This window comes from Amblyomma mixtum, chromosome 9, assembly GCF_055824585.1.
Source record: "Amblyomma mixtum isolate Tamu chromosome 9, ASM5582458v1, whole genome shotgun sequence".
NCBI lineage: Eukaryota > Metazoa > Arthropoda > Arachnida > Ixodida > Ixodidae > Amblyomma > Amblyomma mixtum.
The window spans coordinates 55,009,615-55,081,283 of NC_143020.1; the positions used below are offsets into that span (position 1 = coordinate 55,009,615).

Genomic DNA, 71,669 nt, shown 5'->3' on the forward strand with positions numbered 1-71,669 from the left:
TCAATCAGTTACAACCCAAGCATCAGAGGAAATCGGCCCAATTTTGCAAATGGATGGCTTCACACTGGTCCTTTGTAGGGCCGGCATTTGCCAATACGTTTAAAGTATTGGGCCAATTAAATGTGCGCACTGGGAGCGACCTATACTCAATATCCACTTGATTAAATGAAACGCACCATAAGAAGGAGACAAACTGCAAAAAAAGAGTGCAAATTCAAAAAGATCAGTAGCCATACTACAGGCAAGGCATGGCTCTAAAACAGCCAAGGTTGTTGCGGGTCAGTGAACAAAACTGTGCTTCGATATACTATCACATCATCAGGCTCACGAATGCTCGGCTCGAGCCTAAATAGCTAGCTTCGTGTGCATTATTTATTTTAGACGGGTGTCTTATTTTCCCTGAGCACTCGCTATTATTATAATATACATTTATTATATTTTACTTTATAACCTTATAATTTCATTTTTCATTCCTGTGTTACGTTTATACGGATTTTTCACATTTACTGCTCCCAGTGCCGCGATGATAAGAAATAATCCTGTAAACTTTGTTGACAAATGTGAAAATTAAAAGTTCATGACTGTCGCGTTTTGACCCACGGGGTCGCATTATTCTCACCAGTCACAATCTTTTCACTCTGACGCTAGTACGCATATAAAGACTCATCAACTCGAAAGACAAATACACAACTCTCTGGGTTCTTTTCATTCCTTACGTTCGAAACTATATATTCGTGGCCTCAAGGAGGGTAGCGCTAGTATTGTATGTATGTTTTCGCGCCATTGTTTTGCTCTAATCTTGCAGAACAAATTGTTTAGGCTCGCACTCGAAACTTGTAACCTCAACTTTCGTTACCTGGTCTCTTTCTCTCTCTCTATTCTCCGCCGGAGGTGAACAGTATTCAACCATAAACTCACAATCTCTCCTAAAATGCACGTGAACTCTGTATCTAACCAGGCTAACCACACACTCGGTTTCTTACGCCGTCATTTCACAGCTGCACACAGTTCTGTTAGGTTTCATTGGTACAGGACGTTAATAAGACCGAAACTACGAGGGTAATCCCAGAAGTAAGGCCTCCAAAGGGCTGCGGTCGCAGGGAAAGTATTTACGTGGCTGCTCGCCATACTGCTGTATTCATTGTTCCCCGTCTTCTAAACAAACCATGACTCAGCGTGAAAGCGTATGTAAATTTTGGCACGGCAGCCATTTGGAATGGAGCTCCTATTTTTCGCTAACGCCAGGTGCGAAGTTCACGCAGTTATTGGATTTTTGAACGTAATAGGCGTTCAACGAATAGAAATTTATCGCCATTTGACAGAAGTGTACTGAGAGTCGTGCATGTATGGTAAAAACGTCGGCAAGTGGTGTAGGAAGATCGCAGCTGGTCGCACTAAAACTAACGACGAAGGATGAAGCGGGAGACTTTCACTTTCTGATGAGACAATCGTGAACGTCGAAGAAGTGCTGCAGCAAGATCGCAGGATCACGTTTCTAGAGGCACTTCTAGATGCGTTTCTATGGCACTAGTCGTAGGATTGTGACAGCAAGGTTGAAATATCGGGAGGTATGTGCAAGATGGGTTCCGCGGATGCTCACAGATGACCATCAACAGCAACGCGTTGACTCCTCCCGCGAATTTCTTCGGCGTTATGAAGGTGGAAAGGAGACCTTTGTGCACTCCATTGTTACGGGTGACGAAATCTGGGCATTCGACTTCACACCTGAGAATAAACAAGAATCGCGTGAGTATCGGCACTCCTCTTCGCTCAAGCCGCGAAAATTGAAGCGAACAACGTCTGCCGGCAAAGTCATGGTAACTGTGTTTTGGGATCGAAAAGGGGTATTGTTGGCGGATTTCATGGCTCCTGGCACCACATTAAACGCGGACAGATATTGTGAGACCCTCAAGAAACTCAGACGAGCGATTCAAAATCGCAGAAAAGGAATGCTGAGCAAGGGCATGAGCCTTCTCCACGAGAACGATCGCCCCCACGTTGCCTGCCAAAACGTCGCTCTCCTGCAACAGTTTGGATGGGACGTCACCAGCCACCCACCATACAGTCCGGGCTTGGCACCAGGTGACTACCACTTGTTTCCAAAGCTAAAAGAGCATCTCGCTCGAAGGCGCTTCACCGTTGATGACGAAGTGAAAGATGAGGTCAAACGCTTCCTCAACGACATGGAGGCGAGCTGGTATGACATGGGCATACAAAAACTGCCCCAGCGTCTGCAAAAATGTATACAACGCAACGGCGATTATGTGGAAAAGTAGAAGAACGATCTGCCTTTTAAGTAATTTGTAAATGTCTTAAAATAAACATTTCTTGCGATTTATAAAAGAACTGGAAACTTTAATTTTGGGATTACCCTCGTAGAATACGCATGTTCTATTTGGGATCCGAATCAAATATCTCAAAATTAACACTTTAGAGTCTGTTCAGAACGGCGCCACCCTCTTTATTGTTTCACATTACTCACGAACAGCGAGCGTATCTGCTCTAAAGTCAACCCTTGGTCTTCCAGCTCTTTCTTTGCGCGGTAAATATTTTCGCTTATGTCTTTTCCAACGGATTTATTATACTAACCCTATTCTCAAAAATTAGTTACTGCTTCCTCCATCTTAAATATCCGCGCGCTGACATAGTTTTAAGGTAAGAATCCCGCCCTGCAGAACCATCATTCGCTTCAATTCATATATTCCTCGAACTGCAAATGACTGGAACCACCTCCCTGCCTTCATCGCTGCCATCACCGATGTGGAAAATTTCAAGAAAATTACTTCTGATTTTATATGCCCCTCCTCCCTGTAATGCCTCCGCGCTTTGAGAGTATTGAAAGTAAATAAAAAATAAATAAATGTCTTGCCTGCTCGGCTTACCTTTCTTACATCTGTTCCGCCTTTCACTCTTTTTAATGTTTGTTTCAAGAAAAGCAAACGAATAAAATATTCTCACTCCTTGAAACGGTGATGTTGAACACCGAAACCTGCAGGTGGTTTACCCGCCCCGTCATGTCGATATAGAGAGGCCGGATTCGCACACACTGTTATCGGCGAGGCAGCCCCGTGCTTTGCTTGATTTTTCAGAGCAGGTTCCGAGGACGCTAACACATGTGGGAGCTTTGTGATTTTGAGCGCGTATAGGATGTCCTCTACCTCGCCCTTCATGCGCCTTAAAAACTTTTCAGAAGCAGTAATTAGTGTCCTGCGATAAATACTAAAATTCTCTTATTTCCGGCGTAAACTAAGCGGCGCTGAAACAGTTCTCTGCCATGAAAATCACATGCCATTCATAAATCGTCCGTAATCTCTATTTTCACTGCGTTAGATGGCTTCATCATCAAACGCCTACTCCAAATATTGCCTCATTGCAGAGCGAAGAATATGTTTTCAGATTCTTGCGGATTTCATCGCAATCAACATGTGATCATGCTGACTGCCTGACATTCGGCTTTCCGCATGAAAAAGAAAGTCATAGACTCTTCAACATAACAGTACACGAATCCTATCGCATGACGTTGGAGTACATCACACACTTCCAGCAATTTTCCAGCCGTACAAATCTTCACGCACGCGCCCTAAAGCTTCTCCTGAGCGGACAACAGGACGTTCACGTGGAGTCGCCGACACCTGGTCGTTTTACTTTGCTTTTTGTATGAAATTATATGCATATGCGGGAGCACTGTTAACGAGATTATGCTCTTTACTCCCGAGGCCGTTCTTTGACGCTTGTCGGCACGCATAGCCTTCCAGCAGCTTTCAATGCTCAAACAAGAGAAATTTCTGCTCACCAACACCTTCACAGTCTGCGAAATTAGTTTCTTGGTTTAAGCTCTCGCTGGTAACGTTCTCCACAAATTTTAGAACCCTTGCTCCAATCGAGAGGTAACCAAAGTCGTTTTCACTAACTTCATGGGTCCAGAGTCAGGAAGGAAGTTTCCTTTATTGCACATGTATCGTAACTACAACGAGAAAGTGCGGAAAGATGAAACAAGAAGCAGAAACCGTCCCAAATAGAGTGATGACAAGAATCATGCTGTAATGAGAAGGATGAGTTTCGTTGAAAAGGGGAAATAGAACTACGTATAGGCATATAAATTCGCCGCACAGTACAGGACCTGTGTCGACGCATCTAGTCTATATTATTTGAAGAAATAACGACGCAATAGGTGTCGCTTGCATTCTGCTTCACATCGTTGCACAGGCTACAAAATTATACATGATAAGCGCCCGTTGTGTTGCGCGTTGAAAACAATGCCATAAACCTGCCACCTGCCCGTCGTGCAGCCGTGGCCGCAAAAACGCATATGGCTGGCAAGGTCAATCACTGTCGCTCCCATCTACTCACCCTTGAGTTAAAAATTAAACAGGTGCATACAGACGTATGTTTGTGTGGATCGTATGCACCCTGTATATTTTGAACTGAGCGTGGTGAATGCATGCCCATCTATTTCAGCCTATTTGACAAAAGTCTAGAAGTTGACGCGCTTTGGTGAGTGTTCTTTGGGACATCGTTATGTGGCTTTTTTCTGACTGGGCTTGTTTGGCGTTAAAAACGCACTCGTTTATTCGTACCACTATCTAGATCTCAGGAGTAGCTGCTGGCCAAAGTTGTTCTTAACAATGGAAACGTCAAAGACTTGAAACACTACATGCTGAACAACTTACCGTCCGTTGCCTATAAGGTATTTACTAAGGTAATCGAAAATAAAGTGAGGACAACCTTAGCGTTCAATCAACGAAATAATCAGTGAGGCTTTCGCAAAAGGTACTCGAAAAATAGACCATATTCACACTATCAATGAGGTAAAAGAAAAATGTGAAAATGAGAAGACCAAAAGCAACCAATATACAGGGCGTTTCACCTAAGATTGCACAATTTTTAAAGAGAGGCTTTTGGAGTTATTTAAGAATAGTCTTTTCGAGTTAAAAGAGCGATTTCTTTGGCATAGCGTTTCCTGTCGTAAAGTACATCAGAATACAGCTAAAGCGAGCTAACTAGAAGGTCGGTTAACTAATATATATTAATTAACTTTTAAGTTATTGTTTATTAAGAGGCGTGTAGCCCTTCTTAAGTCATGCTCATATAAGTTTTCAGAATTTCAAAAAGCGATTACTCTCGGAGCTCTGGCCCGGCAAATTTTTATTGAGAAACTACTTGCTTCTCAATAATTAAGTATCTAAACAAAAATAGTTATAAAGTTAACTATTCAGTATTAGATAGACACGCTGCTGGTTAGCATGTCTTAGCTGTATTCTGATGTATTTTACCGATGACAAAGCTATGCCGAAAAAATCGCTTTTCTAAATCAAGAAGCCTATTTTTAAAAATTGTGTAAAGACCTAGGTGAAACACCCTGTATATAGCCTTTATAGATTAGGAGAAAGCATTTGACTTAGGAATGAAAGCATTGCAGGATCCATAAAGTCCGCTTTAAAATTCTGGAAATACACTACAGCGGCAATGCCCGTTTACAAGAGGTATTCAGAGGTTTGGATTGTGAACAGTGAGGAATACGAGTCAATGTATAATTTCTTAGTAATCTGCGATTCGCTGATGACATTGCAAGATTATCCCACTTAGGCTATGGATTGAAAAGCCTGACTAATGGCTTGAAAGGGAGAGCAGAACGATGGGTAAAAAATTACTTTTCGGAAAACCAACGCAACGTTCAACAGTCTCGCTAGGGACCAGCAGTTTGCAATTGTAGCGAGAGGCTGCAAGTGGCAAGGGAATGCGTCTACTCAGGGTAGGCAGTGACCGCAGATACGGATCACGAGACGGGAATAACTAGAGCAATAAGAATGGGGTGGAGCGCATATGGCAGGTTCTCCCAGATCGCGAATGGCAGTTTACCAATATCCCTCAAGAGAAAAGTATACAACAGCTGTATCTTACCAGTACTCACCTATGGGGCAGAAGCGTGGAGGCTTACGAAGAGGGTTCAGCTTAAACAGAGGACAGAGTAGGTCAGAGAAAAAACGCGGATTAATGTCATCCTTGTCTAAATCAAGAATAAGAAATGTTCTCGGGCACGTCACGTGATGCGAAGGCAAGGTAACCGATGGTCCTTAAGCGTTTTAGATTGGATTTCAAGGGGAGTTGAACGTAGCTGGGGACGGAAAAAGGTGTGCGATGCATCAGATTAAGTAGTTTTCGGGAATAGTGTGGCCGCAGCTGGCACAGGTCCGGGTTAATCGGAGAGACATGGGAGAGGCTTTCCCCTGCAGGCGGCGTGGTCAGGTTGATGATGATGAAAAGGTCTTGTGCTTTAATATGCCTGCCGACCATTAACACTAGCATGCACTTATAAAAGTTTTTCTTTTGTTAATTTCATACCACCCCAAAGTAAAAAAAAAAAAAGCAGACACGTTATTTTCCTGAGATCAACGGAATGTTCCCGTAGCATTGAGCCACTGTCGTGTTTCGTTACCTCGTACACGAGTTGTCTTCGCATGACCACCTGCGAACAACCGACATTGCTCTGTACGTGATGCACAACAAACGGAAATGATTTCCTCTCTATGTAAACTAAAAATGACAGAGAATATTTACATAATTTCTGTTCAGAGCCAAAGCATGGGCTTTTTTTTTTGGTAAAGACCGTTTTTACTGATTGTACATGTATGAACGACTGAACTGAGACACATACCCGAGGGAAGCTTCAATTTTAAGGCGAAAGCCTTTAATGGCTCATGCTCGCGGTCCCGTCCGTCCGTGCGCTAGAATCGTGCCAATTGTGGCCTCTCCTCCGCGCAGCGGCGCAACCTCCTGACCTCCTTAGCAACCGGCGTGCCGGTGGAGGGCGCAGTTGTGCATAGCAACCGTGACGTCACTCAATTGCGGTAGAACGAGCACGCGCGCGTCGGCGGTGACAGCTGCACCGCCGCTCCTTTGCGAGACGTCTCGTTGCAGTCGAGTGAGTGAGACGCATGGTTACGAAGCGGCCCAGTGACTCCGCGCCAAGAGGTTCGGGCAAGCGGCAGCGGTCGCCGGATTCCCCCAGCACCAAACGCCAGAAGAACGAGGAGCGAATGCGCATGCGACGACTGAACATGTCACCAAATGCGAACCACAAGGCTTTCGCCAAGCCCACTTTATAATTTCAAAGCGTCTTTAGTAGTTTTTTTATGTCTTTAATTAGCGTCTTTATTTCTGACTTTAATTAAGAAGGTTCTCTTATTTAATTATGAATTTCATTCGCCCAAAAGGCAAATTTTTTTCGTCACAACCTACGGATCAGTGCCTCGTAAAAGACGACAATGTGCGGGCAGTGTCGCGGGATTGAGCGATCGCGCTGGCAAAACATGTGTACAACTATGACGATGAGAAGCGTTCGCACAAGGCACATACACGCAAGGAACACTTTTAAGGCGAAAGCCTTTAATGCCTCATGGTTGTCGACAGAAGGTTGCCAGCAGAGGTGTCACACGCTTTTCTAGTCAGACCAGAAAGAAAATCTTTGTGCAGGATGGGATTTGAACGACCATCCTTTCGTTCCGCAGCCGAGCTTGCTAATGGCTACACTACTTCCTGCCAACTCATATGTAGTTCTCCTAGTCTAGGACGCTGAAGAGTTGTTGCAGAAAGGCGTCGAACCAGAAGGATGCCTCCCAAACGCAAAGGCTTTCGCCTCACCGCACTTTAGGTCAACAAAGTGCGCCCCTGAATTTTTTGCTACGCTCTGAACGTCTGGATTACAGCTTTTGGCTCTAATAAATGAGAAAGTTTCAGAACAGTACGAACCACATATTAAAACTATCATTCTACAAATATTTCTCATTCGAGAACATGAAACTAGTAACGCCTGGGATAGCACACCGTACAAAGCTTCATGATTCTCCAGACAAGAAGGGGCAGCAATAAAATACTGTATTGTAATTACATCAATTTTTTATATTTTATCGAAATTTTAATGTAATGAGCCCCTTTTTAACTAGTAAGTTTGTAATTTTGAAGAGGCCCGTGTACTCTGCGATATCGGTGCACGTTAAAGACCCCCAGGCGGTCGAAATTTCCGGAGCCCCACACTACGGCGTCTCTCATAGCCTGAGTCGCTTTGGGACGTTAAACACCATAAACCTAAACCATAAACCCGAATTATTTTGTTCAGTACTTTGACATAACAAGTGATGTACATTCCAAACTATATTTTTAAATATGCAGAATTGTATTTTGTGTTGGTAAAGCTTTAGTCTGTCGTTTCTAGGGTAGGACGCCATGAAAACAGGAGAGATACAAGGAAAGTTAGGAAGAGAGGCAACCAAGGCTGTTTTAGCCGCGGCTTTCAAACTACTTACAGCGAAGTGAAAATAACGTAACTTCTGGCAGGCACCGTCACGCAATTTTTCAAATTTTGAGCAGCACTACAAGCCCAATAGCCCCGCCATAAAAAAAAACTAGCTCGCTTTGAAGTCGTGGAGAAGAGAGGATGTTCAGCTTGCTTAGGACGCGGTTTCTAGGAAGCAGGGAAAAATTTTTGATACCAAGTTTAAAGTTTTGGTGCTCCTTTGATGCAATATAGTAAGAATTGATAATGTCTTGTTGTAGCTGCCACCAGTGTACTTCTTTGTACAAGATAAAACTGGTAAGTAATTTCTACATAATACAACAATTACCACGGGGTTAACCCAAGCATCCGCAGGGACATCCCCGCAGGGGGATGACGGTGAACAATGCGTCACCACGGACCCGAGCATCCGCGCTTAGCCGTGCGTGGCATCGCCGTGTCCGGGGAAAAGGGGATCCTGGTGGTTGAGCCGATGCCGAGCGTTTGGACCTTTAAGGCCCCTCGGCGGAGGCAACACACCACTTTGGCCCCAGATTCCTGTAGACGGCACCCCCGGCCTGACCCGACCGGGGGAAATCGGCAGTCGCCTTTTCCTGTTCCTCTCTCCATCTTTCACTGTCCTATCTCCTTTCTTACAACTTTCCTGTATCCTCCTCCCTTCTTGGTTTTTTCCTCTTTTTCCTGGCGGCGAGGGTTAACCGTGTGTGACCAACTACCCTGAGTTGAGTCATATTAGGTTATAGTTAAGGTGTACAGCTGGCGTAGGCAGGACTTTCAAGTTCCTGTCGCGTCCCCTTGTTGGACTCCATGGTGGGTGGCTGGCACCATGACCGAAAAACATCAATTTTTATGGCTCCCCCCCCCCCTTTCCAAACTTGATCGCTCTCTCAAAAGAGTGCGGAACGAAGCAGCAGACTTTTTGTCGAAAAAGAAACCGACATTCACTAAGTTTCATGTGATACACAGCAACAGTGACGAAAAGCAAGCCCGAATAATATCCCCATTTCTTGTTACCAAATGCTTAACAGATACCTTAGGGCCTGGCTACAAGGTATCCAAAATGTCCAGCGGCGACCTACTCCTTGAACTACGCGAGAGCATCCAGTGCTCGAAACTTGCAAACATTGTTTTATAGGGGACATCTCTGTCTCAGTAACTCCCCACCGATCCCTCAACACAGTCAAAGGCGTGATCTCAGAGGCTGACTTTATCCACCTTACAGAAACCGAAATGCTTCAAGGACTCTCCGACCAAAATGTCATTGACGTCCATAGGATCAAAATCCGCAAGGATAACAAGGAAATAGACACTAAACACATGGTCCTTACATTTAACACCAGCAGCTTACCCGAAACAATCGAAGTAGGATACCTGACAGTCAACGTAAGACACTACATACCCAATCCCCGTCGCTGTTTCAATTGTCAGAAGTTTGGCCATGGCTCACAGAGCTGCAGCGGCCGCAAAACCTGCGCGAAATGCGCATCAAAGGACCACCAGTCTGAGGAATGCGACGCAGCACTACGCTGCGCAAACTGCGAAAGAGACCATGCTGCGTACTCCAGGGCGTGTCCGTCCTGGAAAAAAGAGAAAGAAATCATTACCATAAAGACAAAAGAAAACATTTCATTTAAAGAAGCCAGAAGGCGTTTTGCACTTACAAATACATTCTCCTTCTCAGCAAAACCAAACTTTGCTGATGTGGTGCGCAGGGGCGTAGCACCACACACCACTCCGGCACCTGCCGAGGCCAGTTCCACTGTGCCTGTAGCAGGGCCACCCACGCCCCAGGCAGAGACAGCGAAAGCGGCTCTGCCAACTCCAAACTAGGGAGTGCCGGCCCATGGGTCGACATCCCGCAGGACTTCCCCCCGTCGGGGGAGACCTGACACTCACACACGCGCGGCTTCCCCGCGGTCGTCCAGCACCTCTCGCGAGGTGATGGACGTATCCCACAGTCCGCCTGCTTTAGAGCAGCGGAACAGCTCTCTTGAGCGGAAAAAAGGCAGGGCCACCATAATGGCCCCAGAAAATAAGTAAACTCCCAATCGTTCCTATCCCAAACATAAATATGGCTTTTCTAGTTCAGTGGAACTGTAGAGGAATGTTGAGGAACTACAATGACATAAAAGATATCCTAGGGTCAATCTCGCCCGTAGTCTTATGTCTTCAAGAAACAAATCTAGGTCCACAACATACAAATATCCTGAAACATTATAAAACCTTTAGACGCGATCGTGAGCACGCAAATAGACTATCTGGAGGCGTTGCGATTGTCGTGCAAAGCGGCGTCCCTGCTCGAGAAATCACACTCAAAACAAAACTTGAAGCCGTTGCGGTCAGTGTTGTCAGCCATAAAACAATTTCTATCTGTTCTGTATATATTCCTCCACATTTTACATTAACAGTCCACAATTTACAAAAACTTATCAATGAACTTCCAGAACCGTATCTAGTAGTTGGGGACTTCAACGCTCACTCCCCTTTTTGGGGAAGCGAGCGCTGTGACTCTAGGGGTCAAATAATCGAAGATTTTAGCATCACAAACAATGTATGTCTTTTAAATACAGGAAAAGCCACCTACTGCTCCCCTACCTTGGAGAAAATGTCCTTTTTAGACTTGTCATTTAGCTCACCTTCTGTTTTTAATGATTTTAAATGGGATATCATTGACAACCCATATGGCAGTGACCACCTCCCTATACTAATCACTTTAACATCCCCACCGAAAATAATCCCCACAAGGCCACGGCGCTGGAAGCTTCAGCTCGCCGACTGGTCACTTTTTAGAGCAAAGACAAATTTAGAAAATATACTTTTAGATAATCTCTCCATCGACCAGATAAATGAAAAGTTCACTAATTGTATCAGAACTGCCGCACTCACAGCTATTCCACAGTCGTCAGGAGTGGTGCAACAAAATCATAAAATATGGTGGACAAAAGAGTGCAAGGAAGCAAAAAAATTACAAAACAGAGCTTGGGGTAAATTTCGCAGGTATCCGACACATGAGAATCTCAAATTTTAAAAAAGCAAGAGCTAAAGCTCGGTACGTCCGTCGTAGTGCCGAGAAAAAATCTTGGCAAATTTACGTCTCTTCTATAAACAGTCACATCACATCTAAAAAAATGTCGGAACATGTGCGAAAATTAAATGGCAACTTTTCACCATTCACAATTCCTTCATTGACAACACCTGGCACACAAACAAGCATAGGGGAACAGGCAGACATATTGGGGGAACATTTCGCAGCAGTTTCAAGTTCATCACACTATGCGCAGTCTTTTTTAAAATACAAAAACACAGCCGAAAAACAAAGACTTCCAACTAGTGGAGGAGCAAACCAAAAATATAACAGTGTGATTACCCTCCAAGAAATAAATACAGTACTCCGCTCCAGGACCCGACCAAATCCACTACGAAATGCTGGCCCATCTCTCTCAACCTGCCGTAGAAGCACTTTTAAGGTTCTTTAACACAGTTTGGATATGGGGAAAAATATCTGAGGCCTAGAAAAAAGCTATTAATGTGCCGCTTCTTAAACCTAGCAAACCCTCAACCTCTCCTAGCTGTTATAGACCCATAGCCCTGACCAGTTGCCTCGCCAAATCCTTCGAAAGTGTCCTAAATATAAGACTAACCTTTGTTCTTCAATCCTGTGAACTTCTTGATATCCACCAGTGTGGTTTTAAAAAGGGATGCTCAACTACAGATCACGTAGTCCGTCTCGAAAATACAGTCAGACAAGCTTTTATACACAAACAACACTGTCTTGCAGTCTTTTTTGATTTAGAAAAAGCATATGATACTACCTGGAGGTTCGGAATTCTTCAGGACTTAGCTGAACTTGGCATCCATGTCAGAATGCTGAACTCCATTAAATACTTTTTATCTAACCGCTCATTTAATGTCCGTCTAGGCTCAACCCTTTCGAGGGATTTTATTCAGGAAAATGAAGTGCCTCAAGGATGTATTTTAAGCACAACTCTTTTTATTGTAAAAATGAATTCTCTTAGCAAAATAATACCAAGGTCTGTTATGTATTCACTTTATGTAGACGACCTACAGATAGCTTACACATCCTCGAACATATCAACATGTGAAAGACAAATACAGCTAACAATAAATAAACTGACAACATGGGCAGACAGAAATGGTTTCCGATTTTCCCCACAGAAAACAGTGGCCATTCCGTTTTCACTCAAACGAGGCTTACAGGCAGACCCCACCCTACACCTTAACGAAATAGATTTACCTGTTGAAAATGAACATAAATTTCTAGGCATAACATTTGACAGAAAACTCACTTTCCTGCGTCATATTAACACGTTAAAAAAGAAAACTTCCCGATCACTGAACATACTCAAAGTCCTTTCACATAAGCACTGGGGTTCTGACAGGGCAGGTCTTCTAAAAATTTATCGCTCTGTGGTACGATCCTCATTAGACTATGGTAGTATAGTATATGGTTCAGCAAGGCCATCGTACCTGAAACGACTGGACCCAGTGCACAATTTAGGTTTACGTCTTTCAACTGGCGCTTGCAGGACGTCACCCATAAATAGTCTTTACATTGAAACAAATGAACCATCTCTTACAGATAGAAGAAGCATACTTACATGCTCATACGTTCTAAAAATCCGTTCCCTACCAAAACATATCTGTTACCCTATTGTTACAAATTGCCCATCGAGAACACTGTTTAATAGCAAACCACTAGCTATCAGACCACTCCTCCTGCGTTTTGAAGAGATGTGCCGAAACCTCGGCCTACAAGATGCATTACCCGACATTGCTCGAAGACAAGATCCACTGCCTCCATGGTACAATTTTCCTCAAATCTGTGATTTCACCCTTACTCAATTTCATAAAAAACAAACTCCACGAAAACATATACTACAAGAATTTCTTGCACTCGATCAAAAATACAGCAAGTTCACAGATTTTTATACAGATGGCTCAAAAACAGATGTTTACGTAGGAAGTGCAGTGGTGCGGGGTAATTCGGAGAAAACAGTAAGACTTCCAAATTGCGCATTCATCTTCACTGCAGAATGTTACGCAGTCTGGGTGGCCATAGACAAAATATTAAAGGAGCACCTCACAAACAGTATAGTCTGCACAGATTCCTTAAGTGTTCTTGCAGCTCTCCACGCTAGAAACGCTACCACTCCTATTCTTGGTGACATTATACACAGCATAGTAACAGCCGAAGCTAAAAGACAAAATATAAAACTCTGCTGGGTCCCGAGTCATATCGGAATAAAAGGGAACGAGAAAGCAGACTTGGACGCTGCTCAAGCTCGTAGGATGGAAACAAAAAAAGTAAACATACCTTTTAACGATTGCATAAAATTAGTACAACGGAAATTAAGGAAGAAATGGCAGTTGGCTTGGAACAGTGAAGTCAATAATAAACTACACTTAGTAAAGCCGGTTTTAGGGGAATGGAGGTCGTGTGACCACCAGGAACGCTTCAAGGAAGGGATTCTCTGCCGTCTCCGAATAGGCCACACTCACCTTACACATAACTTCCTGCTAACAAAACAAAACAAACCTGTTTGCGAAGAATGCGGAGATGAACTTACCGTTAACCACATTTTATTCTCTTGTGCGAAACTGTAAAAACTAAGAAAAAAATACTTCACTGAATTTTATAATGAATGCATTCCTTTTCACCCAGCACTGCTTTTAGATGATAATGCCATTGTTAACATACCTTCTCTTTTTAGCTTTTTAAAAGAAGCAGGCGTGCTTGAAACACTGTAAATTTCGATCCGCTAGTTCACTTTATTAAGAGATACACCTCAGCTACTTTCTCATTCATGAGAAGAAGGCTGAGGTTTTTATTTGTCTGGTTGGGAGCCTGGGATCCTTGCCCAGGCAAGGATAGGCGCTGAGACTACCTGACCTTCTTAAGGCTTTTAACATTAGCCATGTCTAAGTTTCGTTTCTTCCGTTATTACTAGGTAGTACAGTATTATTAGGCCATCTACACCAGCGATGTTTTTTAACATTTTTGAAATTTCTACAGAAAACTCATTCTATACCTTGTGCTTGGCGCATGATGGCCTTAGCTGCCTATGTGCCATAAAACCCAACACAACACAACACAACACAAATAATACAACAATTTTTTTAAATTAAGTTTAATGTAATGGTATTACTTCCTGCGAGCTTGATTGGTGACATAACTTAATTTTATTACCGCAAAGTTTACAGAAGTAATTAGTACTGTAATTTATTACTTTTGAAGAGTAATTTTGCCATGTATGCTCCAGAGCAAAGCCTGAAATATGTGCCTCAACTACTAGCATCTCGTAACCAACCCTGTCGAAGACATCATGACTGCTGCGATAAGAGGTAAAGCTTAGTGTTTTTTTTTCAAACTTTGCATTTTGTAACGGACACGGATAAAGCAAAGCGCGACAACAGTTTGCATCATCATTACTGACGCCGCTTGTAGGCATGCAGCTGCATTTCAGTGTTTTCTTACGAACTCCTCCGTTAATTTTCTTTGTCAGATGCCCTCACACAGCTGTTCCAGAGTTCTTGATTTTGCTTGAAAAGAGAAGCTGGCGTGCTAAAAAAGTACGGTTTGGTTTACGATGAGCTTCGTCCTTTATTTCTGAAAATTCAAGCACCCGCCGACGTGCCCCATCGGTTACGATACTCGGCTACAGACCCGAAAGTCGGAGCTTTGATCTCGGCCACAGAGGTCGCATTTCGATAAAGGCGAAGTGTTAAAGGCCTTTGTACTGCGCGATGTGAGTGCGAGTTAGACAACCACAGGGGTACGAAATTATCTGGTGCCTTCTACTACTGCATCCCACGTGGCCTGAGTCGTTTTGACACTTGAAACTGCGCAGAGGAAATCAAGCCACAACACCCAAAAGATGGCCTTAAAAAGTGCCATGCTTGCTTCTTTCCTCAGAGATTACCCTGCATAGCATTTGGCAACAATACAAAGCACTGCATAATTAAAAGCAACTGAAGTCGGTCCCATCCTGCAAGAAAAAATTTCAGCCCTCTTTACGCAGCGAAACCTTATTTTGTGTGAATATCCGGGATACTTTCGTCTCGAAAGGGACAGTTTCCAAGTGTCTGCGGAAGATTGTGCAATACCGCAGAAATCGCTAGCTTTACAACGAGAATTTCTGTCGATAAAATTTGAAGGCTCCAAATGGTAACACAGACGTCTCCAAAAATGAACAAAATTTTCTTTCATGTTGGGGATGCTCTCTTTTGGTCCAGTAATTAAATCATTCAATTCCCCGTGGCAAAATGGCCCAATCCGAGGTAAGATCTCCCGCATCCTGCGGCTCACTGTGAAGAATGTTGTTCAGGAGTAGCGCAGCTTGAAGCCACACAACGGCCTACCCTGTGGGTTTAAATAATCCAGCTAGGACTGAATTACGCTGTTCCTTACGGCAGACAGTCTCATAGGGCACAGTTGGATGCAGCGTAATCATTACTGCCGTCTGTGTACAATCTTTACTGATATTATTCAATATGAACAATTGCTTTCCTTTCGTGTCAGTCAGGTTGGCTAACGACTAAAGGTGTGCAGCCGCCATTTCTGAGCCATGTTATTTTATTTGCCATTGTTTGCGAAGGTCCCGACGCTCCTGCCTGCGGTCCATTCCCCATGTCAGCGCTGAATGAAAATACGCCAATAAAGGTTGGCAAAGAACGACAAACCACAGGCGGCACACTGAACAGGGAATTGGGATTATTCAGCGCCACTGCTGTTGTCATCGGAAGTGTCATAGGTAAGCATCTTACTTCTTGAAGTTGCTGAAGTTTAATTAAAGAAATCGTTTTGAATCAGAGCAACACTGCAACTATCGTGTCGGTCGAAACAATTCTTGTGATTTCTGTTGAGCAATGTAACGTTTACTAAAACTTCTTTGCTCCTTTTTTGTTCAAGTAGTGTTGTTTAAAAAGAATCGGTACAATTGCCTCAGTGGCTGTGAAGCGCTGATCTAGGTGTTTAAGAAAGCCTGAGTGCGTTCATGATTTTTAACACCATGCCTGTTCTGACATGAATAAAGCTGTTTCTTGGTAGACTAGCCACAGATCTCGTGAGGACGTCACTGGCTAGCTGCAGCGGCCTTGAGTATTGCTATTACACCAAGAGCGACAAACCGGCCTGTTTCAATGCGGAACTCTTTGTTCGCCGCACTTGTGAATTCGCACTGCGGCCACACCGCGAAGGTCAGCAAATGCAGGCCTCAGTAAGAAAAAGCTCTTGCTTTCTGTTGCCAATACTTCACAGGAGCTAAAAAACATAGCTCTTTTCGGCATAGAATTTCCTCTTCGGGATATTCTGTTCATTAAATTTAAGGTAACAGTGTAAGTAGCCTGACTACGAGAAAAGCTGGTGGCTTTTCTTAGTGTGTTAGTGGGTGTGTGTACTCGCAGATGCTACAGAAACTCCCAGCAATGGTACAGAAAATAAGGTGACGTCATTAACAGCCATAGAACGAGCACACCAAGCCGAGCACAGCTATTTCAGATAATCATACGCATGTCGTTTTGTCTTTATTTATGTCCCCATTGGTTGACCTCAATGGGGCTCCAGTTCTCCCGAATACATTCGTACCAAAATTATGAGCAACAGTTTGCCGTAGAGGCATCTGGGTGGTGTGAAAGGATTCCACGCTCTATATTGCCTACATGTGCTGGTCGAGTTGAAGGCTAGCTTGCAACAACGATTCCAACCGACGACATATCCGCCTTGAATTGTATGCCTTCTAAGGCTCTCTACCTCTTCCCTTAAGGAACAGTTGGGCTGCCCACTGAATCAAGAGAGTTACCGCGCCAATTTCCTTCCTAAAGAATCGTTTTTCGTATTAAAATTGCAACGCAACAGGACTAAAATTGCGATGGACTCTAGTTCATCAAACAAGCAATAGTTTTCACCCTAAATGATTTTCGAAGTTAACCATGCGTAGGCTAGTCATCGCATGAATTATACTGCATTTTTGTAAATCCCAATACTCACGAGCGGAGGTATTGCTGACATAAGTAAAGTGGAGAAATCACGCTTCCCTCTCATCAGCTCCACTACCTTATCAGCATTGCTATATATGTGTGGCAGAAATGCGCTGAGTGTAAAAACGAGACGAGATAAACCGACGCATAACTCAGCGCATTTCTGCCTCAGATATAAAGACGAAACACCAGCTAGCACCACTTGTCGCATTGTCAGCATTGCTAACCTTCTTGCATTCCAACTGGCGCCCTACAACATCTGTTTGTTTCTGCGTCGACGACCCTCGGAAGAAAACGCACAGAAAATTCTTCTCAAAACATGCACCTTTTTTCCTGAGCAAAACAGGGTCTTTCCTGGATTTTCTCTTCCGTGAACAGAAATTTGTAGAGCGGAAAAGCCATGACTTGTGCCTAGTTTTCAAGCTCTGCAAGACAGTATTAAGCCGCAGTATGCAGTGTGGCAGTTCGTATCAAAACACGTATGTTTCCAACTTTGGAGTCAGTCTTGGATAAATAATCCCGCTTTTTGTTTTCTAGGGTCAGGGATACTAGTGTCGCCGAGTTTGGTCTTTAAGCACACGGACTCAGTCGGCGTCAGTCTCCTCATGTGGGTTGGCGCCGGAGTCACTGCAATAATCCGTGAGTACATCACTCATGCTAAAAATGAAGGCGTGGATACACTCATTCCTCATAGATCAGTGGATAAGTCTGATGTCGTTGCACAAAAAAAAAACTTCAATCTAAGTCCTTTGTGACAGATATCTCGCTATCGTCAGCGGTACCCGGTGTAGTGCCCAGATGCATTGCACCGCATCAGTGCACGATTTTGCCTGTCCTCATGACCGGCTTCAATGTAGAGATTTCTTTTATTAAACGGTTTACTCGTAATTCATAGTGCCTTGAGGAGGCTTCTAGCGAATATATTTTCATGTTATTTTTTGTGCGAAAATACACGGAAACAAGCTCATGGTATTTATTTTAAGGCTGGCGTAGTGTGGTTATGGTGCTCAGCGAAAGAAGCGGGTTCGATCCCGGCTGCTGCGGTCGCATTTCGATGGCGGTGAAATGCCAGAGGCCCGTGCACTGTGCGATGTCAGGGCACGTAAAAGAGCCCCAAGCGATCGACAATATCTGGAGTCCTCCACTACGGCGTTCCTCTAAGCTTGCGCTTTGGAACGTTGAGCCACATATATCGAAAACCATTTATTTTAAGAATGGAATTGCAATGAAAAGAATTAAAAAGCGATGAACCTATGTTTCATCACCAATGCTAATTTTTGGCAAAAAATTCTCAATATCTGCCTGATAACGATCAAGCGAGTTGGCATACATGTTCTGTCTTTGTTCTTTGAGGTCCTCTGTAGGACTCTGAGGAAACCAGCAGACACAAACCTTTATGCACCATAACCCCAGGACAATTGTGTTGGCACTACCAACAAAGAAGTCACGTTGTGCAGCGAGTTTTTTTTTTATTGTGTTTCGACAATCACAGGGACAAAGACTCTCAGCCCCTGGAAAATTTCCAGGTGTCACATCTGTCTGCTCCCTTGCGGAACGCAGCAAATCGGACAGACTTCCTTGTAGGCTTTAATATCTGTGAAGGCCTCGTATTCCTCCACGGTGAATTCAGTCACAGCTCCCTGATTGCGACATGCTATTTACAGGCCCCATTTTGAAAGCTAGTTAAAGCGCTTGCATCCACTAACGTTCACGAAACTTCATCAGATGACGCGAGTAGGATTTCGGATGTTTCACAAAAACTTTCAAACAGTTTACAACTGAATTTTGGGGTGCATTAGTTATTGAATACCCATATACAAACGGCAGCACGCATAATGAATCGTATCGACCTTAGTCTCCCGCAAGCGCACGCAATATGTCTCAGTTTCAGCATGAGGCGCACTGAAAGCGGCTCCAGTTATTTAGCCTTCATTGTGAACAAGGCTGTAATGTGCGAGCGGAAGCGTCATCCCATTTGTTTTGAAGCGTTTTCGTTGCAACTGTTCTCGTGCGTTTTCGTGCAGACCATGCAGGAATTGTCTTTCCTGCGCGCTACATGTTGTGCTCAAATCCACTTCAATTTCACATTGGACGCCACTAATGTCTCGTTTCGGCCCCATCGGAACCGCTCTCCTCAAGTATCCTAATTTTAAGCGTTGCATTTTCATTGTCGTCTTTACTTGCATTCTGTACTGTACTCCCAAACAATAGGTATTCAGGCCTCTGGCTCGCTTGCAGGTTCTCTCAGCTCATGAATAGGAGTTTACCAATATCTCTCAAGACGAAAGTATACAACTGTATCTTGCAGGCAATCACCTATGGGGCAAAAACGTGGAGGCTAATGAAAGGGGTTCAACTTATATTATGGACAACGCAGCTACCTACGGAAAGAAATATGATATAGGTGTAATGTTAAGACATAGGAAGCGGGCAGAGTGGGTGAGGAAAGAAACGCGTGCTAGTGACATCCTAATGGAAATCAAGGGGAAGAAATGGGTTGGGCAGGGCATGTAATGCGAAGGCAAGATAGCCGCTGGTCCTTAAGTGTAACGAAGTGGATTCCGAGATAAGGCCAACGTAGCAGAGGGCGGCAGCAAGTTAGGTGAGCGGATGAGATAAGGAAGTTTGTGGGGATACGGTTGCCGCCGCTGTCAAAGGACAGGATTAAGTGGAGAGACATATGAGAGTTCTTTGCCCTGCAGTGGGCGTAGCTAGGCGCATCATGATGATTCGCTTGCAGATGCGCTCTGCATGGCGGAAATGGCAGCGCTGTTGCCGGCATCTGGCGGCGACTACACGTACCTCTGCGCGGCGGCTGAATCGCTGGGCCGACCGGGAGACTTCGTCGCCTTCATGTCTGTCTGGGGTCGCATCCTTTTGTCAGACCCGATGAACGCAGCCCTGCAGGCGCTGACCTTCACAAGCTACGCACTGCGACTAGTCTACCCTACGTGCGACCCGCCTTACGAAGTCACGGTGCTGGTAGCGGTCACTTTCACAAGTAAGTATGTGCTGTAGTAACATGCTAGCCATGGGCACCGTTGCCTGCGCACAGGATGCAATGGACGGGTGTTTACGAGGTAAAACAGCGTACTATCGAGGTTATACTTTTACAAAAAGACTTTTATAGGATAAAGGTTTACTGTAGCTTTTCCTCGTTGGCAACTCACGTGATATGAGTGTTACCAGCTGATAGAGCACGCGCTTCTCCTTAACACTGACTCATTATACTACTGCTGTTAACATGATGTTACTGCTGCGAAATAATTTTTTTCCCGCACGCTCCCCTTCCCGTAAACTTTTCATTCTGATAGCACCCTGGTAAAGCCAAAAAAGGTCACTTTTCTACCATGCATCCTGGGTTACATACCACTTAGGTGGCGTCCAAGGTGGGATGGATTCTTCATTCTTCATATATGGCAACATTCAGTAGGTAGCGTCGTGTCTACTTCGCCATGCTGTAAATATAGCTCTTTGGTGCAATTTCTATAAGAGTAACGAGGTCCTTGTTGCCGTCATCAAAATTGGATATCTGCTTGTTGCTGTTAATTGGTGCAACTAATTGGCATTTACTAGCTGAGTAGAACTACTATTTAATGTTAGTCAGTATGCTATAGCGTTCACTTTTAAAATGGTTTAAAATGCGGTGAATAGTTGTCAAGGCTCCAACATAATTTCCATGGAATTGGGTGGGTCCCGAAAGGTGACATAAAGCTTTTTCTTCCGCAACGATTTGGTGAAGCGCATTACACTCGTCCTCAGTAGCGCTCCAAACACGACGTTGATTGCGCCCGAAAGAATTGTGTTTACTTCTGTATTTCTAAGATGGAGAACAGTAAATTTCCCGAGCAGTTGCGGAAATAGTTTCAGGCAATCAGTGTAACGTACTAGTAGATACTTGCGAAGCGAATTGTATCCTTGAGGCAAAGAAAAAATTGCGCAATGTGGATGTGCAAAGTGCGCTGCAAGTTTTTTTTTTTAGAGCGCAGCTCTTTGGCGTCCGTTCCTGGGTTTTGCGTCGTCGTCGGCCTCGTAAACAGCTCCGCCCCCCTTTCATCCCCCCAGCGCTAGCAGCGACCGACTGATAACGACCGACTGATACCGCTGGATGCCGCTGACGCCGCTAGAGTCAAGATAACGTGACTGCATAGAACACCCGTCGCCGCCATGCAGAAAGAGGAGGAAAGGGTCCCCCCCCCCCCCCCCCCTGTTCTTGTGTGGCGGATAGGGTGCTCTTCAGTTGCCGACGCGCCGGATATTTCACGTAGGCCCCGGCACGTCGACGAATACGTGACCACCTTCCCACGGCTAGACCTGGTTCTTAGCGCTGCGGAAGCGAGGGTATCATATTGTTTGTGTCGGCATCGGCGGCGTTGTCCCTGAAACCAACTCCGCAGCTGGGGTTGACTCACTATCGAAAAGGTGAAACAGCTTATTTGCTGCGCTCAAATTTCGCATTAGGAAGTAACGTAATCGTCGGTAATTTTTTTTCTCTTTAACGTTACCACCTTGATGGCCCCAGCTGTGACGTCAAACATAAGCATACCCCTATGTTTAAAACGACTGCAGTGAACAAAGCGCTAACAAGCGACAGTTTGGTAACGGAGTAAATGTTTATCCGTTTTCTGGACATTTTCGCGCGAGATGTCAAACAGGCATGTTGCCTCTGATCCCTAAAATACGCTAAAGTTGCAGATAAAGCAGCAATTCTCGCAAATGTAGTGTTTACTCAGAATATTTCAATAACTTTGTTGTATATTGCAACTAACCTGTTTCAAAATGGGACATCTACCTTTTTCGTCAGTACCGAGTAAACAAATTTAGCCCAGTGTGGCTACTTATTCTTTTGCGAAGATTTGGTATCCTTATAATGTATTAGAATGCTCTAATAGATGCTCTAATAGATTTCAAGCTTTGGCTTTTAATTATTAAAAAATGATTAAAGAAATCTTGCCATTCAACGTAACCAAATAAAGTAAGGAGCTTTTCGATTTGTAAAGCAGCTCATTACTGTTCAAGATGCTTGTTATCAAAAGTTTTCAAAAGAAAAGTCTCTTGCGATCACTTCTATTCAATTCCCACTCAAATGGCGCAACATTGTTTGGAAGAGAGCAACGTTGAGACAAACTAAAACTTCACTTTCTTGAACTGATCCTATTTTCGGCGAAAGTTGTGAATCTTTAGGAGAAGCAGCGATGAAATCAAGAAAAGTTGCCAAATTTGCGCAATACAAATTGCGCTAACGACACTCGTTCTTTCCAGGAGACCTACACGCTTCTTTTGTTTGTTTTTCTAAACCACACATTGCAGTAACCATACATAGAACATATGCGAAGTCAATGTTTTCTTTTTCATTAATTAAATAAACCTTCATCAAGTTGCGGAGTGTTAAGTATTCGCCTATTGTATTATTTTTTACTGTAACACCTGAGAGAATTTAAGCACATTGGCACAATGTTTGGTGAATTTTCACCAAGAAAACTTCTTTCCTTTAGATGTTCCAGGTACTTTTTACACACATTAAGCGTTAGGTCCCCCTAACCTCTTTAGAGAAGCATTTAGGAAAAAAAAGGCGTCCTTTTAGGCGTGGAAATGCAGCTTAGTGTGTTTTGGCCTTCGCGTAAAAAAGTGCATATATACCTTGCTTCGTTCAAAAGTTTTTAGCTATTGCGAGAAGTGACTGTCACTGGTCATTCAGGCCGAAAAGTGTAGGTTTTTATAATTCTATAAATGCAGTACTATTTAAGTTCTCTTCGACTGTCCCATCAAGCTTGTTCGTAAGCCCTGGAAGTCACTCCGTTTTTGGTAAGTCGTACTGGTAAGGCGTTTCAACGAGGGACCAAGCAAATTTAGCACACTTGAAAGGAAAAGCGCTAGGTCGTCAGCAGCCTGCCTTTCTTTGTTTGTTCATGCTAGGCACACTAAGCTTTAGCTGTTAGCAACGAGCCAGTTACGGTAGATGGTTTTGGAAGCCAAGGATGCCAGGAAAATAGTGTCACTACTAATGCCGCACAAATCTTTTAGGCAGCTGCTGTAGTACGGCACCCAGTAGGCATGAGAAACTACTCATAGAATTTGCGTACGCACTATCTTGCGCGTTACCCAACATTTCCCTCTTGTAGTCCAGCTTCCGTCTTCCGATCCTTTTAGCGACACTTCAGACTTAAACAGGGCATGAGGCTTGATAATCTCAGTCCTGTTTTAATCTTCCGCGCCTCCTGCGTTTGATTAGAGAAATGGCAAAAACAGTAATATTTCTTGTGCCCACAGACAACACGTTAAGTCTGGCTACATTATTGGAAAGTCCGAAAAAAGGCCGTGACATCTCTTATATTTTTCGCAGAAAAGAAAAGCTATTTTTCTTTTTGCAAACGACCCCTTTTTCAGCAATTTTCTTTTCATTACAGCGCTCGCTACAGCTTTGAACTGTGTCTCCTTGGGAATTTCAGCAAAGTTACAAAATACTTTGGCGGTGGTCAAGGTAGTTATGCTTTTGTCAATTATCGGAACAGCAATCGTAGCAGCGTCTGCAGGTAAGAGATCATTTTGCTCCACTCTAGATGCGGAAATGCTTCATTGCAAATCATGTTACCGAGCCACCGTTTCAGTTATTTTCTTTCTTCACATTAAGGTATATCACACAGATTATACATTGCCGTTATAGTGTGGTAGGTACACTGTCGCTTCTAAACAGGCACTATGGTTCTGGAAAACAGTTGCTCGTCCCACATACGCGTATAAATACATATTAAACTGTTTGAAGAAAGCCGATATTATCTCAAACCGAGAAAAGCGCAGGAGAACATTTCTCAGTTTTAATTTCTCGTGTTTAGCAGTGGCAAATTAGTAATTCGGCGATTTTTACATAAAAGACGGTCGATTAGAAATTAGAAGCAAAAAAAGACATGTGGCATGTCGGATCCGAATCCATGATCACCGCATGTTGCGTGCGGTGCTCTACTAACTGATCTACGACGGTGCCAGTCCAGTTTTAAACATACCAGGGTATTCATTTTGCGTGTACCCTAACATTGAGTGCATTGACCAGCTCCGTCTTCGACCGCTGCTGCAGACGTAGGAACATTCTTTTATACCGCAAGTTCGCTGTTGAACCAGAACATGCCACTCATTGTTCATCGAAGAAGTCACGCGTGTACTTGCTCAGTGATAATCTTATATTTGTATAACTTTCAGCTTATCTGTTAGTCATTCTGTTTTTCATTTCTGTGTGCCCCACCCCTTATGTAATACCCTCTAACGAGGGTCTTTAAGGTATTAAAGTGAAGTGAAGTGAAGATCCGACGCAGAAGGGGGCAGCGCTGCGAGAACCTTTTATGCTTCCTATGACATGAAAACTGCTAGAACCGATTTTTTATCTGAAAGGTAATCTAATTAGACAGTAAAAGAAAGCAATGACATTGAGCCAGTTGGATCCGAACTCACGACTTCCATATTTTTTGTACGGTGCTCGACCAGCTCATTCAGGACGGCAGCTTCCCAGTCTTCTAGTGTTGATGCTATTTATGTGCACTGTAACGCAATCTTGAGAGTGTTCGCCAAGATCAACCTCGACTTAAAGGCGAACTTCGGCACGTCTTCTTATGATGCAAGGGCTACATTGAACGTGGCAAAATTCTTAGAAAGGAGCTTTGCAAGAGCTCCTGTATGCTTTCAATGACATCAAGCATGCCAGAGCTGGAACTCTCGTTAAGGTAATAACGCACAAAGATAGGTTTATGAGGATTTAACGTCCTAAAGCGACTCAGGCTATGGGTACGTCGTAGTGACGGGGTCCGGAAATTTTGACCAGCTGGGGTTCTTTAACGTGCGCCGACATCGCACAGTATACGGGCGTCTAGAATTTCGCCTAAATCAAAATTCGACCGCCGCGGCCGGGAATGAACCCGCGTCTTTCGGGTCAGCAGCTGAGCGCCGTAACCACTGGGCCGCCGTGGCAGCCCAATAGCACAGAAAGGCAAGTAATTGGTAGGCTCGTCACTACACACATGCCGCAAAGCAACAAACGCTGAAACTGAGAAAAGCACATGGAATGCTTCTTGTTTCTGATGTCATGTGTTCTGTAAGGCGAAATGAGTAGAGTAGCCATTTTTTTTACCCGGAAGATATTTGATCGTAAAGCAGAAGAAAAGAACGACATACTGCCGTGGGACATAAACCTTTAGTGCAGCATGGAGCGTGTGGCGCTCTACCAACTGAGCAACGACGGCGACTGTTCTCTGTTCTTGTTTTGAGGCTCATAACAGATGCCAAGAGCACCGAAACCAAGGAGCATAGGGAATTTCGTTTTTTTTTTATTTTAGTGGCTTGATCAATAGGAGAAAATTAGTGCTATCGATTAAGTATAATTGACTCAAAAGCAAGAGAAAAAACCACATTCAGCTGATGGGATCCGAACCGATGACATTCGAATTTTCCTTTTCTGCTCACTTGCTTCCTCTTAGTCTCGCGACTTATTCTCCTGTATACGCGGCAACAATATCCCAGTTGGGGGTTCCTCCAGTCTCGGCACACTATCCTCCTTTCACAGCCACCACTTTCCATGCGTTTCCCAAAGTGACAACCTTTCGGTTGCTCCTTCCTTTGCTCTAGTGACACCGACTCCTTCTGCGGTAGCTACACTCTTAGTGGTTTCTATGGTAACGCGCCTACCACACCGACCACACAAAACACGGACAAGACTACTACGACATACTACTACTATTAGTACTATTGCTATGACGCGAAACGCAGAAACTGGCTCTTAAACGCTGACACCCTAAAACCAGCACATGCTGCATGTAGGATCCAAACCTACGCGCTCCGCATTTTGCGTCTGGTACTTTCGCAGCTCCGCTACGGCAGCGGCTGTTCACTTTTCTACGTTTAAGGCAGTTCATTTCACATATAACCTCCCCATCAGGTTATATGAGGGACATAGCTTCGCGAGAACACTCATATACTTGCTATGGCATGTAGACATCCAAAACCGTGGCCCTCGGCAAGCTTTTATCAAAGATGAGAAATTCAGGGGCTCGTTACGAAACATAAGCGTTGAAAGCATTCATTGGAAATCAGAGAAACATACTGCACTCTTTCTATTTTGTAAATAAATCTGCAATCTGCAGTGTACAAATTTTCCACCTCCAGCTTCAAAAGGGTGCTGCGGCATAATTTTCAAATCATGCATCTAATTTCGCATTGTTCTTGCAAAGCGACATATGTATAAAGACGGAAGATTAAGCAATAGTATTAGTGAATATGTTTCGCAAAATAGTCCTAAAAAATGTCCTTGTGTTGATGTGTGGAAGGAAAATTTTTCATCTTTGAACAAGTTTTCGAAACCTGAACAGCTCCTTGTGGCACGAATATTGTAAAAAATTTGAGGTGACCGCTCCTTTTTGGTTTTTTAGGAACAAATTATATCAAGGGACCTTTCATCAGCTCTGATGTCACAGCTATTGGCTTAACTGAGGCTTATTTCGCCGCCTCGATGAGCATGGAAGGAGCGTAAGTGTGCTTGCTTTTCTAAGAGTATTGGAAGATGAAGACTAAAGCACTATCCTAACACAGTGAAAGTTTGAACAAGTTCTCTACATGTTGTTTTAATAGTTCACACTGCGTTAAATTCCGTTCACAAAGATTTTAAAAGTTCACCTTTGGTTTTATTCTGTTCACAACGAACCAATATCTCAAGTACGCTAATTCAGTTCTTGCTTATAAGTTATCATTAGTAGAAACTGGATGGGATTGCACCCCAAATTCAAAAGAAGAGAAGAACTTTAGGAGTCCTTTGAATACAAAAAAGAAGACTGGAATGGTGGTATTGATGACAACGGTACCTTTGGGAATCCTGTATAAAGTTGAGAAGGGAACAACGACGGATACACATATATATTCCCACTAATAGTCATCAAAGCGTGACAGGGTAGTGTCGGTGGGGATAGGGAAGTATTCGTACTGATGTCCGAGGGAGGTACAGGCAGCTAATTGCGTCTGCTTCAGTATAGGCAACGTGGCTGGGAGATGCAACGCTGACGCTGCAGAGAGGACGTATAGATCTGAATGAAGGACTCCATTCCTCCAACTGGCAGCACTCGCATAACTACCAACAATTGCCCAATGAATTTATAGACACCCAATACAGTGCAAAAGCGCATTATTCTGCTGCAAAAGATTGCATAACCCCTTCCGTCTGCATCAACCCCACAATCTCTGGATAGAGTAGAACAGGCTTCCTCTTCATGCGTTACCATACTCATGGCCTCATATACTCGTACTTACACACTTATTCTCATCAGAGGCAAGAAATGACTTTTAATTAAACGGTGTGGGCTTAGGATTCACAGGAAAAGACAAAAATTGCTGAGGCTCAGCTTGGCTAAGCCTGGGGAATGCGAAGCATATTAGTGGCTAGGCTTGGTAATACATGGCTTTCCTTGGTTGAATACTTGGCCATTTTAATACAACCACTAGAAGCCTTCGTCGTGGGGGAAGACAACGGCATGGCTACAGCGGAACGCCGACTAACCCCGAGACGCGCGTTGGGTGAGCGCCTGGATTGCCACGGAAGCCGCGTCTGCCTGCCCGGTGGAGCGAGCATTTCACCTACACCGAGTGTGAACGCGCGTTCGAAATGCGCGGGAATGCGCGGGTGTGACGGCTAGGGTCCCACGGCGACGGCGCGAGGTGGAGGCCGGCTCTCTCATCCGATGTCACGTGGTGTGACGTCACGGTGTCACGTGGCGTGACGGCTAGGGGTCCCACGGCGACGGCGCGAGGTGGAGGCCGGCTCTCTCATCCGATGTCACGTGGTGTGACGTCACGGTGTCACGTGGTGTGACGTCACGGTGTCACGTGGGGCTCCCACGGCGACGGCGTGAGTGGTAGCTCTAGCAATATGCTTCGCATAAAACGTTTTCGGTGGTAGTCACGAGTGAAATTAAGGGAATCCAAGTGCACTTAATTATAAACGAAAATAGAGCGAATAAGCCTACAAATATATTTGGAATGGGCGCTTTGTAGAGGTCCTCTAAACAACATCACAACTAAACAAGAACATTGATTTGCACTACGGAATTTGTTATTTAAAGTTAAACAGGTACTGAACAAAAATCAGGGTTGCAAGAGATTATCGTTCAGCTTATAAATTGACAAATATGTTGGGGCACGTTACAGACTACTTAAATCAGTGGCGCAGTTGTTTACCATGCCACAGCTTTCACTTGTACAGTTACGTTACATTTCCAATTGACGTCTATTTTCTCAAATCACAGCTTCTACGTTCCGGACTGCCACGTTCATTAGGAGGCGGAACAGTTCCATTTCAAAAGATACCTATATATTCACAAGCCAGTTTTGCTGTGGCATGGCCCAGGCATGCCCAGTGTCATCGAGAAAACACTTCCCTAATGTTAATAAGAAGCCGCTGAATTGTGCAGTCCTAAAGCCGCTAAATTGTGCAGTAGTAATTATTTGCTCGCTTGACCCCAGTATTATGCTCCCTTTCTCTCTTAGACCCAGTCTCTGCCTCATTGGAGAAGAGATCAAGAAGCCGTTCTACACTATTCCGCGGGCAATGATCCTAGGCGTCGTGATGGTCATGCTCCTTTACATCCTCACAAACCTGGCCTACTTCACTGTTCTCGAACCCGAAGCCATCGCTGCCTCCGAAGCCACAGCCCTCACATTTGCGGCGGGAAGCTGGGGCACAGTTGGCGTGATTATCATACCAATCGTAGCGTCTATTAGCACCTTCGGAACCTTGTCCGCAGGGTTTCTAAGCCATAGTCGTCTCGGCTTTGCAGCTGCTAGAAAGGGACACCTGCCTTCCGTTTTGTCATTGATATCACTTAAGTCATCAATTCCCGTTGTCTCCATACTATTTCGAGGGGTTTTTGCTGTTTTCTTCACAGCAATGGGCTCTGTTGAATCCGTGGTAAGCAGCATCATGTTGGTCGTAACCTTCTTTGGCATCTTCACGTCGCTGGCTCAGGTCAGGCTTCGATTTACGATGAAAGACGTTCCAAGGCCCTTTAAAGTACCGTATGCTATAATATTCCTAAATTTCGCCTTGAACGTCGCTATGATAGTCACCAAGATAATGGAAGCCACCGATTACGTCATTTTTATTGTCTTAAGTATTGTGATTCTGGCTGGGATTATAGTCTATGTTGTATTTCATGTCTGGATGTGCGTATTGCCAGGTACCTCACATGTGTCCACGTTTCTGCAAAAAATTCTCATGTGCCAGCCATGCGCGCACGCCTTAACCAAGGAAGACCCTTCCTATCCTGCTTCGCCAGAAAATCGGAAATCGCCGGCGGAAAACGACGAAAAAATGAAGTCAACCCCGCTTTCAAAATCAGGCTCACTACGGAGAAGAAGCTCTATTGTGAGCCGCTTCTAGACGAGACTTCGATTTAATGTCGAGCTCACTGGAATTCTTCCCGAAGGATAAAATTCTAGATGCTGGTTATGTCTAGAACCCCAAATGAAAATTATTGAAGGAGACTTGAGCTGTGCTCCTCAAATAGGTTGTCTTCTGCCACTTCTTACTTAACTGCCTTATTGCGTTCTCGGCGCTTTTATTTTTATTCCTTTTTGAGCAGCCCGCCCTACCATATGTACAACACACCTGTACGAGCTTAATGTGCTGCAAAATGCTAATAACTTTTTAACTTTCCGCTTTTATGACCTGCATTCCTTCTCTACAGATTTATTTCTGAGCCGGAGTGTAAAATCTGAAGAATATTTCTATCGATCTAAAAGCGTTCATTTTAAAAAATAGTTGAAAACACAGGCAACGGCTCTCCTTCACACATTGAAAGTAATAACTTTGACATCTGCTAGACGCAATACAGCCATTCTAGTGGCACTACATCACTCATTTTATGCTGATCATTCATGCCGTTTTTGTCCGCAAAAGAATAAGCTGAATCATATCTTGGCACATTCCTGCGCTCAACATGATCATTCCTATTTAAAAAATTACCTATTGTTTCTCTACAGAAGGGCATCGTTTCTTCCCTACCGCTGCCGTACATTTGTAAGCCAGAGAACTGCCAAATAAAATATCAACAACTTGAAAAAATATCCTTAGAAAATGTGCGCTTGTAATACCATCTGCATGAAGAGTGTCGTTAACCCGTCCAAAAACCCCTCATATCACTCCATCCCTGGGCCGCTATGATAATGGTTAAAAGCCATAGGCCATCGTTAAGACTGCTTTTAGAAAGCCCTTCCTGTTTTGTTGCCGCCAATCCGACAACTCTGGAAGCCAATGGTTCAATCGAGAAATTAATAAACTTGCCGAAAAAATAATTTCTTGCGTGCACATGCCTCAATCGCTGCATTCAGGATTCTCGGCCCTCCGGTTCTAAATATATCCTGTAAAAACCATTCGATTGTCAAGTCACTCTACAGGGCCACATTTGCCACGCCGCGGTGGCTCAGTTGTTACGGCACTCGGCTGCTGACCCGAAAGACGCGGGTTTGATCCCGGCCACGGCGGCTGAATTTCGATGATGGCGAAATTCTAAATGCCCGTGTACTGTGCGATGTCAGTGCACGTTAAAGAACCCCATGTGGCCGAAATTTCCAGAGCCCTTCACTACGGCGTCCCTCATAGCCTGAGTTGCTTCGGAACGTTAAACCTCAATAAACCAACCAACTACAGGGCCACATTCAGCCACGGTCAGTGTAAGGTAGCAGTGCTCAGAAGTGAGCTTCATTCCTCTTGCGTTGAGTAGCTTGGCGTTCCCCTTTTCAAGTTGAATTTGCAGTAATTTCAATTGAACCGCAAAGTTCGCAGTTTCTTAGCTACCCCAGTAACAAAGAAGGGCAAGAACGGCTGCCACTAAGGAAAGGCTCGCGGGAGGAGTCTGGCTTCCCAACGTGAACCGCGTTTTTTAAGCGCTATAGCTTTTAAGGAGTAGGTTCCCGTCCTTAGTGTCAAGCGCAAAGGGGGAAATCTTGCGCTTTGGCACAAGTACAGGAGCAACCACCATTTTCGAGTGTCAGTTCCATGGGGGAAGACTGTCATGCAGAAGCTTGTTTATATGACGCGGTGCGGAAAGTAGCGTCAGCGTTCGCAAGCGGACATACGCGCAAGCTAACGGACCGACGATGTCGTTCGGCGACCTCTTCGGCCCGCTCTGTGACTCGGAGTTGAACCTCCGGGTCAGAGCTGAGTAGCGCGGCCTATCACTGAGATTGGGTAGAGAGCTGCAGACTCTGAGATGGCTTGTCTTGATTACATGAGTATAGAATATGCGGTGTGTCTGCCTTTTGGTGCCCACAGAAAGAACAGACGGGGCTGAACTGCTCTGGGAACCATGTGGAGTGCATGTACGGATTAAAGAAAGTGTCTGTTTGGAGCTGCCGCCAACTGCCTTATTCTGTTTTACGTAGAGATATATTTATTTATTTTATTTATTTACAAAATACTGCAGCCAGAGGGCCAAGCAGAGTGAGCAATATAACAACAGCCAAAGATCACCACACCAAACTTAAAAAAAAAAGAGAGAACAGACAAACACTACAAAACACCTGTATGATGAACATACAGGCAGTCAGGGAAGATCTGTCTTTCTTTCTTGAAGTAGGTAGTAATTTCTTTGTAGGTTGTCACTCGCTCCTTCGCCGACCTGAGCTCGGGGTAGTGCAACTCCCGGTTAACCACGAATCCTCGGGGAAATTGTTGCTGAAACAGCTGATGAGCTGCTCCCAAATTTCGTGTTAGGAAGTAACGTAATCATGGGCAGTTTTTTTTTTTTTATTTTGCACACTTGCCACAAAGTGGTTTCGCTTTAGAATAAAGGAAATCATATAAGGTATTTTTATGTAGGAACCGGAGAAGGCTCCTGCTCTTATTGTTTTCAGTCAGCCACTTGGAGAAGTTCTCGTGTCTTGACACTGCAAGTCGCACTAGTAGCGAAATTTATGTCCTTGAAGACCTTGTTCCTGCACAAGTCCACAGCAGGTGGCGAACACAAACCTCTGCAGCCGATCTGGAACACATCGGGCAGGCGGCGGTTCCTGCGTTTTCTTCAGAATGAATGAATAAACTTACTGATCCGCCCAGAACGAGCCTCCAGCAGTGGCGTAGCCAGAAATTTTGTTTGGGGGAGGAGGGGGGGGGGGGGGCTTATGTTACAGCACGGTGTCAGAGAATTTGTGGAGGGATCAAACGCAAGAATAATAACTGCGTTGTTGTGTTAAGCTGGGTTTAAAGGCGCATAAGCGGCTAAGGCTATTATGCGCCAAGAATAACAACTGCGTTACCATTGACAATGCCACTGCGTATTAGATAACGCTATCCACTGTCTAGACATATGAGATATGTGTTATTTTTTTAAATAAAAGAATGCATTTGTAGGTCTTAAAAATCGTCGCAAACATGACTTATACCAATGCTTCCATGTTTTTGCGTATTTAATAAGCAAAGAAAATACCACACGAAGTCTAGAACTATATCAGTCCAAAAACCAGCAATGCAGTGCATGCCGCTAAGATGAAAAACGTAACGGCCGTGAAGCTAGCAAGTAGAGGACAAATATTTTAACGAATCTTTGTCGTTCATTTTTGTACATATGCAATGGCCAGGAAAAAATCTCTACGACGTTGGCCTCTGCTCAAGTGTACTGCGCATCAGCAGCTATCACCGGTCATCTATTGCGAGTAATTGCACCGAAATTTTAGTCGGAACAGCGGGCACATGTATAAACGAGGAGTTCTGCCAAATGCCATTAGAAGTGCGAAGATAAAACGGAGTATTAGAAACGCAAAGTTACAACTTGATAAAGGACAAAAAACTGTCACTGGAAGCAATGTCACTGTATGTATACAGAACCTCGCAACAAGATATCTAAATACACGTATGTCTCCATTGAATCTACGTATCTAAGCAAAAGTCACTCTATATAACGGGTCAAACAAGGCAAATAAACATCTTGCGCAATCACAGATAGTAAACTTTACACACGGAAAGAGAGACGATCCAGGCAAGGAGAAAACTATAATACAAGTCGCGATATATACTTGGGCCATGCTGCGGTCGGTGACAGTTCGAAAAATCGCCCCCCCATCCCCCCCCCCCCCCCCCACGTGGCTACGCCCCTCGCCCCCAGGTACCCTGTCCCGGCCAGTAGGCCTGGGACGCGCGTAGGGATGCCCTGCAGACTAAGGACGAGAGAAGTTACATTGTTGCTTCACGGCCTCAGCCGCCAGGCGGGTTACCTGCCTGCTGCTCGATGAAGGGTGCTCACTCCGCAGCAAAACTTTCCAGCGACCCATCGGCACGTGACCGAAGGGTTAGAGGCGCCTAGACCTGATACTTCTAAGGGATACCTCCTCCAATCTGGTAAGGTTCTGCGAGAGGGGGAAAGTGTACGGTGGAATAAGGGTACGTGCATTGTACCATTTCCTTTCCCAAAAACGAATATTCAATTTTTGCACTCTTCCTTAAAGAGGATGCTAAGATGGGGAGAGCAAAGCGGCCGCCAAAAGGAATCCAGTTGTGGCCGTTTCTATTTGTTTCGTGACTTTTACACACGGAAGGAAGATTAAGAAGACTCCATGAAAAAAAATGGATGTGGCTTAGCTAAGGTTAAGCCTGGATACCTCGAAGCGAAACGCTGCAGCAAGGCGGAGGAGGAGCTGGCCAGACACTACATTGGCCAAACTCCGTAAGGTGGGGGACCAGGAGGGCCGCATGGTCCGCCGGGTTTCCAAAAAACGGGGGGTTACGAAGTAAGGATGCCTTGCGGCTGGCAAACGCCTTCGTAACAAGTCGAATTCTCTATTGGACTTCTTATCTCCACCTACGTAAACGAAAGGAGGATGCGCTTGAGGTCATCCTTCGCAAAATTGTTAAACGTACCCTTGACCTCCCCATCACTACTTCAAACAGCCGGCTTATGGCTCTAGGGGTAGTGAATACTTTCCGGGAGCTCCGGGAGGCGCACCTTACAAACCAATACACGCGCTTGTCGCTAACGGAGTCGGGTCGCCGCCTTCTTGCTCGACTCCATATCCAACACACCCCTCCAATGGAAGACAGGTTTCGCATCCCAGAACTGTGGAGACGTGCCCTCCAAGTGCGGCCTCTTCCAGACAACATGTCACACGAAGACCATAATGGTCGGCGCCTGGCACGAGCGAAAGCGCTAGCCCGACATTATGGCAACAAAACAGGTGTATACTACGTGGACGCATCCGCGCTCACCACGGGGGATGGTACACGGCCGCGGTAGTTCACAACAACAACACAGTTAACGGCCTCACCTTCCGAGCCCGCAGTGCAACACAAGCAGAAGAGGTCGCGATTGCTCTCGCGGCCTCGCATTCCAATTCAAAATACATAATCACCGACTCGCGAGGGGCCTGTCGGAACGTCGAACAAGGCTGCACTCCCTTCCTAGCCTATCGAATATACCAAAATTGGATACGGGATACGGATCCCGCACACCGTTACCTTATATGGGCCCCCGCTCATCAGGGGTTGGCAGAAAACGAGGCAGCAGACGCAGCCGCCCGCGCGCTCTCTCACCGGGCTGTTTTCTCCTCCCCATCCGATCAGGAACCCGATTTTAATCCGGTCTATACATTCAAAGATATTACAACATATTATCAAAATCGTCATCGCCTTTACCCTCGCCCATGTAAAGGCCTCAAGAAGGCGGATGAGCGGCTCCTTCTCCGCCTCTTCACCAACACATTGCTGTGCCCGGCAGCGCTAAAACATTTTGACCCCTTCTTTAGAGGCAGCTGCCCACACTGTAGTGCAGTGTCTTCTGACACCTATCACATGGTGTGGGCCTGGCCCTCCAACCCCGCTATTCCCCCCATCCCCAACCCAACCCGGGAGGACTGGGAGGTGACCCTGCTCGGCTGCCACGACTTACAGGCCCAACAAGCCTTAGTCGGGCGCGCTCGGGCAGCGGCAACCGCCACTGGGGTCCCATACTAGGGACCTCCACCTAGTGTTTGTAAGGATCGGTCCCTTACGGGCTGATCCAAACATACCTCCTGTTCATTCATAATAAATGTTTTCACCACCACCCCGCGTGTAGTGAATACGGCGCTGTCTTAGAAGGTTGCTTTAGAGACGTACTGTGGCGTGCATTCTTGTCGGGTGTACACCAAGATATGAGAGACCGGCATTTGCTTTGCTTGAGGCCCTTACGGCGCGGTTCGGGTATGCACCGAGATATGAGAGCGACAGGCTTTGTTTGCATTCCTTCAAACCAATTTTCTTTTAATTTTCCTTCCCTTACGGCGCGATTCGGGTGTCCACCGAGATATGACAGTTTCCTGGCGCACTGTCTGTTGCGTCTTGCTCTCCTTCCATGGCGAGTGTGTGCGCCTGTTCTATGGGCAAGCGCGCCTTATATACCCCTCTTTTCAAATGCGCACTGCGCACGGCTGAGGCGAGAGATGAAACGGTGGCGAGGAGAAGAAGCGGCGGCGCACATGCGCAGTAGCCTGCGCCGTGCATGGCGTCAGTCCGGGGGATACGGCTCGGTGTTGAGGAGCCTAGTGAAGCTTTTCGCTTCAAACATTGGCTGTGATTTAGCTCTGGTGAAACCTGGAGTGACGCGATAGCTACAGCTGGCCGAATGGAACTCGCTGAGTCGAATTACAGAGTCTGTCTTTCGCCGTTGCGTTTAGCTGGGCGTTTCTTCCTCATCTTCGTCCCTGGACGTGGATTCACAGTAGCTGCGTAATTTCCTTTCCTAAAATACAATTTTCATTTTCTTCATTACGGCATCTCTATCTCTTTCTTCTTTCACTCCCACTTCACCCCTGCCTGTACGTTGCGATTCGGGTGTCCACCGAGGCGCGACCACGGCCGAACCACAGCGAAACCGCGACCAAGCTGAAGAGGCGAAGCTGCTCGCGCAGTGCCCGGACATGACGCTGAGCCGCTACATCCGCGGTGTTACCTGGAACAGAACACAGCATACGCTGGGCAGTGATCATTACACTATACAAATCACTGTCCCATAGAAACCACCCCGTCACGCAAATACAACACAAACTCATTAACTGGGATGCCTTTCGCGCTGTACGCACCACCCTTCCAAACACACCCATCACAGACATCGACCCATGGGTGCAATCACGCAAGCATGATGTTCAAAAGAACATGCGACAAATTGAAACTACAACCGAAACCCCTACCCTCGACGCACGCCTAGCCCACCTCTGGGAGACTGCCCTCCTCAACTGCTCCTCGCTTGAGTCCCAAAGGGCTCTGGTGAAACGGTCGAGAGACGGGGCCTCGTCATGCGGTGTCCCGGACTAGGGACGCAAACCCTGTAGCAGGGCCACTCTGTGGCTCCCAAACTCTTTTACCAAATAAAAGTTTTCATCACCACCGCCTCTGGGAGGCTTATCACAGCCTCCTGGAACGCTGGAAAGGCATAACAGGACACTTAAAAAAAATTGGCAGAGGCTTAGCTTGGTTAAGCCTGGTAGGTTGCGAAAGCAAACGAGGCCTTGGTCGAAACACCTTATATATACACATCCACACGTAATCTTCTCTCAGAGAGAGGAAGGGAAGGAGAGAGAGAGCCGCAGCGGCGTGGTTACCCTGGTACTGCGGCGACGAGCCGTGCTGGTCTCCACTGGGGACAGATATGTGACGTCACCACAGCGAGCGCCTCCTCGCGGCTGCAGCGCGCAGCACAGGTGGTGGTGGTGTAAAACATTTATTTCTACTATATACAGAGGTATTGCTTGGACCGTGCCTGAAGGGCCCGGCCCTCACAATCACTAGGAGGGATCCCTAGTTCGGGACCCCTATGGCCTCCGCGGCGGCCCGGGCTCTTGTCACCAGGGCTCGTTGGTCCTGGAGAGTTGAGCAGCCGAGCAGGGCAGCCTCCCAGTCCTCTCGGGTGGGGTGGGGGTGGGGTGGGAAAGCAGGATTCGCCGGGCATGCCCACACCATGTGATACGTGTCCGCAAACACTTCCCCACAGTGTGGACACTCGCCCGAAAAGGCCGAATTGAAATGTTTGAGCACTGCCGGGCACAGTACCGTGTTGGTGTAGAGGCGAAGTAGCCAACGCTCCTCTGACTTATTGAGGCCTTTACAGGGGGGTGGGTATCGGCCGTGAGCGTTTTGATACAGGAGAGAGATCTCCCGAAAAGCAATAGCCGGATTAAAATCAGTAGCCGGATCAGGCGGTGAGAGAGGCGATGCCCGGTGGTTAAGCGCGCGGGCGGTAGTGTGCGCTACTGCGCGGCGTGGCGTGGTTACCCTGGGACCGCGCCGACCAGCCGAGCTGCTCTCCGCTTGGTGTGATGTCATCACAGCGAGCGCCTCCTCGCGGCTGCGGCGCGCAGCAGGTGCGCGGCGCACCGTGGTTACCCTGCGACCGCGCCGACGAGCCGAGCTGGTCTCCAGTTTTTCCTCCGCTCGGTGTGACGTCACTACGGGGGTCATCTAAAGGTCAAACGTGGTTACCGCCGGGACCACGCTGACGGCTCAAATCCTAGCGTAGTATTGCTTCCGCAATAAAAGCGGCTGGCCGCGCTGCAGACACAAATCCAACAACACTCTGAGGAGATCTGCCGGTCCAACTGGGGACAGATATGTGACGGCATCACAGGAAACCTGTTCAGCAAACGCGCATGGCAACTCCTCCGATACTTCTTTGACCCCACACACACCAAATCAGCAACAAAACACCACGTGACACGCCTCACACACGAACACATTGACGATCCCGACACCCTCCTAGACACACTTCAAACCATGTACACCTCTCCAGGCGCCCCCACATCTCTATCCTACTACACACGACAAGCAAATACCACACTCGACACCGACATCACGGAAACGGAAGTCAGAGCGGCCCTCCTGATTCTCCGCGCTAACTGCACACCTGGTGCAGACTAAATCACCAACTCCATGCTCCGTAATCTGGACGACCAATCGATCACCCAGATTACGAAATACTTCAACCAGTGCTGCAGGGAGGGTAACCTCCCGCAGTCGTGGTGGTGGTGAAAACTTTTAATTACTGAAATAGAGTTTGGGAGCCAGAGTGTCCCCGCTACATGGTCGGCGTCCCTAGTCCGGGACACCGCATGACAATGCCCCGTCTCTCGCCCGTTTCACCAGAGCCCTTTGGGACTCAAGCGAGGAGCAGTTGAGGAGGGCAGTCTCCCATGCCTCTCTGGAAGGGGTAGGGGAAGGGGGGAGGTGGGGATTTTGAGTACATGCCCACACCATGTGGAAGATATCACAGGTCTCCCCACAGTGCGGGCATCGCCCATCCGTGTTAGGATCGTAATGCTTTAAGATTGCAGGGCAGAGTAGAGTACCTGTCTGCAGGCGCCTTAAAGTTCGCTCCTCCGTCTTACTCAGTCCCTTTGCAGGGTCCGGGAAAAGGCGGTGGATGTCGCTATAATGCGTTATAATTTCCCTGAATCGCAGCAGCGGCTGGTTAGTCTCCGAGCCAGAAGAGCTGGGATGAGGAGGCCGGTGAGTAAGCGCTCGGGCAGCCGCGTCAGCGGCCTCATTACCTCTTAAGCCCTGGTGGCCAGGAGCCCAAATGATTCTTTTGAGTGCTGGATCAGTGGCACTCCGTCTTAGACCCGCAGTCGTGGCGCCACTTGAAGGTAATATTCATACCAAAACCCAACAAACTACTTATAATCCAAAACCTTCGCCCGATTTCGCTAACCACATGCCTCGGGAAGCTCCTCGACCATGATGTGTTAGCGAGACTCACGAGTCACATTGCGGACAACAATCTTTACCCGCATAGCATGGTTGGATTTCGCCCCCATCTATCCGCACAGGACGCCATGCTGCAGCTCACAAACGACCGTTTCCACCCGCTTCTTCCAGGTCACACCAAGGCAGTCTTAGCTTTAGATCTTTCCAAAGCTTTTTATCGCATTGAACACCAAGCGATCATGACTGCGCTATCCCCATTGAATGTGGGTGTGCGCAGGTACGCCTACATTCAAGAATGATGTCTGACCGCACGGCTGATACACCTCGGCAATCTGTCTTCCCCCTCCTACACACTTCAGAGTATCGGCACCTCTCAAAGGGTCGTCCTTTCTCCCTTTCGGTTTAACATTACCCTCATCCCCCCCGCCCGAAAATTGGCAACTATTCCCCACCCGAAGCACACTCTTTATGCCCACGGTATCACCCTGTGGACCACCCTCGGCAGTGATGGCGGCATAGAGAACACCTTACAGGAAGTAGCCACACTCACCCAAAATTACGCACGGACCATCGGACTGTCTTGCTCTCCAGAGAAGTCCGAACTCTTCCTCATCCGGCCTAAGAACCACCGCTATCCCCGCTCCCCCTTTGCCATTCAAATGAATGGTGACCCGGTACCTGAGGTTGGCGCCCTTCGTGTAATGGACCTGCACATCCAGAACAATGGCAAAAACACCACCACCCTCAAAAAACTCAAGCACGATGTAGGTGTGATATCGCACCTCATCCAAAGGGTTTCGGGACATCACAGAGGCATGAAGGAGCGCGACCTATGTCGCCTCATTTACGCGTTTGTCCTCAGCCGTGTGATGTACACTGCCCCATATTTACAACTATCCAAACATGACATAAACGCTTTCGATGCTTTGATTCGCAAGGCATTCAAGGTAGCACTTCATCTTCCCCACAACACACCCACAGACAATTACTAGGCCTCGGCCTCCACAACACGATCGGGGAAGCGACAGCAGCTGTGATGGACTCCACTTTATCCACCCTCCTCACACTACCTCTTCCTCCAGACAGCTGCCTAGAGGCTGCAGAGGAAGCCGCCTTTGTACTTACTATTACCCGCACTGAAGCCCGGTACATTTTAAGTGACTCTAAAACTGCGATTCTAAATTTTGCTTGAGGCCGACTCCATGTCCCTGCTTTTGGCATACTGGACTCGCCCGATGCACCTCCACCCCGCCAAGTGGAGCTGATATGGGTGCCTGAGCACTCCGGGAATCCCGGAAATGAGGCCGCCAACCTTTTAGCCCGACCCGAGGTTCTTTAAACCGGGCACAGGTGGCCTCAAATCGGGGATTCACGAAGAAGCGCATGCACTCATTCAGCGAGCTGACGCAGGCATAGAGAGCCTCACGCCAGCTCTACCCTCCGCCCCACCCCTCCCTAGAACAAATGAAGCAACACTCTGGCGCAGACTACAGACACACTCTCTACCCTCACCCCTTACCCTAGTCCACTGTCATCCCTTCTTCCCCACTCCTGCTTGCGCCCTATGTCCAGAACCCTGCGCCTCTTCCCTCCAGATCCTTCCCCTCTGCCCGGCGGACCCTCCCCCGCGGTACGTAGGGAACCTCAAGACACAGCTGCGCTCGGAGGACCCGGCCGTTCATACCATCGCCACCGGCCGCCCTGCCAGTGTTATGAACCTGAGGAACATAAACACTTGAGTGCAGTGGGGTCGTGCGGGGACCCTGGGGCGTGCCGCGAATTCCTCATACAATAAAGTTTTTCTCTCTCTCTCTCGCGTAGTGCGGCTATCGCTACAAAAAATAGCTGTTTAGGATTAGGTTTATGGACTTTAACGTCTCGAAGTGGCTGAGTCTATGAGAAACGCCGTAGTGCAGGGCTCCGGAAATTTCGACCACCTGGGGTTCTTTAACGTGCACTGACATCGCACAGTACACGGGCCTCTAGAATTTCTCCTCCAAGGAACTTCAACCGCCGCGGCCGGGATAGAACCCGTGTCGGTTCAACTACTGCTCAACCTGGTTAGAGAGCGAAAGCTATGGCGGATCGGGCAACTCTAAGCTTGGCGTTTGTAACGTTGAGGGGTTCCAGACACTGGGTAGGAACCGCACCCACCCTGTCACCCTGGCAGGTGGCAGTTAATGGTTGATAGCGAGACTTTGCTCACCCAGTGAGCGCTGCAGCCTATTTCAGTAGTCTCGCGCGTCTGCTACAACGTTGTCATCGCTAATGCGTGCAGCCGACATCTCTTTTTCGCCAACCCACGTACCTCAAAACGTGGTTGAGGCGTCGACAGCAAGTTATACGCAGTTCCTTTCCTTATAATCATCAGAGTCTAAAAGGTCAATGCCAACGCCAATAACACAATCAACGCCGATGGCCTTTGCCTTCATGGCCACGTTTCTAGCACAACGTTGTCCATGCAAACGCATGCAGCACACATCTGTCGCTGCTTCCACGTAGCTTCAATAAACACCTAAGAGGCAACTGTTGCAAGAGGCCAGTTATGCGCATTTCCTTTGCTTTCCAAGTTCCCGGTGCATTAGTTTCGTAGCTTAAACTTCAACTAAGGTGTCCCCTGTCCCAGGGGGACAGTTATGCGCCTTCCGTTTGCTTTCGAAGCACATGGTCATTTGGTGAAAAAATGGTCGTACGGCGAAGACTGTTCTAGGTTGATCAGAATTTGCCACACAGCACGGCACCGCAGCCACTGACCGCGGCGCTTTGGCTCTCTCATAAACTAGAGACCCGCAGCGATCAGTGATCACATCGGCCCCTACGGCCGAAAGATTGCACACAAAGAGAAGTTTATTGTGTACCGTCAGAGCGACCCCCCCTCCCACTTGGAAGAAGTTGATACAAAAGCACTGATAAAAAATTACCGACGATTACGTTACTTCCTAATGCGAAATTTGAGCGCAGCAAATAAGCTGTTTCACCTTTTCGATAGATTGAGGCAAAGAAATCGAGCAACACATGTATGCGCTATCACAGAATTTTTTTTTTATTTTTCACACGTATTCCTTTAACAAAGACTGCACTAACAGTTCTTGACAGTCATGAAGGAAGCTTTGTGGTCGGAGAAATAGAGCGATATATGTTCGAATTGGTACACCAATGCTTGATTCTCAAAGACGAGATCTATACAAGTGCCTCGCGAGGTTGTCACAGCCGTGGGACGCGGAACGGGATGTTCTCCCGCATAAGTGTTAGGAAATTGCTGTTTGTCTTTATGTCAACATTAAAGTCCCCCACTACTAACATCGGTGTGGATCGATGGACGGTTAATGCGAGTTGCAGGAAGTGCACGACGTCTTTCGTGAGTGCGGTAGGGGCGAAGTAGGCAGCTACTACCAGCAAGCCGTTGGGCAACTTTGCGGCGCACAGTTCGTCAACTTCATGTGACGTGCCAAACATTTCGACTGGTATTGCAGAGAGACCTGTGGACCTGTGCGCAAGTAGATAGCGACTCCCGCCGCTCTGTTGTGGTCTCTGCGAGCACCACAGCAGTATAGGAAATCTATGATTTCGAGAGGCTCTTCGGGATCCGTCCAGGTTTCAGCAAAGCAAAGTAGAGAGGAATGGCGCAGAATGTGATCGTGGTGTACGTCCTTGGCATGTGCGGCAAGGGAGCGTACGTTAAGAATGTGGTTGTGAATGATGAATGAAGTGCTGCCAGCGAATGACGCGTCCATTGGCTGTCTGCGTGTGTTACTGATGAGTGGTTAACATGTTAAGCTTCGCCTGTAAGAGTGGAACGCGACAGCGTCTTGCAACGCTGCCAGGGAGTCCACAGAACGCCATCGCCAATTCGGCTGTACGCCTTGCTGGACGGTAAATTTATTTTTTGAGGAAAGGAAATGTATCTCTCTCGCATATCTGGGTGGACACCTGCACCTCGCCGTAAGGGAAAGGGGGAAGATGGGAGTGAACGAAGACGCCGTATTAGCTAGACGCGCCTTTGTTCATTCCAAACCATTCAGCTGGCATTACGAAGTGGCTAGCGTGCTCGTATCGCACTCCGGAGACCCTGGTTCGATTCCCCAACTCGACCAATTTCGTTCTCGGTTTTATTGATTTATGCGGTCTAACTAGAAAGGTTAATTAGGCTATTTCATATTTATATTATTGTATTTCTATCCATCGTGTTCTGTCATTCACCTGTCAATTGTTGGAACTGTCTAGGATGTTCGACACAACGTATATGAAACGAGCAACGTCGAACTGAGTGGGGAAGTGCGTGGTGGTGGAGCGAACGCGGCTTCGTACTTATCTGTTTTTTTTTTCAGCAGCGTCTCCTTCCGCGGACGCTGTTGTCGCTGCGGCGCGCGTCTTTCTTTTCTTTTCTTTTCTTCTGACCTCTTCATTCTCCTCTGTATTAATTAGGCTAATTGATTAATTAAGCAATTAACTAAACTCAGTCCAACTTAGTTGCAGCATCACTATACGATCCCTTTGATTGGTTGCATGGTTACTAGCCAAAGTACAATTGGCCCCATTTGAAATTCGCGCACTGTGACGTCACGAGCATTTCGACCAATTGAAAAGCGTGACATTGGGGGCGGAGCTGGTTACGAGGCCGACGCCGACGCCGACGCCGACGCCGACGACGACGCGAAACCCAGGAACGGACGCCAAAGAGCTGCGCTCTAAAACTGCAAGACACAGATAGGTACTGCAGATACACAAATCTGGCCTATACACTATACACAATACACTATATCTGGCCTATACACAATATACAGTGTAGCACGCAAAGGCTAACAACAATGGAAAGCTGCTAAAAAGAAAACAAAAAAGGAATGCAGCACTCAAAGGCGCAGTTCATGCGGCCTTACACAAACTTCAACAAACTAACACATCAAAAGGCACTCAAAGGAGGCTCATATTGCAAGGTTGGCACTCCCAGCCTGCCTCCCCGCACAACAAAGAAGCGCGTGTGCCAGCGCTGCAGAAAGAGCGCTTCTCCATCCTGGTCCAAACGGTCAGACAGGAATGTCCACAGGAGGAGGCGCAGATTCTGCAGCGCCGGGTACATTGCCCTGGCAGGCTGCCTGCGGGCCTCGGCTAGGCAGCGTCGCGGCCACAAAGAAAACACACACAAGCGACGACAAGTCGCGCAAAAGGGCCGCGCTGGCGCCGGGCTCCGGGGCCACCGCGAACAGAGAAAATGCGCCACACGAGGCGCCACATAACGCGAGCGACAGTGCACTCAAAAAATACATGGTGGGTCGTCTCCGGCGCGCCGCAATGGGGGCACTGGTCGTTAGGGGCGACGCCCCACGCCGCAAGACGGTGGCGCGTTGGAACAACCTCCCACCGTCGCTTCCAGTCGAGGTCGCGAACTTCAGTGGGAAGCGAGCTCGCGGCCCAAACCCGCCATTTCGGTTGCGCGGTCCGATTAACCTCCTCAGGGTTGACGCGCGCGCACGCGATGAGTTTGCTTATGCGCATGACTGGCGTGTCAGCCACGTCAACACCACGGAGGTCGGCCTCCAGAGCCAACCGGAAGCCCGCGGCGGCGCGGTAAAAGGGTAGCGGATGCTCGGCCTGTGGGCCCGTATGCCATCCCGGGACGAACGCTCGGCGAGCAGTGCTCAACCAGTATACTCCGTTTCATACATCATGTGCAACGCGGTGAAGGCTACGGAAGTAGTCCGCAGAAAAAAATAAAGAGAGGTGTATCCCTCCGCGCTGTTTTGTGGCCGTGGGGTCTAACGCGTCACTCCATCTTCCTCCCTTCCCGTTACGGCGAGGTTTAGGTGTCCACCGAGATATGACAGATATATTTCCTTTCCTCAAAAACCAATTTACCGACGAGCAAGGCGTATTTGTCCGCGTTTCAGATTGGTCCAAATTGTCGTCACGCCGCTGAGCTGGACGCCATTTTCTCAAAAGTAAAAGGGAGGCGGACAGAAAGAGTAAACACGGCGGCCAGCGGGGACAGCGAAAACGTGAAATGGAAAAAGACGACACACGCAAAATACAAAATCACAGATCTCGACCGATTCGCTCGCAATAACATCGTTTTTTTGTCACGCTGATGACAAATGTATTATCCACGAAGCCTGTCGGCAATGCATTTGTTATTTTTCGCTCACCACAAGCAACGCACTATTTTCTGTCACGGATGCAGGCTGCGCAAAAAAGAGTGCTAGCTTTGACAGCGTTGCCCCTGATGTATGAAACGGAGTATAGAGCAGTAGCGAACGCCCCGGGTAAGACGTGTTGGCGACTAGCGCGCCTACCCGCTTCGCGCTGAGTGCCCGTGTCTCCGTGGCGACACACGGCAGCCCGAATCCTCCTCTGTTACATGGGAGGTGTAGCAGATGACGCGCAACGAGCGCTGTACCCCCGTCCCAAAGCAATGCGCCGACTAGGCACGCGAGACGACCCGCGGTACGGCGGGGCATCAGGGCTACTCGAGCTACGTAAAAAGCAAAGGCGTAGGCTCGAGACTTTATCACCGCTACCTTGGCTCCTAGGGAAAGCTCAAACTGAGCCGCTCCTGACAAAGCGCTTGTCGTTCGCACTACGACGACATCCCACGTGCGAGTTGAGACGCTGCTCTGCTCAAACAACACGCCGAGCACTCGTACGGCGTCCACAAAAGGTATCGGGATCGGTAGAGGGTCGCTAAACGATCCGAAGCGCAGGGCTTCGCTCTTAGCGGCATTAAGCTCCGCCCCGGACAGCGCAGCGTATGCGGCAAAGGTGTTCAGAAAGTGCCGAAAGCTTTTGCTATTCCGAACAAAAACTGAAATGTCGCCTGCATAAGCAGAGACGACAACCCTCTTGTCCCGTCATGGGAATGCCGCGAATGCGTAGGTGTGAGGCAGCACCTCGCAAGAGCGGGTCCAACGACAGGACAAATAGTGCCGGCGACAGGGGGCACCCCTGGCGCACGGCTCGCGCCACTGGGGAAGGCGACAGAGCTCTACCATTCACAATCAGCTCGCGGGTTAAGCCAGCATACAACAGGGCGATGCGGTCGATAAAGGTTTCGGGAAGACCTAAACACCGCCACACTCCCAACAGGTAAGCGTGCTCAACCCTGTCAAAGGCCTTTGCCTGGTCTAACGATACAAAGACCCCGCCAAGTCTCTTTCCATGCGCGTACGCGAACACGTCGCGCGTCAGCGTCAGAGACGCGAAGACGGACCGTCCCGGCACAGCGCACGACTGGAAAGGGCTGACGAGGCTCTCCAAAAACGGTCGCAAGCGTTTCACAAGCTGCGATGCAACGATCTTATAGTCGCTGTTCAATAGTGTGGTCGGCCGCACACCGGACTATGCGGCCCACCCACATGTTCTGAGAATATTGAAGAAATAAAGATGTTTGTAATCAAATCAATCGGCCGCCACGCATCGGGGCGCGACTGTGCCGCACCGTCTTTTGGGATCAGGACGATCATTCCCTTACTGAAAGAGAAAGGCTTCACACCCTCCTCCAAGAAGGAGTTTACTAGGTCGGTAAGGAGGCCACCGAGAATATCGAAAAAGTCGCGGTAAAAGGCCACGACTAGGCCATCTGGCCCCGGCGCAGATGTCTGCCTCATGTGTCTGATGACGTCTAAAACCTCCTCCCGCGTGGCAGGGGTGCAAAGAAAATTGCCCACCTCGTTGGGTAGGCGCGGCAAAGTGCCGCAAAACTTCGCGACGCTCGCCTCGAACGCCTCTTGTTGGCCGAGGCCCTGTGTCGCGAACAACTGGGCGTAAAGGTCACGAAAGACTAGCGCGATGTCGGCTGGATCGGACGACCTGGAGCCATCCGGCAGCTCGACGTCCTCAACATGGGCTGGACGGTTGCCTCGATGGCAGAGACTGCGCGCGTGCATAAGGTGTGGAGTGTCTTCGAGAGACACCCGAAGATCCGCGGCTGCGCGTGAAGCGCGAGACCCCTCCTCCAGAATGCGGTGATACCTAACGCGGATGATCTTCAGGTACTCCCGCAAGGCGAAGGTGAGGTCGCCTCCCCCCTTGACTGCGCATTCTGCGCAGGACCTCATTCAGGGCTTGCGTGTGTCTCACGCACTTGCGTTTTCCTGCCCCGATCAAGATGAGGCGCCACTGGCACTTGAGGGCGTCCCACCCGTCAGGGGTGAGACGGTCCACGCCTACGATAGACTCGGCTAGGGCCGTTCGAAGGTCTCGCACGCTGGTTTCATCATGCAATAGAGACACGTCCATCCGCCAAGTGTCGGAAACACTGGTTCGCCCTGCCGCGTTCCTCAACGTGACCAAAACAGGAAGGTGGTCACTCAGGTCGCGGACGCCTCCCGGGAACCTAACTATCTCGCACGACTGCAAGGACGAGTGAAGACAGGAGGGGAGACTCTATCTATCCTGCTCGCACTCTGGCCTCTCGTGCGAGTGGCTGCGAATACGCTATCGTGCCTCAAGACCCAGGCATCGGATAGCTTCATTTGGCACACTAACCTGCCGAGTTCGCGTGCGTGGTAATTCGAGGCTCCCTGCCCGGGCCCCCTAATGACCCGCATGGTGTCCAGCACACAATTAAAATCCCCCAAGAGGACATGCGGCATAAGGTCGAGGCAGTGGGACGCGACCGAGCGGAAGAATTCATTTGTCAGCGCTCGCGTGACAGGCGCGCACAAGTTTAGAAAACGCGTCCTCCGTCCGTCGAGGAGACTTCCCGCCAGGGGGCCGTGGAGTATGGACGCACCCCACATCGGCTCCACGCAAAAACGACGGAATTCACCAATCGCCAGCATCATCGGCCCAGATGGTGGAGGCCCACCGACATGTCCAATACATCAGGCTCACACAAAATTCCACAGGTCGGTATATCCTGGACTCCCTCGGCATCAGAATACCGTCCAACGACCCAACCCTCCTCGCCATCCCACGACCCCTTCACCAGGAGCTTCTCATTAGGCCGCTCCCGAGGAATATGCACCCGTCCCACCATGAGCAGCGCCGCAGAGCCCGTGCGAAGGCACTCCATCGAGCGTACGGCCCCGAGCCGGACGCCGTATGGGTGGACGCCGCCTGCACGGGTGATGAAGCGACAGCAGCTGTGGTGGACTCCTCTTTATCAGTCCTCCTCACACTATCTCTCCCTCTAAACACGTCCCCAGAGGCTGCAGAGGAAGCCGCCATTGCACTAGCTATCACTCGCACGGAAGCCCGGTATAAATTAAGTGACTCCAAAACTGCGATTTTAAATTTTGCTCGAGGCCGAGTTCATGTCCCTGCTTTTGGCATACTGGACTCGTCCGATGCACCCCCGCCCCGCCATGTGGAGCTGATATGGGTGCCTGCGAACTCCGGAAATCCCGGAAACGAGGCTGCCAACCTTTTAGCCCGAGGTTCTTTAAACAGGGCTCAGGTGGCCTCGGATTGGGGATTCACGAAGGATCGCATGCACACATTCAGTGAGCTGACCCAGGCATACAGAGCCTCACGCCAGCTCTACCCCCCGCCCTACCCCTCCCTAGATAACAGACACGCAACACTCTGGCGCAGATTACAGACACATACTATCCCCTCGCCCCTTACCCTAACCCACTATCATCCCTCCTTCCCCACTCCTGCTTGCGCCCTATGCCGAGAACCCTTCGCTTCTTCCCTCCACATCCTTTCCGTCTGCCCGGCGGACCCTCCCCCGCGGGACCTAGAGAACCTCAAGACCTGGGAGGACTGGGAGACCCTGCTGCGCTCGGAGGACCCGGCCGTGCAGACCATCGCCACCGGCCGTGCTGCCAGTGTTATGGTCCTCAGGAACATAAACACTTGAGTCCAGTGGGGTTGTGCGGGGACCCTGGGGCGTGCCCCGAATTCCTGTGTAAATAAAGTTTTTTCTCTCTCTCTCTCTCCGTCAAGGAAGATGCGCACCACTAGCACTCTACCGTCGTACCCAAAAGTGCAGTGCGCTCCAGCGCGAAAAGCCGGAGTCAAAAATACAACGCCCACGCCGCAACACCGCGAGTCCGTCAACGAAAAGAAAGCATCAATGTTAAAGCGTGAACGAAAAGAAATAACATCTGCAGGGGTGAGGAATTTACACTCCTGCAAAAACAAAACATCAATGCGAAAAGACCGTGCAAGGTGCAGCACCTCCCGTTGCTTATCTGGAGAGCGAGAGCCCTGCACGTTAAAAGAAGCAAAACGAAACATAGCCATCATAAAAATAAGAAAGAAAACAACACAACAAAGTTAAACAGCGAAACAATGAACAAACTAAAGCGATGACGGACTCACGGCACAGTTCTGCGGGCAAAGTCTGTGGGTGCGTAGGCACACCGGCGCTGGGAGGGTGGCGAGGCGCTGGGGAGGCGACCCGGGTCCCTGCTGGCGTCCCGGCTGGCGGCCCCGCGGCGACGGGGCGACGATGCCAAGCGGCGCTAACGATTGCGCGGCTGTAAGGTCCGGCCGATGCGCGCGGCTGCGGCACAAACACAGTCACACACGCACCAACACACACCACCCCACAGACGCCGTCCACCGTTCGCCCGACGCGCCGACGTATCCAGCGCGCCGATAAGATAGCGGCGCTAGCTGAGCGCTGAAACGACGGCGCTCGAGCCACCGCCGAGCAGGGCAGAAGGAAAGGTGCCGTCACGGCCCGAGGCCCTGAGAGGAGGCGCCATCGCGAAGACTAGAAGTCTTCGGAGAAGTCCATGACGGCGTTCTCCTCGTCCGCCGTCCGCACTTTCTTCTTAGGCGCGAGGTCGAGCGGCGAGGACCGCTGCCCTCGGACGACGAGTGCAGGCGCTTGGGGTCGTCCAGCTCCAGGGACTTGCGCACGCCAGCCCGGACCACCCTTGCGGCGCACGGGAGGCGCGGTTCGGGAGCCACCGGGATATGAGCCCTCTGCGAACGCGGCTCGCTCGCGCTGTCGCTGGTGTCGCTGCCCCCGACGGGCGTATGCAGTGCAGCGTCGGAGGATGACGTCGCGGGCGACTCGGTGCCCGGGTCGGCGTCCTGCAGCTGCGCTGCCGTCGGCGTGTCAAAAAGGGACGCCTCCGGGCTCGGTGGCTCCGACAGGGGCCACTCGAGAAGCGACGCGTCGGAGTCTGTCGAGGCAGACTTCTCGGCGTCGAAGACGCCCTCGGGCTGGTCCTCCCCGGTCTGGTCCGCCGAAGAGTCGGTCGTCGCGTTCTCTGCCCGGTCTCCGCTGGAGGCCGCTGCAGCCTCGTCCCGCAGGGTAGCGGGCTGGTTGCCACTCGCGGAGGGCTCGACTGCCGCCTTGCTGGAACCGGCGGCCGCGGCTGCGGCGTACGAGCGGGGCTGCACTCAGTCGGAGGTCGCGTGCTGCCCCCCGCAGCGCTTGCACGCTGCCTGGCAGGTCTCCGTCGCGTGCCCGTACGCTCCACAGCGTCCACACCGCGTAGTAGTGTAGCCTGCACCCAGGTGGCCCTCTCCTCCGCACCTAGAGCACACCCTCTTCATGCCGCGGTATTCCGACATTGCGCGGTGACCCGCGACGGTGAGGAAATTGGGCGGCGCACGCTGCATTTCGAGCTTGACGGCGGGGCAGCCGTTCCGGATGTCGCCCCGGCTCTCGAACACGGGCTCCGACACCACCCGCACCTTCCCGTACGCACTCAGGGCCGCAGCTAGGGCGTCATCCGAGACGGTTGGCGGCAGCCGGAACACCGTCACATAAACCACTGGCGCCGCCATCTGCGCCAGCGGTACAGGTTTTCCAGCGACGAGGAGGCTCCCCGCCGCTACCATCTTCGTCGCCTGAGCCATCGAGCTCACAGCACAGAGGAACTTAGTTCCGCCGAGGTGCTGCAGGTACTGCAGCCCCCCGACACCGACGACCGCCTCGATGTAGTCGATGAGGTCGTCCGCCGGAACAGGCTCCGGCACTGTAAAGTAAAAACATTGCGCCTTCGTGGGGCGCGTCTCAGGAGGCGGGAGGGCTATGTTGCGAAGCCCTGGACACCACGGCAGCAGGCCTGGCGCCGGGGCAGGAGTAGCAGGTCCTCCGGTGTCGCTGGGGGGAGGGCGGGATCCGGGCGGGCCGCCCGCCGGGACCGGAGCCTACGAAGAAAACCAACCGCGTCCTCCGAAGCGGACGTTCAAGAAGATGACAAAATCAAGAAGGGATATCAACTGCTGCTTAGCGTTCACGACCTGTTACAAACATCCACCGCGAGAACAGGATTACTGCCAGCAAATGTGATAATGGAGCTGGTGAGAGTAGAAATCTCACCGCACAGCACCGCCCTGGACACTAGTTAGTGCACTAGGTTTTTAATTGGAAATTCTGAAAATTACTTGCGGTCCCAGAAAAAGACGCGATGCAATTTCTTCCTTGCATGTTTCATTAAAAGGCACACAAAAATTTCAAGCTTTACTTGAAAGATGTTAATATTTAGGTACCGAAGGCGTGCTACTCTTGCAAGGCATGGTGGTTGAGAAATTGAACGGAGGAAGAAAAATTCTCTGCCTCTCCCGTAACCGAGAGTAGAGTAAGCATGAAATGTTTATGGGCGTAATGTCATCTCGGTGGACACCCGAACCGCACCGTACAGGAAGGGAGGAACGCCACCACCCGTTCAGCGCGATGCCTTGCCATTTGAACGCAAGGTTTTTTGAGGAAAGGAAATGGCGCAGTAATTCTCTGCCATCTCGGTGGACACCCGAACCGCACCGTAATGAAAGGGAGGAACGCCACCACCCGTTCGGCGCGATGCCTTGCCCTTTGAACGCAGCGCTTCTCCCCCGGGCCCCTGTGCGCCTGCGCGGCTTTGCTTCGATGCGCGAAGCCCCTAAGAGATCACGTATGGCAACGAAGTGTATCGTGGCATTTATGTGCTTTTTGCATGCGTTATTAGAAATAGGAAATTATAAGTCCGTGCATTATCAAACGCACAGCTCCACTGATATCTTGATAAACATTGAGAAGGCACTGGCAGCAGTTATTTTTTGTCTGGTTTGGAGACCAACCGGCGCTTGCATGCCGGTCGCGTAGGAGGGCTTAGAGAGTCTCGTTAAATCTCGTTAAGTCTCGTACGGTGCCCGGATGTTCTCGTTTCAGAGCCCGGATGACTGGAATTCAGTGCCCGGATGACTGGATTTCAGTGCCCGGATGACTGGATTTCAGTGCCCGGATGATTGGATTTCAGTGCCCGGATGATGGCTCTCGGTCTCGGCGTGACGTCACCACACTGCCGACAACGGGGGCTAAAAGCATTTCATGCTTAAAAAAATCTTTGCCTCTCCCGTAACCGAGAGTAGAGTAAGCATGAAATGTTTACGGGCCTAATGTCATCTCGGTGGACACCCGAACCGCACCGTACAGGAAGGGAGGAACGCCACCACCCGTTCAGCGCGATGCCTTGCCATTTGAACGCAAGGTTTTTTGAGGAAAGGAAATGGCGCAGTAATTCTCTGCCATCTCGGTGGACACCCGAACCGCACCGTAATGGAAGGGAGGAACGCCACCACCCGTTCGGCGCGATGCCTTGCCCTTTGAACGGAGCGCTTCTCCCCCGGATCACGTATGACAACGAAGTGTAACGTGGCATTTATGTGCTTTTTGCACGCGTTATTAGAAATCGGAAATTATAATTCCGTGCATTATCAAACCCACAGCTCCAGTGATATCTTGATAAACATTGAGAAGGCACTGGCAGCAGTTATTTTTTGTCTCGTTTGGAGACCAACCGGCGCTTGCATGCCGGTCGCGTAGGAGGGCTTAGAGAGTCTCGTTAAATCTCGTTAAGTCTCGTACGGTGCCCGGATGTTCTCGTTTCAGAGCCCGGATGACTGGAATTCAGTGCCCGGATGAGTGGATTTCAGTGCCCGGATAACTGGAATTCAGTGCCCGGATGACTGGAATTCAGTGCCCGGATGAGTGGATTTCAGTGCCCGGATAACTGGAATTCAGTGCCCGGATAACTGGAATTCAGTGCCCGGATGAGTGGATTTCAGTGCCCGGATGAGTGGATCTCGGTCTCGGCGTGACGTCACCACACTGCCGACAACGGGAGCTAAAAGCATTTCATGCTTAAAACGGTGCGGTTCAACTTCTGCTGAACCTGGTTAGAGAGCGAAAGCTATGTCGTATCGGGCAACTATAAGCGGCTTGGCGTCTGCAACGTTCAGTGCGTTCCGGACCCTGGATAGGCAGCGCACTCACCCTGCCACCGTGGCAAGTGGCAGTAAATTGTTGATCGCGTGAGTTTGCTCCCCCAATGAAGGCTTCGGCCTATTGCTGCAGTGCCGTGTGTTGGCCACAATGTTTTCAGCGCCAACGCATGCAGCTCACATCTCTCTCTCATCACCCCGCGCACCTATTAGCGCGATTCAGGTGGTGGTGGTGAAAATATTTTAATGAAATTGTTTAGGAGGTCGTAGCGGTGAGCAGGTTGGGACGATGCCACAAGACCACGTGACCAGCCTAGATTGCAGGGCGGACAGTTGCTCCGGCCACTCCAGCTGCGACCCAGGCAGCCAGTTAATCGACACAGTTGCTCCGGCCGCTCCAGCTGCGACCCAGGCAGCCAGTTATTCGACACAGTTGCTCCGGCCGCTCCAGCTGCGACCCAGGAAGCCAGTTAATCGACACAGTTGCTCCGGCCGCTCCAGCTGCGACCCAGGCAGCCAGTTAATCGACACAGTTGCTCCGGCCGCTCAAGCTGCGACCCAGGCAGCCAGTTAATCAACACAGTTGCTCCGGCCGCTCCAGCTGCGACCCAGGCAGCCAGTTAATCGACACAGTTGCTCCGGCCGCTCCAGCTGCGACCCAGGCAGCCAGTTAATCGACACAGTATTGCAAACGGTTGGTTTCACCCTGGTACTTTGTAGGTAATAATGGGCCGATTACCTTTGCTGTTTGGGGAGGCTTCAAACGGTCACCGATGCCAATGCCGCCGCGCCACCGGTGCCGGACAACTTTTTTTTCCGACATGGGGCCACTAGCTCTCTAGCGTTAAAGCTTAGAACGAAGTATGCTTCCATTCTAGGCTGCTTTTTTGTTTGATGAAATACTTAGTGCTGCTGTCACAGCGATATTCAGCTTAACTGCATACCCCCGAACATTTTTTCACCTGCCCGCTTCTGCCAGCTGTGCCTTACCCGGTCCTGTTATCGTAGATAGCGCAGCGCATGATCGCGTGCTTTGTAAAACTAAACTCTAAAAATGAGACTCTGCCCGTAAGTGCTGCGTTGCGAACTGTGAAACCGAGAAAGGTGTAACAAGTTCTGGTACGAAATCGCATGCTTCGGTGAGTGGTGAGCGGTTTTGTTTTTTCTCGATGGAATGAAACGGCATCTCTTCCTCTAACTCCAATTTGTGATTGAAATTCATACGTGGCGGCAGGTTCAGAAACATTTCTCGCATTTATCAAATCAGTGCTGCTCTCCCACCATCTAGCTAATAATCGATGCGAGCGCACCAAGCATTTAAGGTGTCCACTTTTGTAAACACTCACAATAAGCATTGGCATCTACAACTGCATCTACAACTGTTTTGAACGGGAAAAAATTATCACTTATGAACAACTCACGATAATGGTCCGGCTCCTGATAAGTATACGTAGTGACTACAGGCAGGTAGTTATATTCTACCCATGCCCTACACTGGCGAGCTCATATTCTATCCAGGCCTTACACTGGCGAGCTCTGCTCCTAAATTCTTTAGCAGCGACATTCAGTTGCGTGCAGGAAGCTTTCGCCACGCGTTATGATTTGAAGCCGCACAGCACAGCATCATTATGGCGGTAGCGATAATATCGGTGACTAGAAGTTTATGTTAGAGCACCCGTACAACATTTTCGAGAGGAAGCCGTGAAATAGACGAATTTCAGCATCATTTTATTTCCTTTCACATGAGAGGTGGCCAACCAGGAAGGTGCCTTCAGTCAACAGGGAGCTCTAACTCCATTCGCACATTTTTCAGTGCTGTTCATATCCGCATCATCACAATATGCGATTGGAAATTGGACTCTTTGCTTCCGTCGTAAGGTGATCCATTTTCGCCACTTAACAGAAACTAGTCTGAAGTCCCCACTGAGGTGACCCGAAATAGATGAAGAGGTTTCTGATGTCCTCTACAGTCAGTCTTTTCTGTATTGCTCAGTCTGCTCTTTTCTTTTTGTTGCTGGAAGTTTCTTTGTGATGGGACGCAACTCTTCGGTACCGTTTAAGGCATTGTTAGGAAAATAACTTATATGTATGCATAAGGTCCGAAAAAGCAATTCTACGGTAATATTTCTTGTCAAAACGAATAAACATCTTTTGACGTTTTCGACCCAGTTTTCTTCTTTTCACAAGAAACCACTATTATGAATTAATAAGAATGTCGCCCAAATGAGACGCTATGTGTCTGCTATTATGAATATGGACTGTGTTATGATGGGATCAAGATCTGCCTTACCTGTCCCGATTAAAGAAAACAGCTTATTCCATTCTGTTATTAATAGGGACTCTCGTAGTAGCTTTTTACTTGATTTGACCGTTAGACAGAAATTCCTTTATTGAGAACAGCACATTCTGTCGCATTCCACGGCCGCTTGTTGTCACACAAGAACTGGTTTTTCGTGTCGACAGCTGCCACGCAGCAATACAGGAAACGATGTCGTTACAAAACCAGAGTATTTAATTGTTTGTTGTTCAAGTGATATGTTATTTGCGTGTCAGCATCAAGATAAAAGCGGTGGAAGCACTAAAATTCAAATCGAAAGAAGAACGATGTAAACTGACAAACTTACAGCGAAAACACCGTCTATAAATCCTAAATATAAGTACTTCAGAAACACAACCGACGTGTATGCAGCGCATCAAACACTATCAAAAGGCATTAAAATACAACAGAACACGCAGCAGTCTTCAACACCAATGTTAAGAACGACATTTCCTGCACGAAATTTGCAGTTATTCCCTACGAACAGAAAGAAGCAGTATTTATAACAATTTTTAGAAAATATTGTGCTCTTTCTTCTCTCTGTGGTGTTGTCATCGAGTGACACGGTATGGCGCCCAACGACGAGAACTGAAAGCCTGTCGAAAACAAAGTTTTTTTTCAACTTTAGAGCGGCTTTGAAGAAACCTTGCCTCTGAGAGTTTTTTTTGGACGAAGGCTCATACATTTTTGTTTGCCATTTGCTCTAAAGTTCCTGAGGTTCCAACTCGCCGTGGACTCAGCAAGTCGGCCCTGAATTAAAAAATGCCCATAAGTGCCGACAAAGGACGCGAAGCCAGTGGCGGAGCTCTCAAGAGAGAACTGGGATTGTTCAGTGCCACTGCAGTTATCATTGGCAACGTCATAGGCAAGTGTCGGAAAGAGAGAAGCTTCAGTCGTACATATTCTCTGCAGTGTCATGCAATTAGAGTCGATTTGTTGGTCACTCTATCTAAATAGAGGTACAGGGTCACAATTTTCGTAGGACTTTCATTATCATAGAAAAACCAAGGGCAAATTATTCTAAACAGACAATTGATAATAAAATTATGAAACTATGCAATAATTATGTAGACATTCTCGAGATTGCAAAAACATGTAGACGTCTGAGAACTTTCAAACGCAGAATACGACTTTTCTTCAGTCCGAATAGAAGGCTGAAAACGTATTAATAATGATTTCGAACTGCAAAGTTATTTTGTTCTGATTTATATATTTGTGTGCAAAGTGTTAACAATAACATGTGTTTCTTTCTTTTTTAACTTGTCACAGGCTTCATGTGCATTTTAGTACGGTGATGATTGTTATACCTAATTGTATGTGTACTGTCAACATTTATTTTGAACCCACTGCTGCTGTGCCCAGTGGGACCAGGGCCTCGTCACGAGACCAATTACCTCCTTTTGCCCTGCCCCACGGGCAGTACGATGTATTGCATATCCAATAAATAAATAAATATCCACTTTTGTTCTGGATTTTAAAACATTAAGGATATATGAGTGCATGCAATAGGTTGTTAACAAACATACTCACTGGGTCCATTTCTTCGTCGAGCCATTTAAGAGAACTCAAGTGTGGAACCGGATATTGGTGTCCGCACATCGTCATGATGCTTAAGGATTTCTCGATGATGCTTAATAAAGTCTGCATGGGAGCGTACATCGATTATCCTGCGCACTGAAGGCTTTTTTTTCCCGCCGCCTTATGATCAAGCGCAGTTTCCAGCTTGACAAGGGTGCAGAGAGTGGCCAGTCCTAACAGCTAGGCGACGTCGCATGTTTACCTGCAGTGTGTTTTTCTTGGCAGAGATTCTTTTTGCTTAGCTGGAAGTACTCTCTCGTTTAATTATTGTTCTCCTGCCTTTTACTCTTCATGTATTAGCGGTTCGTTTTTCTGGCGGCCTGCAAGGGCTTTAATTCGGGACAACCATCCATTTTGCAGGCTTCATCTTTGAATTTGTTAAAACAAGGTCACTTAAAAAAATGTTAATTGTAACACCATTACTTGTACCATTAACCAGTACCAGTACCATTGTACCATAACTGTTACTTGTACCATTAGAACAATTACGTGGTTTTCCTAATTTACTCTGCTGTGCCTTACCGCACACACAAAAAAGAAGCGTCGCATTTACCGGGCACCTGTAAGCAGGGGTTGAAAGCGTAGGTGCGGCTGGCATTAGTAATGTGAGAATATCTTTGTTGGAAATCCGCAAGAGATCGCTGCAGATAGAGCCCGACATGGCTAATAAGAATCGACTGGAGAGGACATTGTACGGCCCTGAATTGCATGATGGTGGCGAGTGCGAGATTGGTTGCATAACATATACCAGCCGTGTTGAAAGACGGTACGAATCAAACTAGGCCTCTACCGCTCACTGCCAGTTCTCCTCGGTGAACGTTACTTATGGAGGAACTTTGCGGGCTGGGGAAAAGCGATACACTGATCACGTAGTCACTCCTACAAGCAAGACACGCTAGCTAAGACAGTTCCATATTTGGAACTGTTTTATTCCCCCACTCCCTCATCGTCCAAAGCCCTCGAATTATTCGTATTCGAAGGCTGCCGTACGCTGGGCTAGTTTTGGGCTCCGACTAGAGGGGGATGTGAGGGGGCTACAACGTGAATACTTTTTCTTTTGGTTGGGGGTATCTGAGGCATATGTGAGGAGATTTAAGGGCGCATCCATATTCACTTCCTACTGATAACCACACAGTCTTTTTCGGCAATGGCATCCCCAGTTTGAATACAGCGGCGCGATAACAATGTTCCACCTTTTAAATAAAATTTTCTCACTGACGCATGTGTCCTCTGCTGCCTAACAAGTCACTATTATAAAAACAGCTCTGATAGCGAGTAGTACTCGCAAAAAAAAGAATTAATTGTAGTTTCTGCCTGGTTATAACAAAGTCCATCAAATAAATTTCATTCGAAACATTTCGCTTCAGAATGCAGATGAAGAGTCCAACGCCTTACACCGCTAGGTGCTGATCCGTGCCATTCCGTCTGCTTAAACAAAGCTTTCGCACTTAGACTTAGAATAAAAGTTTTATTTACATCCTAAAAAACGTCAGGTGCTTGAAGTTAATTTCGGCGCTTTTCTCTACTGCGCACCTCCGACGCCAGAATTTTCCCTTCGTCTCTTGAGATCCTCATAGTCGATAATTTATTCTAATATTATTGCAGTACATTATGGGTATTTGTAGGTCACAGTATAAGAATTGAGAAGTAGCACCCTCGTGATTTAGATTCTACAATAACTTTCACTGGTACGACTATATACAACATATTCCTGAGTACTGGTTAAAAAATTTTCCTGTATATTATATTAGCAAACCATAGCTGCGGCAATCATGAAAGGAGACTGGGTGCCAGAAAAATCCTTGCCTCAGATAAATTTCCAACTTCTCTGCTCTGTGTAATGACTACGGCCAACGCGGCATAATTTGCTCTGATTCTATTTTTAGGATTCCTGTTAAAAATGGAAGCAAACGCCTACACGAGCGTTTCATTATATGGCACAGCACATTTAGCTCTTAGTTGCAGGCGTAACCATGCAACCTACACATACAAGAGCACATTTCAGCTAAAACAGACGATCACATTCTAATCTGGATTGATACCTCGATCTTTTTGTCGGCAATGAACGTCTTCAAGTACAAATAACGCAGCACGAGACGAACTTATTCACAATTAAGAGCCAAAGTTACCAAAATTTCAGCCTTCACTTCCATTCGCTTTCACAACACTCCGGGTCTTAGGATGGTATAAAATATTTCCACCTAAAGACATACGCAAGCTGTCATTTGATGGCAGACATACCTAAAGGATTCACAAGAGAGAAGCTGTCTAATAGTGGTTCTCAAACAGCGGCAGAATATTGCTCACCTAGCTCCGCACACAATTCAGTGCCCTGGTGAAACGGTCGGACGACGATTCCAATAATTCCGTTCATTTTCCGAATGGGTTCATGGAACCGCAATGAAACGTGCACAGTCTATGCGGACAAGTCCGTGGTGCATAAAGATAACCGCAAACCTTTTACTAACTTCACATGAAGTTTTACGCATCGAAGTGAAATGATGTGAAATACAGAAAAAATATTGAAAACCTCAGGAAAGAAAGATATGTAAAAAGAATGCATTTTCATATATTTTACACCATGCACATAAACCTTTTTTCCCATGAGGCCATATGCGCGGCTGACAAACAACTTGTCAGTATTGCGTTCTCAAGAGCCGGAATAGGGAGACGTTATACCTTCACGCAACATTTACCGCACGAAAAGGGATTATAATTTTACGTTTCTTCGCAATTTACGGCTAGGAATGAAAACAAAGCATGGCTATGTTCGCAAAAACAGCAGATAACAGGAATGCTTAAGCCCTGCGCACTGTGTGCTAGAAACTATTCAAGCTTTGTTCATTATTGTGCTTACGTTTTCCTAAAATAATTTAGCCGATATTTCGGGTTCTTTAATGGAACGTTTAAATTTATTTAGCCCAAAATCTAGCAAATACACAGGTTTTCCAAAGTACCACACGCATTCAGTAAGGCGCAGCATAGAGTTTGGCAAAACATTTTGATACATGTCTCTTGATGGTTGCGCTCAATCGTGAGTGCAAGTTTGTCTTATCCGTTTCTCAGGATCCGGGATACTGGTGTCGCCAAGTTTGGTCTTCAAGCACTCGGGCTCTGTTGGTGTTAGCCTCCTCATGTGGTTTGGGGCCGGACTTATTGCCATAATACGTGAGTGCACCGCCATTGAGCCAAAGGATTTGGAAGTCCTTGTACTGCTCACGCCATATTAATCAAAACAGGTATGGGCAACCAAAGCGCGCACACCATCGCACACATCATCGCTGAGACTGTGACGTGGCGGCGTCGGCCGTCCGGATGATATGGAAACAGCTAAAGTCTTCGAAAAGCAGATATTTAATGGGCTGACTTGCCCCCACAAAGAGAACTTGGAGACGGCGAAGCCAACAAGCGGGCTCGGTTCCCGTCAATACACAGAATCGCCGCCGCTCACCGTCGCGCTCAGTTTAAAGAGCCACCAAACTTCAACATAAAGCGCTTAAAGAACCTACGATAATCTCTAACGACGTAAAACTTGTTACCCATGGCTACAAACAATCTAGATGTGCACCCTCCTATTTTTCTCACAGAGTAGCGTGCCGGCAGGTTTGAATACCAGCAAACAAACCTTACAAATCATTGGGACAATATGAACTGCTTTTTGCGTCTTACTCTCATTTTTATACGGCGTGGCGATTGATTACACATAATAGATATTAAAAATGCTGTGATTTCTTTGGTCTTTAGAACTGGCGAGCATGCTCAATTTGACTCGCTCTTAGAGCGATTGAGCTGAATTGGTTTCTTGTGACATTACAAAGCACAATCATAATTCTAAAGAACTGTAAAAACACCACAAACAGCATTATCACCAATTCCTCACTTCATGTAGCCTCTCGGGCCAATATTTAGTAGCATTTAAATCAATATCGTCATCAGCGACTTTGGTTTACTTTGATAGAGAGACCTCCATTAAGAATGCCTAATTATCGCGACATTACATCTGCATACCCCAGACAATTTTATAATATAACATCTCGGCACCACCTTTTGCCCCACATTGCTACTTTTCCCTCCGTTAAATATTGACTGTGTTGTTCGTAGACTACCAATCATCATTTCCGCTTGTTGTATATCCTGATCAAGTCATTTCATCCTCTCTTTCATGTAAGCCCAAAGTCACGTTAATTTCGGACGTGATCCAAAGCTCCTCTCATCTACCTTAAGATTAGGTCCGACATTTTTGTTAACACCGTTCGCCAGCGCTGTATCATCTTGCCTTTCTTTGTCCGTGTCTTAGGAGTGCGCTGTGTTTTTCCTCAAGATGAACTACCAACTAGCCCGCTCTTCCACCCTTGCACGCCACGCTCATACCAGATGCCATAAGTAGGTGTTCCGATGGGCTGCTTATTCCCTTGCAGAATCACTCTGCTTCGCCGAGCTGGCTGCTTTGCTGCCGACATCTGGCGGCGACTACGCGTACCTCTGCGCGGCTGCCGACTCCCTGGGCCGACCGGGTGACTTCGTCGCCTTCATGTGGGTTTGGGGTCGCACACTTATGTCCGACCCAATGATTGCGGCATTTCAGGCGTTGACTTTCACGAGGCTCGTCTACCCTTCCTGAGACCCGCCTTACGGAGCCACTGTGCTCGTAGCGGTTGCCTTCACCAGTAAGTACAAGCTGCAGTGATGCATTCAGTGTACCCGCGGTAGATACAAACCGATAATACTGCTCCTCAGGGTGCGCTATTACTCTTAGGGTACAGCGACGGAGAGTTGTTTATGTGTCACTCTCAAACCAATAAACATCCATTTGGCTCTATGCTTCCTGGACTACATGCCACGTCTGTGGCGGCAAAAATGAAACGTATCCTAGGTACGGCCATTTACAAGCAAACTCAATTGGTACCGTTGCGTGCACTAAGACATGCCTGCCACACGGCACTTGATACCGCTTTCTGTCAGTGATAAAACGTCCTACGCATTCCGAGAAATGATGGATATTTGCTCCCTGCCGTTATCCCGGAGTCGTAAGTAGTATCCCCTAACTCACTAGGAATCTCTGGTCAGACCAGAGTAATGAAATGACGGGCTCGTTACGACATACGCGTACATGTAAAAGAAAACAATGAAGGAAGGCAAGCATAGGCGAATGTTTCTTTCATCCGGGTTGCTGATGAGGAAAAAATCAGCTCTGAAATTACTTTTACATCAAAGGCAATAAATTAGAAAGTACAAAAAATTGCAATCAAAGGCAGCCGGTTGGATTGGAACCCAAGGCCTCAAAATATCAACTAGAGTGCTCTGTGAACCGAACTACGATGGCGGCTGTCCTACCAAATACTTTTTAGAGTATATGTGTTGCGTGTCGCCTAACCTTGCGAACCTTCGCCATCGTCACCCTCGACCATAGAGGCGCACGGGCAGTGTCCTGAAATACCGCAAGTGCCAGGTGCAACGTTATCAAATGATGAGGTTGAGAGCTGTGCGTGAACCCTAATGCGATTATTGTGGGATTAAAAATGCTAGAACCGAGGCCCTAGTGGAAGGAGTATAGACACCTAATTTTTGGGCGCATGTTTCTTTTCTCTCTATAATGCGTAAGGCATGCCTGTAGATAGATAATCACGGGGTATTTACCTACGAACGCTAAAGTATTTGTAGCCGAGTTTCTCTTCCATTCTGCTCGCATTTACGCTTCAACAGCCGAACGATGGCTTTAACGTCGAAGTGGTATGCAGCCACGCGCGGCATAAACTCCGATATAACCGCTGCTTCATAGATTAAATTCACTACAACGCTAAAGCCAGCTTTACTGAAGAGCTGGAACAACAACGAATGAAGATGCAGCATTTATTTCGCAATTTTTTTAGCGTACTTTTTCTATTTTTCTTATTTTCCTAGGCCTATTTTTCCAGGTGAACTAAATGCAACTTTTACATCACAGAGCTGCTGAAATCGAAACCGAAGATATATAAGAGAAAAATTCGATTATAAATATTTAGGCTCATAGGCGAATACCACGTGGAGATCTATGTATAGGGATGCCTTAGGCATCACTGCAGAGGAGAAAACATGCCACCAAAATTTGGTGTCTATCTTTAAGTTACCAAACAAACATGAGTATGGAAATGTGGGTCTCGTTACGACACACATATTAAAAAGGAGAGCAGTGAATACACACCTAAATTCCCACTGAGAGGTGGCAACTCTTGGTATCTGTTGTGTATGCTGCCGTCGCACTTGGCGCTTCGGTGGCTAGACGGCGGCTTTTGAAACGCCATCTTTTTGCGACCATCCCTCGGCTTCAGCAATGACAGTCGCCGACAGAATTTCGTCTAATGGGGCGAGCAAGGCCTTCTCCTAACATTCCTTCCACGGTTTCAATGACTGTTGGCTTCTCGCATACACAAGTAGCCATGTTTTTATTGAGGATCACGTAATTATTCCGTTATTTTCGGTGCTTTAGAAATTGGCGAATTAAATTCATAGTGAAAACAGGGGTCATAGTCGTACGCGCATATGTCGCCAAGGACTACATGAAGCAATTCGTGCCTCCACGCTTTGGTGGAGCTCTCTACATTTATTATCAATTTTATTTTCCACAACAAACTTGTGGGTTGGTTGCTAGCGAGGTAATCAATGTTTACGGCGCCCTTGTGAAAATGGCATGAATAACTCACTCACCCTAATTGCTTCACCCTAATGAGTAAACTATCTTCGGCGTACACAACAACAAGACCATGACAGGTTGATGTACAGGGTTGGTCAAAAGTTCCCAGGCCACAAGGTCTCCTTTCGAGCCATATTATAGGATTGTTACGACATCCCCTAAGCTCAAAATACAAGTACAGGGTAGATGAAGCATCATTCTAGCCTCTGAGACACTTCAAAGCATTATCGTCATCTTAAGTTGCAGGATATACCGATGAAAAGCAGATCCTGCGTCCTAGGAACTTTTCACCAACCATGTACAGTCTTTGTCAAAAGTTTAGAGCCCAGGTGGTTCACTTCCAAGCAGGAGCATTCATGGAATTCCTACCTATTGCAGGAGGCAGTACCAGAAATCTTCTGCTGTCCAGGAAATTTAGAGCGCTAGAGGTCCATTAAGAACGACATATTGTGGCTCAAAAGAAAACCCCCTGGGCTCCAAACTTTCGATAATGACTGTACATACTGCAGTTAAGTTTATGGGACGCATGTTCCAGGAAAAAAAAAAATCTTTTTTTTAGCTCTGCCGCGCTGCCCAGATGGTTAGCAGTGTTACCAGCGAATAAAACATAACGTCTCCCTATGCTTTCATATATTTCAGGTGGCTGGGTTACGGGACTCCACCGAAATAAATTTTTCTGCTTACCCGCCTCCCGTGCTCTCTTGCTTTCGGTAGTAGCGACTAAATTTTACTGCGTTTTTGTAAATTTTAACCCCGACAACTCTGTCACGCTTCGACTTCTTATCTCAGATCTTCCATATATACTAAACGACTCCAGTAAATAAAATAAAAAGCATTAACGCTATGCATAACGCGTTAAAGTTCCAACCCTCATACAGAGATGTCTCGAGCCTTGGAGTACAACAGCTTTGTGTAGCATATCGCCTCTGATATCAGAATCACACAACGGCTGGAGATTCAATTGCGCTTTAAAGGAAATAAAATAGGCTGAAGGCTTACACAACTCGGCTCTATACATTTTGGCCTTTTCTAAAGAGACTGTCCTGGTTTCTCTTTTTCGTCATCGAGTCAAATTGTTTAGTTTTATATTGTGATACATCCTTTCGTCAGCTTTTCAACACAAAAGGTGTTAAAGCTCTGTGAACAAAACGCCTTTGGCTCCGCCTCTTTTCAAGTGTCTTCTAAGCGATAAAAAAATAGACAGGCTTTTTTTGCAGTGTACACAAATTACCCTGTGTTTCGTATCCTTATGAATTGTCTTTATGTATTTGCCTTCAAACCTTTTCTATACATACGTGGAACTGAAACCGGCACCCACATGGCAACTGGCGTCGGAAAGCACAAAACTTTGCCAAAAGTGAAAAACGCGGTGAACTGTCAGTTCTTCTATGCCGCCCTTCGAGAGACTTAGCGCCGTAGCAGCCACATATAAATTCGTTTTGATCACCGTGTTTCACTAAGCTCCTTTGTTTTAGGCCTTTGAGTGAGTCCTAAAGCCAATTTCACAATCCGAACTGTGGATGCCTCCTTAACATTGAACCTTGATTTCTTTCTTGTGTTTTTCCTTGCAAAGCGAGTTAAATTTTAAATTTCAGCTTCAAACCGTCTATACAGGGGAAAGCAATCGACAGCTGAAATGCGTGCTGCTTCAGGTCATCAATCCCTACTCCATAAAATTATTTTACCTGGCACTGTACTGCATGTTGCCTAAGAACCTCAGGGGCAGCTTATTTCATTTACATGCATAATTAAACTTGAGCTTGTTATGCGCTCTTGTAACTTCAAGCCGTTTTTTTGGCTTTAATCCATCAACGGGTTCAGGGCAACGGATGGTGAATAACCTGGGTAACTTGCTTGATTTTCCTTAAAAATATTTCTCTTCCCGCTCTGGAACACTGAGATGATGATTACGAAACTTTGATATTGTGAATATAAAAAACAACGTAAGTTTACATATTCAGATACCAATACCAACTTTTCGGGTACTAAATTTATTGGGAAGGGTGGTAGAAAGATCCAGTATTAGACATTTGTTGTCATGTCTGAGTTGAAGCAAGATGAGTGATTAAGTGGACTTGCCCTTACGTTTCCATTCTAAAAAAGTGTTACAAACAGTTCCTGTCGGCATTTCTTTCATTTCAGCGCTGGCTACAGGCTTGAACGCTATCTCTCTGGGCACATCGGCAAAGTTGCAAAACACACTCGCTGTGGTAAAAGTGGCTATGCTGGCCTCAATCATCGTTACAGGAATCGTGGCAGCGTCTACCGGTAACGCGTGGACCCTTTATTGGGCTCTTAGTGGGAATATATCTTAATGGTAGTCTCGTTAACGAGTACTCATTACAGTTATTTTTTTAGCGATACGTACCTATATATCTTCTTCTCATGAAACCCTGCGAACGTTGTTTGGGCCGCTGGGCCGTTCTTTCAACAGAATTGGGTGGCCTCTATCGCCTTTTGAGAACCTCGCAGTTGTGAAGCGTGCACAACCATGCCCAGAAAAAAATTCAGGCGGCACTTTGGCTCTCTAAAGTGTTGCAAAGCGAAAGCGTTTCCTGGCGCACTGTTTGTTTTTATTTCCTTTTTTATTTTTCATTTTTTCTTTCTTTATTTTTCTTCTTGCTTCTTTTCTTATTTCTATTTTGGTTTTCATGTCTTATTTTATTTTTTTATTTTTCCTTTTCTTGACTTTATTCCTTTTATTTTATTTATGAAACACATGCATTCACTAGATGCGCCTTTATTCATGTCCAACCTTGAGCCTCCGCGGCGGAGTGGTAGCGACTCCGCTTCAAATGCCACAGGCTCTGGTTCGATTCCCACCCTCGGCGCAGTTTCTTTTTAAGCAGTGACGCCGAAAGGCGGAAAAATCTGCCGACGCTTCTGTTGACACGGCTGCCAACGCGTCTGCTGACGACAGTGTGAGGCATTAAAGGCTTTCGCCTTAATAGACATCGTTCTTGGGCGCACGTCCATCTGACCTTCATCTTGCCCCCGGGGCTGGAGTAGCCAGGAGCAGCGAGCACTGTAGCACATGCGGGCAACCAATGGAGAGATTTTGCACAGCGCGATCAAAAGCGGCTACCTTCCGCCGCGGTGGCTCAGTGGTTATGGCACTCGGCTGCTGACCCGAAAGACGCGGGTTAGATACCGGCCGCGGCGGTCGAAATTCGATGGAGGCGAAATTCTAGAGGCCCGCGTACTGTGCGATGTCAGTGCACGTTAAAAAAGCCCAGGTGGTCGAAATTGCTTCCGGTGACCGGAAGGACAAAGGGTCTTGAGACCCTTTGCTTGAGAGCCGATGCTGGGGAAAAGTGTCCAAGACCCTCTTCCCAAGCAGTTCACCACAGAAAAGCCGAGCACCAGGCCGGAGGAAACCTTATACCCATTAGAAAACCTGTAGGAACCAGACGGCACTGGCGGCCGAACAGAGCACCTCCTGAATCTAGGCGGATGCTCTACCATAAGACCGCCGAATGCGAAATGCATGCTTTTGAAGCTTGAAGTTGACTTTTTTGTTGCTTGCAGCTCTTCGGAAGAAAATGTTTCAAAAACTTGGAAATAATTTCATCTGCTATCTTTTCTAGGAACGAGTCACATCAGTGGTCCTTTCGTCAGCCCAGATGTCACAACTAGTGGCTTGCTGGAGGCTCATTTCGCCGCTTTTATATGCGCGGATGGAGCGTAAGTGTTCATTTCTTAATGTGCACAAAACAGAAATCCTTAGCGCGAAATTCGTTTCTTTTTGCTTTAACATATGAAGTCGCGTTGAAAACTTAATTTAAAAAGCCCAATTTTTAAAATTTTATGTCATTAAAGTAGGAATTCAGACGAAAAAGCTATGTTTCTAACTAAGCCGCTCCAAAGGTACGGCCATTTCTTCAAACCCCAGAGCATCTCGCAAAACCGAAACTAATAGTTTTTCACACAATGAATTGGCTCATTTCTGCATTACCATTTATTTTTCTCGTCAGTTTTTCAGTTCTAGACTAATAACCTTGATTTCTTTCCTTCTGTGCCTTTTTTTCTTAGTATTTAGTAAGTAAAAGGAAAATCAGTACAAGTCGTAGGGAACTTCTTCGATGATTATGCAAGCCTTCCGACGCTAAAGTTTGGTACGTGTGATACCATGCGTCATTTTGATAATAGTAGCTGAGTGCACTAAGCATTTTGAACCAAATTGGGATTAAACCTGGTCTGTACACGCTGAAAGCTTGCATGACAGGGGACCTAAAGCGTTTCTAGAAATCTTCGTGTCGCTTTACACGGTGCCGCTAAAATAAACACCACAAAAATTACCTCCAACACTTGAAAAAGGAAAAAACACAAACTTAATCAGGAGCTGAACTAAAAATGTGATGTTATTAACCGTCCTAGATATTGTTTCATAGCAAGCGAAGTTGTTTCCAATCTTCTTTGTCAGTTTTGTCTAAACCCACTTTCTTGCCATTACCTTCTAACGTGAACAATCCCTACTTTATCCCTGTAGATTTCACATTGAAAGCATCTGCATATATTTCGTATATATCTAGAGGCGTAATCAATCACATTAGGTAGAATCATACACTTCATTTTGTAAGTTGCAGCAATATTTATAAAACATTGCCTTCACAGGAACTATTGTTTTTGATAACTAGACTTATGTATAATAACATTTCTTGAATTCACTATTTATTTTGTTCATTGCGCAGCTCGCCTTTATGTGCATTACTGAACAATCAATTTTCCTCCGGGGTAACTAATATGAAGTTATGAATAAAGTCTGCGTTTAACATTCTGATTAGCTAAAACAATGTGGTTTAACATATACCACGAAGTTGGTGTTTCCATTTGCTATTAATTTTTTCGCAAAATAGCCGCATACCTTAAAAAGCTAAAAAGCTCACGTCTGGTTCTCTTATGTTCACGCAAAGCAGTCAAGGTACTTGAGAAAGTACGAGTTGTTCATTAGACATTCTTCTTAGAGACGCCTTCTTTGGAGATTGGGAGGTTGGGGATGATGTCACACCACAGGAAGAAAGAGAAGGGAAGAAAAAACCCTAAGGGTTACTGGCATACAAATAAGGGGTGAAAAAAAATAATGACAAAATGGTCAAAACTACATAACGTAAGATTCAGCAACAGCTGTTAATCTATTTTTATTGGGCAATAAGTTGAAGTAGGGATTATGACAGCGACTTCTTACCTGTGTAGTTCTTGGGGGCTCTTTTAAGTTCTCCCTAACTGATAGACTTTCGACTAGCTGTCGTTTTCACACTCTAGACGCGCTGCGCCATCGATAACCCTCTGCTCGGGAGGCGCGTTTCGCACCCGCTGCCACAGATTAAAGGACCGCGACACATTCCTCCGTTTTCGTCATACCCTCCCTTCTTCACCCTCTGCATATTCCTTTCTAACCACCCTCCGGTTACGGATTGCTACGCTCTCGCTAATTGTTACTACTTGCACGGTAACCATCGTCTGATTGCAATTCCTCCCCTCTAGCCGCACCCTCGTCTTTGCGCGGTAGCCCCCGCCCAGGCTATTCCTGGGGTAAGCACCCTCTGGGTAAGCCTTTCTGCGTTCTCGGCATACCATCTCCTTTCCCCGGTAACCCTCCTTTTTCTGCCAGGGTAAATACCCACCGGCTTGTAACCGTGGGTTGTGCCTTTTTACGCTCTCTCCATGCCCTTACCCTTCCACGGTCCACATCCTCCCAGTATGGATTCTTCCGTTCTCGCAGTTACCTCCTTCGTCCAGGGTAACGACTCTCCGGATAGTGCCGGTAGTTACTACCCACCGGCCACGCGTATTCAGCCCCTCACGTCATACCTTCCTTTCATGGTAATCACCTTCGAATGGTTGCTATGGCAACACACCCACTGTTTACACCGACAACTACGACATACTGCTACTACTATGACTACTATGACGCGGAATACAGGATTGGCCGCTTAATTGCAGCCTTGCGGAATTATGGGTTAACCAGATTCGCGAGGCTGCGACGACGTGAGCATAGAATTCGCCGCTCGTAATCATAAGACCTTGAATGCTTAATATTACTCCGGTTGGGAAGTAGCGATGGCGTCGTCCAATAGGTATGCCGCTCGTCATGTCAGACACAAAGAAGAGAAGACAGAAGAATGCGAACTATCATATGGATGTGACCTAGTGGGGCGGGGTTAGCGAGGAGCTTTTCCATTTTGCAATTTGGCACCAACACTTGCTTAAGAATCACGGATTGCACTTTGTACAGTAGACCCAGCACTGACCCACACTTTTCATGTTGCCTTCCGAAGGAAAATGGTTTGTCTTATTATAACCCAACACCTAAATCTCATGTCGGTGGACAGCCTTGTCCTTCACACAACACACGTCGCACTGAGACTGACAAAAAAACTTCATTAGTTTGACTTTTCTTTGCTCACGAAAATATGCACAAGTAAAAATATTTTTTTCTTGTTACGTGATTCCAAAGAAGTTTTCACATTGCTGCCTGAGATAGACATGAAGAGATCTCATGTCCACGTAAGTAAAGACGTACAGCCTTTGTCAAAAGTTTGGAGCCCAGGGGGTTTTCTTTTGAGCCACACTGTGTCGTTCTTAATGGATGTCTAGCGCTCCAAATTTCCTGGACATGAGAAGATTTCTGGTACTGCCTCCTGCAATACGTGGGACTTCCATGAATGCTCCTGGATACCCAATATAAAGCTTGGAAGTGAACCCCCTGGGCTCTAAACTTTTGACAAAGACTGTACATATGTGCAAAGCACCTTCTATAAGGTAGTGTAGCGTTCACGTCTGACGTAGCTCGTCACGTCTGGCCGCACAATATATAAATATCTTACTGCGCAAACTGTGCAACTTTAGGCAGTTCTGATGCAAACCAAAACTGGTATCAAACAAGGCACCTCTGAAGAAGGGGCAAACGTCCTTTCCCTTTATTCCGACACGAATGTGAATTTGGTGGTAGTCTAAATCAGGAAACAGTGAATTCTGACCCTGCAGGTCTCTGCAAGGAACTGTTTTTTTCTAACACCATTACCTTAGCTTTTTCAAACTCCCCACAACACCTTTTCATGACAACTTTAGTGTTCCGAAATTCGACTTTGATGAAAAGGTATTGAAGCTATATCTGAAGAAGCAAACAGTTATTCTTTCGACGAAGAGCTCCTAAAGACCGGCGTAGGATGACCCTAACCGTAGATAACAGCACTGCCTTAGGTTAACGAGAAGACGCATCCCTACACTTCAATTAGAGTTAGAAATATCCGCGTAGTTGTAACAATGATTGGCTAAGGTGACTCTTACATAATTTTCCATTTCTGTCCTAGGTCGGGCCTCTGCTGTGTTGGAGAAGAGATCAAGAAGCCGTTCTACACTATTCCACGGGCTCTCATCCTCGGCGTCGTGATGGTCACGTTTTTGTACAGTCTTTGTCAAAAGTAACCAGGCTGCACGTTTTTCTTCTCAGTCGTATATTAAAGCTATTATGCCAGCCCTCAAGCTCTAGACACTGTATGGTAAGAAGAACCCCTGTTCTCACCTTCAAAGAACTTTTTGATCTTTAGGGAAGCCGTGAGGGCTCTGCTATACGAGTGAGAAGCAAACCATGCAGCCTGGCTACTTTTGACAAAGACTGTACATCCTCACAAACGTCGCCTACTTCATTGTCCTCGAACCCGAAGCCATCGTTGCTTCTGAAGCCACAGCCCTAACTTTTGCCCAAGAAAGCTGGGGCGTGGCTGGCGCCGTCATCATATCAGTCGTAGCGTCCATCAGCACCTTCGGAACCCTGTCTTCAGGATTCTTTAGCCACAGCCGCCTCGGTTTTGCAGCCGCTTGGAGAGGCCACCTGCCTTCGTTTCTGTCTTTGGTCTCCCTCAGGTCTTCAGTTCCCATTATTTCTATAGTGTTTCGGGGTCTGTGTACAGTGGCCTTTACGGCAGTGGGCTCCGTGGTAAGCAGCATTGTGTTGGTGACACCTTTTTTCACCATCTTCCTGTCGCTGGCTCAGGTCAGGCTGAGATTTACAATG

The 71,669-nt window shown here is 47.3% G+C and overlaps 2 protein-coding genes and 1 pseudogene across 3 annotated transcripts in view; 2 read left to right on the plus strand and 1 right to left on the minus strand.

The window, feature by feature from the left end:
• The first annotated feature begins 20,050 nt into the window (after window positions 1-20,050).
• Window positions 20,051-29,696, plus strand: LOC149329091 (Y+L amino acid transporter 2-like). The gene is made up of 3 exons (XM_089559170.1): window positions 20,051-20,291; window positions 26,701-26,797; window positions 28,781-29,696. Exons 1-3 carry the CDS (start codon window positions 20,051-20,053, stop codon window positions 29,694-29,696), a joined length of 1,254 nt encoding a protein of 417 aa, XP_089415296.1.
• Window positions 29,697-50,219: 20,523 nt separating this feature from the next.
• Window positions 50,220-53,910, minus strand: LOC149329092 (uncharacterized). The gene is made up of 2 exons (XM_089559171.1): window positions 53,827-53,910; window positions 50,220-51,035 (listed from the first exon to the last, which is right to left on the minus strand). Exons 1-2 carry the CDS (start codon window positions 53,908-53,910, stop codon window positions 50,280-50,282), a joined length of 840 nt encoding a protein of 279 aa, XP_089415297.1. The 3' UTR covers window positions 50,220-50,279.
• Window positions 53,911-54,141: 231 nt separating this feature from the next.
• The window catches only part of LOC149329093 (Y+L amino acid transporter 2-like), a 17,976-nt pseudogene continuing 448 nt past the window's right edge, over window positions 54,142-71,669 (plus strand). The window contains exons 1-8 of the transcript XR_016285418.1: window positions 54,142-54,155; window positions 56,064-56,269; window positions 60,049-60,150; window positions 61,401-61,649; window positions 65,795-65,920; window positions 67,240-67,336; window positions 70,966-71,058; window positions 71,270-71,669. The exon at window positions 71,270-71,669 is cut by the window's right edge and continues 448 nt beyond it. The product of XR_016285418.1 is annotated as a Y+L amino acid transporter 2-like (transcript). The remainder of the gene's footprint in view (window positions 54,156-56,063; window positions 56,270-60,048; window positions 60,151-61,400; window positions 61,650-65,794; window positions 65,921-67,239; window positions 67,337-70,965; window positions 71,059-71,269) is intronic.

What these genes read in the sequence shown, in the direction of transcription:
- LOC149329091 (XM_089559170.1), top strand. Translation starts at nt 20,051, where the DNA reads ATGGCAGCGCTGTTGCCGGCATCTGGCGGCGACTACACGTACCTCTGC. An exon ending in GGTAGCGGTCACTTTCACAA is followed by an intron (nt 20,292 to 26,700) that starts GTAAGTATGTGC and finishes TTGGTTTTTTAG; the next exon opens with GAACAAATTATATCAAGGGA. An exon ending in TCGATGAGCATGGAAGGAGC is followed by an intron (nt 26,798 to 28,780) that starts GTAAGTGTGCTT and finishes GCTTGACCCCAG; the next exon opens with TATTATGCTCCCTTTCTCTC.
- LOC149329092 (XM_089559171.1), bottom strand. Translation starts at nt 53,910, where the DNA reads ATGTCGGAAAAAAAAGTTGTCCGGCACCGGTGGCGCGGCGGCATTGGC. An exon ending in AGCCTCCCCAAACAGCAAAG is followed by an intron (nt 51,036 to 53,826) that starts GTAATCGGCCCA and finishes TTTTCTTCGTAG; the next exon opens with GCTCCGGTCCCGGCGGGCGG.